Source organism: Vidua macroura, chromosome Z (genome assembly GCF_024509145.1).
Source record: "Vidua macroura isolate BioBank_ID:100142 chromosome Z, ASM2450914v1, whole genome shotgun sequence".
Lineage (NCBI taxonomy): Eukaryota > Metazoa > Chordata > Aves > Passeriformes > Viduidae > Vidua > Vidua macroura.
The window spans coordinates 19,150,066-19,222,154 of NC_071611.1; the positions used below are offsets into that span (position 1 = coordinate 19,150,066).

At 37.5% G+C, this 72,089-nt stretch overlaps 1 long non-coding RNA gene across 1 annotated transcript; it reads right to left on the minus strand.

Moving 5' to 3' along the window:
* Positions 1-4,842: 4,842 nt before the first annotated feature.
* LOC128822481 (uncharacterized) lies at positions 4,843-16,667 on the minus strand. The gene is made up of 5 exons (XR_008441446.1): positions 16,540-16,667; positions 11,379-11,439; positions 6,314-6,397; positions 5,160-5,241; positions 4,843-5,078 (listed from the first exon to the last, which is right to left on the minus strand). It is a non-coding gene; the product is annotated as an uncharacterized LOC128822481 (long non-coding RNA).
* Between the last annotated feature and the right edge of the window lie 55,422 nt (positions 16,668-72,089).

A 72,089-nucleotide genomic window follows, 5' to 3' on the forward strand; every position in this document is an offset into this window, starting at 1 on the left:
TCAATTCACCTTTTATTTGAGTGATAATACTTTCTACTATTTTCTAGCACAGAAGCTGGAAACAGCAGACACACTTTCCACACTATCTTAACTTCATTTGTACAATGACTTTTTCTTTCAGAAGTAATCAAGCAGGCTTTTCAAATCCCAGTCCAGCTTTAGGAGATAAACTAGTTCCCTACAGTCATCACTAAAATGTAATCACCATCAGGGTGGAATTTCATTGTGAGAAGGGTATTACAGTGACCATTGAGGAAAAGATGATTTTGAATTCATAGTTGAGCCATTATGCTTTCATACAGTGATGCAAGATTTTAAATTTATTTAGAAGAAAGCATGTCCCTTAATTTTTATAGTTGCCCATGGAAGAATAGTTAGAAGCTTTCAGGAATTCATGTTATTTACCAAGAATTGCAGAAGTAACAAGACACCAATTGAAGAAGTAACAAGTAAGAATAAATGTTGAAGAAATAAGGATTGATTGAAAGAATTGAAGATGAAGGAACTTCATGAAGTTCAACAACGAGAAGTGCAGGATCCTGCATTTGAGGAAGAATGATCCCATGCACCCCTATATGCTGAGGAACACTCAGCTGAAGAGCTGCTTTGCAGAAAAGAACACGGGGGTCCTGGTGGAGCTAGAAATCTGTACTTGCAGCAAAGGCAGCAAATGGGATCTCATGCTGTAGTAATATGCTTCCAGCAAGTTGAAGGAGGTGATTCTCCTCTCCTCAGCACTCGTGAGGAAACAGTGTTGGGTTCAGTTTGGGGCTCCTCAAAGCAAGAGAGACATGGACATAATGAAGACTGTCCAGCAAAAGGACACAAAGATGATGAAAAAAATTCATATTTTCTCCTATAAGAAAAGGCCAATATTAGATGCTAATGTTTAGGAAAGTTTTTGTGTTTAATTCTGATCAGGGTTGAAGGGCAGAATGTCCTCGGTATTGCAGTTTGGCTGAAGACAAACACTTACATTTCTTCTTTCAACAGTTGCGCTCTCAGTTTCCATATTCTTTTTCTGTTTTGATGCCTATTATACAAGCAACAATTTTCTAATTCATACAAAACCAAAGTTCCTTTGAGTAAAGGAGCATCTTTGGTCAAGTTTTCTTTACTAGATTTTAAGGTATGTTGGTACTGGGTGATATTTTGCCACCACAAAAATGAAGGCAGTTTTAACTCTCAATTTTTCCTTGCTGACCACTGTACAACTCTTGTCTCTACCTCTCAATCATGTCCTGTGATGATGACACACAATTAGATGATCTGCCCTTTCTACAGTTTAGGAAATTTGACATGATCACAATTTGAAATGAGTTAATTTGTAAACCAGTCTGGGTGAAATCTCAGCAAGACATTCTTTTTTAGGAGCCACCTTGGACCCCTTGAATAAGATGTACAAATATATTTCAATGATTTGCACTTATCACTTATTTAGCAAAGAAGACATAACCTATGTGTGTTTGAGTTTGGTTTTTTTGTTGCTTCATGAGTGGTTAAATTACAACCACTAATACTCAACTATATTACCTCATCTATCGGAAATCCTCATTATTTGTGTGAATGTGATTAAAGAAATCCCTTACCCCTGAGGCTTTTGAGTGAGTTTGTTTCATTTTTCTGACTGATAAGGGTTGTCATATTTAATCTAACATCAAAAGTGAGGAGAGGAAAAGCGGAAGAAAAACAAGCTATATTTTTTTGAGATTGAGTAGAAAATTTGTAAGTTACATGAGTACAAATAATTATGCCTATTCACACTTGTTGAGTTAGAGAGGTGTGTATTTCTGGGGGGATTTTAAACAAACAGATGCCACACGGGTGGATTGCTTCAATGGGTGGCCTGGTTTCATGGGAGGTACATAGCCTATAGGTAAAACTGAAGGGAACAAAAACATTAATTGATTTATTTTAATTGCAGGGTACATCTGTTTTACCATCTTAGCTGTGTTTAACAGTTATTTCTAAGCACTTAAAATCATGTAGCTAGACATATCTTTAGAAGGCTGCAAACAGAAATTAGGAATTTTCCCCTTTATAGTCACAAAACTTTCTTCACTTCATTTCTTGAAGTCATTGTTTTTAATTGTGGTTAGTGATGGATGATAGGAAGATAATAACAACTATTTAAAGTATATGATTTAGATTCTCACATGATGTCACTTTGCATTATTTTGTCATGACAGAGGATTTGAATTTCATGCTATTCAACCTACTGAAGGTAGTGGAATTATCTAACTTCATCAGCTATGCCAGGTCAGAGTATGTACAGTAACGTTTCTGAAAACAAAGCAAAATGCATAATCAAAGGCAGCCAAGAGGTTTTTAGTCCAGATGAACTGAGGTAGGTGATTCAGCTATCTGTTTATACTGCAGCAGTATAAACAGACAGCATAATTTCAACAGAAGACTGGGAGTAGAGATTTCTTCTCTTGACTGCTGGCTCCTTGCTTCAATGTAATTTGTTATTATTATAATACTAGGACCTAGAGGCTTTAAAAAAGGTATCTCAGAATGGCTCTGAATTACTTGTTGAATGGAATAGAGAAAAACAAGACAGAGAATAGGCTCAGCTGCAATAGGCAACATGAATAGTGCAACAGCAGCAGATGCCAGTGGTGTGTTGATTGGGGGGAACATGTGGTGAGGTGATGAAGACTAATTAAAAGATTTGGATGAAAGGAAGGGAAAAAAGTGAGAGAAAAATAAAGAGAGGAAAGAGCAGTAGGTGTAACTAAGGAGAAGAGTAAAGGAGAGCTGTGCCAAACTCATCATTTTCTTATTACATCTGAGAGGTCTTATTTGCACTTTTGCAGCCATTCCCCATAGATCTTTCCCCAGGATGAGTTCCTCAAATGCAATGGTATGTCCCCAGAATGTGGGGGATTCTGGGGAAGGAAGCTGAACTTTGTCTTGACTGCTTCTCATTCATTCTTTTTTTCACCTTAATTTTGCTGCTGCTTCTTTTAACTTGTCAACTTATCTAATCATGAGTCTCAGTTTCTCCAGGTGTTAAAATAGCATTAACATCTAAAGATGAAAAGGCTATAAAAATGCTCAATCATTCTTGTTCATGTCAGGCTTTGCAATGAAACTGTTTTCTCACTTGTCACCTGTCTGTGCTTGTTCTTCATAATCTTTTTAATGGATCTGTTACTATCAAACAGAGCTCTGAGATGAGCTCTGGATCATATATTATTGGTTTTAAAGAACTGAAGGTGAGGATGACTGTATCAATAGAATTTTTTTAACATTTATTTTTTGGAGGGGCTTTCTGTGGCTACCAGTGATGTAACCTTTAGGCTATAGTAATCTGGAGCTTCTGGAGCTCCAGATTCTGGAGCTGCTTTTTTTCCCGTCTAAGCTTATCTGAAACTGCAACACTATTCAGACCAAAAAAGAGACCTGGTAATTTTGTGATGGATGAACAATATCTTAAGTTCTTTAAATTTTTCTACCCAATACTCATAGTTAAAATCTTCTTTAGTCTTCTGGCACAAAAGTAAAGTGGTAAAAGTTTTTGAGGTAAAAATTTGTGGCAAAACCTTTCTAGCTACAGGAAGTAAACATGCAACCTTCATACTGAGTATGCCTATAATAAATTTCTTAATTGCTCCTTGAAAATTAATGAAATATATAATTAATTACATATGTTTAAAGAAAGGCTTACTTTTAAAGTAAGTTAAACATTACATTTAAAGTCTTTTACCTGGAAATACTTCAAAAAGTCCCCTTTCCCACTGTAGATGGGTTCACAGTTTTTTTGAGCATGATTTTTGGGTAAGACAAGTTTCTCAATACTAACCTTAAATTATAAAATATAAAGGAAAAAGACAGGGATAGTGACAGAGGAGGTTTTTTAATTGCTATGAATGTGGGATTTTTCAGATGAATACTCCTTGAGTTTGATATTTTTTCCTTTGCTGGCCTCTGAATAATTTCTGACTACGTCTAAATGTGTCTTTTTTTACTTTTCAACCCAAATCATAGGAGTTACGAGAGTAAAATTTTATATGTGATAAACTGAGACTCCTATTAAGTTTTATAAAGTATGTCCTTTTACTCATCATAAACCACACCCTTAGGCAACCAATTTTTATATTCTGCATGTTTTATTATATAGGTTCTGAATTTAAAACTTATGATGCTTTAATTAAAAAAAAAAGCTTAGTAACTTAAAAAAAGAGGTAGATTTAATATTTGAAATAGTGCCAATAATCTTTAATATTCTGGGATCATTTATGGTTCAAGTCACCTGATCTGGATGAGCAGCAATAGTTTTCTGACACTGTAGCTAGTAAAACAAATATTAACTGCATTTTTTTCAAGGCTGAAGAACTCTTTGAAAAAGAAGAGCTGCTAAACAATAACAATTCCCTCCTTCCATTTTCTGTGCCACCCATCTTACTTGGATGGATAATTTATGCTTTTCAGCAAGACATTTTTTCTTTCATAGCACACCAATTATTGCTAGACTCAGATGATCAGTGCATTGTTTCACTCATATTTTGTTATTATTTGCATGTATTTTTTTGCAATGTATTGGAGATCATTCTCTGCACACACACACACACAAAAAAAAAAAAGGAAAATAAGAATGAATTTAATTCTCTGCTAAAAGATGTCTTTTATGCTCTTTGCTTTCATTGAACACAGAAACATGATGGAGCATGAGCCATTGCCAGTTCTGTGAAACACTGGAAGTGGAGGCAAGACCAGCCTAAGTTCTGAGCACTGTCCCAGCAACAAGACATGACTTACAGTGATTAAAATCCTTCTGTGATTTATTTATTATAAATGAGGAGCGCTATATTTAATTCACTCTCTATAAACAGTTCTTCCATCTTGAGAAATGTTTGGGACCTGAATCAATTTTTTTTCATGTTCCTTATGCTGCATTTTTTATTGTTGTCATTAACATAGTTTACATATGAAGAAACAGGTTCACTGGTTAGTGTACAAACATATATGAGGACATAGTTCTTGATGTAAGGTATTTCCATGCAGGAAACACATCTTCAGAAGAAACATTAATTCTTCTCATATTGTTAGTTTTCTGCAGAGTCCTGAAAGTGCTAGAAATTTAAAATGTGCAGATAGTGAAAGTTGCTGTTTGTGTGCTGCTTACACCTCTTCTAATACCCCAAAAGATTTACCTTGACTTTGACTCTGAATAGTCAGCTTCACTGCTCTTTTGTTGAAAGTCTTTCATGGTAGAAATAGAGAGCCAGTCTTGACCTGAAGACAGTTTTTCTTTGTGTATATGTTTTAAAATACCTGTTATGATCAGTACTTAATAGTCAGGTTTCATTTAAAGCAGATTTAACTTGTATTGTTTTTGAGTAATAGGCCACTGTGAAATGCTTCAAAACCAAACTAACCAGCAAAATTATTTTAGTCTAGAGAACCAGAAAGACACAGTATGGGGGTTTTGGGTTTTTATAATAGCATTGTGCCCCTTTCTGCTCATAAAACCAACAGTGCCTCCAAGAACTTATCTAAACTGCCCCCACACATCTAGAAACATAAAGGCATCAGGCAGGGATGTCAAAACACTGAACTAATAGACCGCCTTTTCTGGGACCCTTTGAGGATCTGTGCATATGTAGATTGTGTGGAAGAGGCTGTGAAACTGGGGCTTTGCTTATTGTATCTTCCTGGGCACATTACTCCAGGATACCCATACAGTAACGTAGTTTTAAAAACATTATCCTACTTGTACTCAAGATTCTCACCTATCAAAGAAAAAGGTATAGAACTGAACTGTAGTAAATGTGATATCCTGCATTTTCCTGACTATGATACTCAGAATAACCTTAATGAAAGCTTGAACAAATAAATTGGACCTATAATGCCAGTTTAGCATCAGAGTTGAAACAAACAAACAGAAAAATTAAAAGAATGCTTTGTCCATTCAAAGTATCTTCCGAGAAGAGGATTAATGCATATCCTCATCTCTGAAGTGTTCTCTCCTATTCCCTATCTTCCCTTTTTAACAGCACTTGATGATTAGACTAAATTTTTACTGAACTGAGAGTCTTTTGCAATTTATAGACCAAAGATGCTGACTCTATGCAGAAACCTGGAATAAATGTGCATTATTGATACAGCTGAGTTTCTCATCAATATGTAATGTGCTGTATTGTTCAATCAGTAGTTTTGAGATGTCATGTTTCAAAATACCTTTAATTTAAACACAGATGTAATACCTCCCTAAAACAGAACTTGAGCACGGCTTTTGGAAGCTGAGTGTTTCCACATATGTAAAAACTAAATGACTATGATTCAATTCACTGAAGGTTATTTATACCTCAGAACTTACTGTCCTAAAAGTGCCTGTCCCATTGGAAATATGATTCAGATGCCCTGAACTGAAGAAATATTTTCCTTTTTCCTGTGTAAAATACAAAACAAAAGACAACTGAAAACAACCTCGTTAAAACAACTCCTTTGTCCTTCTTTGACAAATTTTAAAGGCACATGGCCATTTCCCTACATAGGTGGTCTATTTTATGTGTTAACCTCTCAACAACCTCTGAGATACACTGTGAGTTATTGATGAGTTCTGAGGATTTCTAATCTGTTGAAAATCAGCACATTGTGCAATGAGAGATATCAGGTTTTCAGTCTGTTAGAGACTAAATTTTCAACTGCAATAGATTTCTTTCAAAAGCATTTCTTGTCCTTGGTCACTTCCACCTATGCTCAGGCTAGGTAAAAGTGTTAACCAGGATGACTTTTCTCTGCTGGGCTGTGTTCCCTTAACTGTTTGGGAAGACATAAATTAGTTTTCATGAACAGTTGCAGGAAGTTGATGTCATCATTGTGCCCATGTGTGATGTTTAGGTATGCTCCAGGGTTGACTACTGGAAGTGTTTCTTTTCATATTTGGTAGTCCTAGTGCTACCATCCTTTGATTATAGGCTATCTTTGCATATATGAAGGCAGGCAAAAGAAGCTTCTTTTAGTGAGAAAAAATGGATACTGTGGGCCAGACCTTCAGCTGGCATAAATCATGCCTGCTCTGTTGAAGCCACAGGAGACACACAAGCTACTTCACAGAGGAAGCAGCCATGTTCTCTATGTGACTTTCTTTTTTGGAAGCATCTTTATAGAATTACAAATGTGTTTCATATCCTTGGTCCTGGGAGGAGAACAAGCCAACACTTGACCATATTCCAGCTTTCTAAATACAGTAATTTAACGATGCCCATTAATCAGCCAGCTAACTTGCATGGAAAGTCTTTAAAAATGAGAAAATAGAACTTTTTGTTGTTACTGTTAGACAAAATTCTTTTTTTTTAATATAATTGGTGTCATTTTTTCCAGTGCCAAGTAAAAGCAGAGGCATTTTTCACCCTCTAAATCTTCCAAACTGTCACTACCCATAGTCTAAGACAGTTGTGAGAGAGGAGTTGAACTGCTTCAGGGTTTAATGTGGTCTCTCTGAGGGCTGGGTCTGTCATTGCCCGGTGTTGTAATTTCATTAGTTTGTACAAAATGGTTGGGCTGGTACAAGTTGCTTGCAGACACTTACATTCCTACTACCTACACGGGAAAACAGTTTTTAAAAGCAGATAGTAGAAACAGGATGGAAATGTTCTTGCTTGAATTGGTGCCACATGGCTGCATCAGCCCATTTAGGGGTGAGCCAGGGGCAGTCTTTCATCAGTCTGACATACCTACAGTTGACTTGAACACAGAAGTACTGCCAAATTAGCAATGAAAGAGAGGAAAAAATATCCCTGAAGGTGTATTTCTGAAATTTATTTTCCTGAGACTTATTAAATAGGCCAGGGAGGACCATTATATCACCCCATCTCACCTTTTGTACATCATAGGCCATTAAAACTTCATTTAGCTATCCCTACGCATAGCCCCAAACCTGTCAGAGGGTTTAAACATTTCAGCAGTCTGAAAGCAGCAAGGGCAGAAAAGGAACTGGAAGGACCATGGTACTGCTGACACCTGAAGCTCTAGACTTTGCAGTATACTGCATATATGGAAGATTAGTCCAGACATGGGATGAACCACATTCCACATGGCAAAGTAAGGTTTAAAAAGCCCTGAAAAAATGGACCTGGTAATCGTTGTTAATCTAATATCACAAGAAATTCTCTTATTCTCTATGGACATGAAGATGTTATAGGTGAGTGCCTGGGGAAAGTGCTGTACTAGGAGATATAGGGTATATACCTATAGGGTATCTACAAGGAACAATTGGACTTCTACCATATGGGGGAAACATGCTTGGACCATCAAGCTGTCTTTGCCAAGGAATAATAACATCTCTATAGTATAAGAGCAACAGGTCTGGAACAGCCCTTTTGCACTCAAGTGATGCTCCGGCTCTTCCCCAGGACAACTGTTAGTGTGGTTGTACTGTGAAGAGCTACTGTTTCATAGATGAATGCTTGTATATTGGAAGGACAGAAACACTATTAGGATCTAAAACCCATGAGAGAAGTTTCCTATGCTCTGATTTAAACTCAGGGAGAGTGACTCTATGAACCTCTGTGCTGTCTGGGACAGTGATGTGTTATTTATGCTCTTGCCTGCTTTCTTTCCTTCCTTTGAACCTTGATGGTTTTGCAGCCAGATCTCAATATTCCCATCAAGCTGTCAGCCAAGCTGAAAATACTGATTTTGTATGGTACAGCATATTACATAGATGCAGATGTAAAAACCAGAAAGGAAAGAAAGAAAAGAAAAAGGAACTTCAAACAACATGATCTTTAATCAGATATCTTGATCACAGAAATTTAAAATGCTCATGACTAACACAAATCTAGACAAATCCTCTATGGGAGCGATAGTGTAGTGAAACAATGACCACTACATATTGAGAAATTACTGCCAAGCCTTAGGCTGCTAAAAGAAAATACAGAAAAATGGATATGGCACAGCTATGTAGCAAGCTGATCTGGGTGAGGTGGAGCTCATGGGAGATGATCAGCTTGTGAAGTAAATTTAGTGACCCTTATTTAAGCTCTACTTCATTTTTCAGACAGCAGCTCTCAGTGACTACATCACAGTCTCAAGAATATGGGATCAGATTGTCTTGTTTCCTGCTCTACTCATCACATTTTATACTGCACTTTCACTAATACTTATAGTACCCTACACATGTGCTCTTCAGAATCAAGTACACAACACTAAATATTGAAACACCAGTTTCAAAAACACTAATTTTGTGTTCAATATTGCCTGCTTCAGTATTTATCACTTCTAAATGTGAGCTTCTGCTTGTAAAACATTTTTGCACATGTGGAAAAAAATACAGGCCCATGCCTGTATTGTATGCCTCTTGTTGTTTGACTTCACACTGTAATATGCTCATTAGGTGGAACTTTGAATTTCAGCTCTCAAAAATACGTAAAATGGTAATTAATTAAGGTGGCTATTTCTCCTAATATAGATAACTAAAGGCTATTAAAGTATCTGTAATAGGATAAAACAGTGGTGGCATAATATTCAAAGCTATGACAGCTCTCTATAACACTAATAATTAAATGCCAACCGATTACAAAAGACACAATTATAGAGGGTTAACCACTATGAAATTAATAATGCTTGTTAATCTCTAAGTAAGGTTTAATAATCACTTGATAGTTATTTCATTCACAATAACTCTCCTTATTAAATCTAAATGAAGGGTTATGTTCCCAATTTGACATTTGTATCTTTAACCGTGCCACTGGGAGGTGGGTAGCTAAAGCCTTGTTCTTAGCATTGTGACCATATAATCTGAATAGAAACCTTAATTAAATATTACCAAATGTATTTTAGTTGGCAGTAGAAGGGAAAAGACAAAGTCTTGGATCTGAACAGAAGCCTCAGATCTACTGGCAATGCTCAGGGGAAGGAAGGGCTGTGATTCATGCTTGATTTGTTTTGTTGGAATGAGGTACAGCAGCTAAGTTTAGATACCTGCAGCTTGGGCCAAACTTTAACAAAAGTTGGGGACTGGAGTAGAGCAAGACAGAGGGAGAGAGAAATCAGTCAGCAGCTTACTTCAGTGTCCTTCTGTTGTATGAGTTCTACTACTTAACCATTCATTGTGGCTGTGAGTAGTTTCTTGTTGCAGATTGGGTTTCCTTTTCCTATCTATTGCCATGCTAAATGGTCAGCAGTAATAGTAACTGGGTGAGCATTATTTCTTTTTAATTAAAGAGTGGATGGAGTTTAAAAATGGAATAAAAAGCCTAGCATCTTAATCTAAACATATTTGTGTTTGGAAATCTCTTTCCCCTTCTTTCATTATGAATTCAAGCTTCAATTTTGGTAGGAACAGTAAAACAATGGGATCATGATTGAACACAATATTTGTGCCAATACTGCTATACCTCTTGGCTATGCCAAAATATTTAAGTACTGCTGTTTTTGGTCCAGAACTTCAAGTCCTACTGCAATCAAGAAACAGAATGCAGAAATGGGAAATGGATTCTGCACTGCTTCTTGCATTCTGAACTGGTTTACCAGTTCACCTTGATCTAATTGTACTAATTAAGGGTAGAAGAGTTATTGCAAAGTGCAGAATGTAAAGTCTGACTTTTAGACCAAAGTCTGCAGTGGTGGAAATTAAATTTGTCATATCCTTGAGTTGCCTAATAACACAACTGAAAAGAAGGAATCCTAAAAACCCTAACACTCCTCAATATTTTTAAGGCTTCTCTCATTTTATATGTGTTGGAAAAATATAGCATGGATTCCTTTCAATTATTGTATAACTCCATTATTGTTGTTTTGGGTACTACATAACTGTTATGTAGTACACAAAAAATGTATGAATCAAAAGTAAACAAGTATGTCACTGAATGTGAGTACTACTAGAAAATTACAAATAAAATAGAATTATGGTTCTTTATCTGGTAAGGGATATATTTATATGTTTTCTTTTCTTATGTCTTATCGATCTTTTTTCATGAACAACAACAAAAAGCTGAATCATTTAAATGGCACAGTGATTAATTTCTGAAGCATGCTGTGGTTTAAGCCCCGCTGGAAATTAAGTTTCTTGGTCAACTCCTTCTCTCCCTATTTCAAGCGGGTGGAATGGGAAGAAAAATAAAAGTCAAACCTGTAGATTGCAATAAGAACCACTCTATAATAGACAATAAAGTAAAAGTACAGTAATAATGGTAAACTATAATAACAGTGATGATAATAATAAGGGAAAAATCAAGTGATGCACAATGCAATTGCTCACCACCCGCTGACTGATGCCAGACTCCCCTTCCCAAACCCAGATTGACCCCTTCTGGATACCCCTCCCAGTTATATACTAGGTATGACATTTTATGGTGTAGCATATCCTTCTGGACTGTTCTGATAACCTGTCCTGGCTGTGCTCCATCCCAGTTACTTTCACTCACCTTCTCACTGGCAGAGCATGAAACAAGGAAAAGTTCTTTTTTTAGGATAAACACAACTTAGCTAAAAAAGAAAACATCAGTGCATTACCAATACCATTCTCATTCTGAATGCAAAACACATCACTGTACCAGCTACTGAGAAGAAATTAACTGTCTCCTAGCTGAAACCAGAATATTTTGTCACAATGAATTTTGTAAGAACACATGAAAATACAACAAAGAATTGTTATGTAAGGTAAACCAGTCATCATGCTGAGAAATTATAGAACAGAATAAAGAATTAGTGTGTTGGGACTTTTTTTGCCAACATGGGAAAAAACCTTTTGGTAGAGTAAGAAAAACTGTATTATCCAGGTACACACTATATCTACCCATTTCTCTTTTCCACTGCCAAAATTCCACTCAAAACAATTTCCAACTACTTTGTTTTGGCTTTCTGCTAAATGATAAAAACCAAAACCCAATAAAACCATTCTTTTATATAATAAAAGGTCTGCCAGAAGCAAAAATGTGAAAAGTAGATGAAATTAGCAAGTAGTCTTAGTAATTAAGAAAGAGGAATAAAAATACCCTAGAGAAAATTGTTAAATTATTCCAGGTTAATAAGAAAGGCACACCCTTTTAATTTTGTTTCTTAAACTTTGGAATGAATGCTGCTAGAGATCTTTCCGAAATAAATATGAAACTTCAGTAAATTAATGGCAGTGTATTTCACAAATGCAGGTGAAAATTTCTTCTAAATAGCTTTCAAAAATAATACCAGATCTTTTTTATGTAAACAGCTAAGTGTAAAAGTATATTGTGATATTATGATTTTTTTCATTGGCCTTTGCAGTAAGTAGTTTTTTGTAATGTTCCTTCAGAAATTTTTGTCTCAAAATTGTGAAACATTTTGCCCACTAAATCAAACTAATCTTGATACTACTGTAACGGATGACATTAATTTATTTTATAGCTGAAGAAAGTAATTTTTGGAGAAAGTAATTGCTGGGATGGTCATCCAGCAATCCTGTGTTCAAACTAGGTCTATTTCTTTTTTGATAATATCATTAATTCTAGACTCTGATGACTTGACCAGTTCATTAACATTCCATTCCTATATTGTTATTGATTGATTATGAAGTAAGAAAATATAAGTAGTGCTTGTCAATTTTCCATGTGAACTTTGTGGTAAGAAATATGCTAGAAGGAAAAGAAAAGGTTTATTGAGAAACATTATTTAATAACATGGAGAGCAACAGAAAAAAAAAAAAGAACATGAAAAATTATTTTAAATAATGTTATTTCACAGCAGATATTCTAGTGTTTCCTGTGCCAGTTATCATCCTCTGTAACTGAGTTTGACAGTATCCCAGGAACTATATTTTTCAAAGAGGAAAACTTCTTAAAAATTTCAGCAATAAAGCAGATTCAAGAGACTTTTCTGCCATAATTTTACCTTCTTGGAGTTTTGGTTTGGTTTGATTTTTTTTAACCTACAGTCATATTGATTAAGGAAACTACAGAAGAAAAATCTGGCCTTTAGTTGTATTTGACTTATTCTGACCTTTTGATAATATTCCAGAACATTAAGCAGGATATGGAAAAATCTGAAGAAAAAACCAAACCATTTAGAAATACTTTAGCACTACCTTCCTTTCATTTGCTTATTGAAAGAGAATTTAAGTGCAGATTATCTATTTTAAAAAATCAACTCTATCTAAAGGCAAATTTAGTAAGTGTAGCTCAGAAACACACAAATACAGATTTGAGGATATATTTTTGAATACTAGAATTTTGATAAGATATCATTTGGCTCTTTTTATCACCAATGTGTACCATGCAAAACATTTATTTACTGAGGCATCAGACACAATAGACATATAAGAGGCATAAATTGTGCCCTGGTTGGTTAGGATTGTGCTTTTTCACTCCTTCAGCTTTTTGGTGATTTCTGGCATTTATTTAGTGTAATATTTCTTATTTGGAAATTATTATGAGTTTTTTGGTATCTGCCTAAATTATTTTTTATTTTAAGTGTATATTCCTGGACCTCATGGACTATGTGCTTGCATAGGTAAATGGTAAATAATGCAAGATGCTGGCTTTGAAATCAGAACTTCCTAAGCTTGGGATGCTTAGATTTTACTTACTATGAGGAATAGGTGAGGCTGGGTTTAGTAGAGGGTTTGAAATTTCTCAGTGTTTGGGATGTTTCTGATAGGTAGCTTAATACTCCTGCCTACCTAGTTCTAAAAATAGATACATTTAAATCATTTATTCATGTTTGTGCCATGGTCTCTTAGTCAAAAGACAAGCTGAACTGCCTTTCATGTCTTTAAAGAGCATTTGCTGTTCCAGTGGGGCACCTTATTCTGAAGCTTAAAATGTACATTTTAAGATACTGACAGAATACTTTCAGTCTCCTGTTATAAAGGATCATGCAATCATATAATGATTTGGGTTGTAAGGGAACTTCAAAGGTCTTCAAACCCCACTGCCCTGGGGAGGAACACCTTCTACTAGACCAGGTTTCTCCAAGCCCCATCCAGCCTGACCTTGAGCATTTCCAGAAATGGGCATCCTAAATTCTCTGGGCAACCTGTGCCAGTGCCTCACTGCGGCTTTTGTTCTTTGCTCCGGTCTTGGGCAGCTGGGAAGCCTGGCTAGGCGCTGCCCTTTGTGACACTGCAGCTGCCGCGTGCCTGGCGCTCTAGGGCTGAGCACTCTGGTGTGGGTACACAGCTTTCATAGCCTTACGCTGAGAGGAAGCAAAGGGACAAGAGAGGCACACCTTGACTGCGAGCCTGAGAGCTTCTATTTCCTGCGTGGCCGCTGCAGTGGTTGGAGCAGCTGCTCTCAGGCGGCATGAGGGCAAAATGGCGATTGAGCAAAGAAAGCATTGGGTTAAATGTGTGGTAAGTAACTTGGAGTGAACCGTTTGTGGGGGAAATAGGGGTACAGGGGACCGACCTAACTAACATTTATTAAAATCTCTAACTGAACCAACCCGGCAAACAACATCTCCCTGTTTTTTATTAAATAAAAAAGACAGCTGTTTAAACTTCTTCACTGCTTGTGCAGTTGCTTCCCCACTCAGTCCCTTCTTCTGCTGCGACTGTGATGACTGCCCTCATAGATGGAGAGGGCTTGGAGATGGTAGCAGAGCTGATTTGTCCCTGAGTGTTTGGGGATAGGGAAACTGAGAAAACAACTTTATTGCAAACAAATGAATTGGGCTTGTAACTGAAAGGATCTTTTTCTTTGGCTCTAAGGAAAATTTTTTAAAGAGATGTAGAATCCCCGTTCTCTTTGCGGCGTCTGCGACTGGATGCAACCCCCTGGTTAGTGGGATCATTTGTTGCATCTGCAGGCACCTCATCTTCCTGACTCACTGCTTGCACTATATGATGAATCGCAGCTCCCCTTGAGGTGCCGCAATCTGCCTCATTTTTGTCTGCACGCAAGGCAAATTCGCTCTCCCCCTGTAGTTTTTTGAAGGGTGGGGTCCCTAAAAATGGTGGTGCAATCCCTAAAAATAGATATTGAATTAGAAAATGTCCCTCCTGATCTCAGTGGAAGCACCGGCTCTTAGATGGAGACTGCCTCAGAACCGAGTTCTTTGAAGGTGCAGCAGCCGAGGCAACCACTTTCTCTTGAGGCTTTTTCGGGACCTCCTCTATCTCGACCTGCATTTTAGCGTTCATGGATGCTAATTCTGGGACAAACTTGTCCTGGAGTACTGATCCCTCTACATGCTTCTTAACTGCCACCCTGACCCAGTCCACAGAAACCTGTTCCCGCTCCCCCCTCCCCCCTTGGATCCCCAGTGATTGTGGGAACGCGGAGGTGGGGTGCAGGGGACAGGACAGCGGTTGTCCCATTCCTGAGACAGAGGGGCGGAGACGACAGAGCTCTCCCTGGTGGGAGAGGGTGGGGCCAATGACACAGACGAGAGAACATGCAAAGGACTGGAGGGAACACCCACACGAGGAGGAACAGGGGGAGGGGGAGCAACTCGATCTCTTGAAGCGGTGGCACCCATGCCCACAGGGAAGCAGGAGGGGTTTATATCAACGGCGGGAAAGGGAACAATGGGAACAAAGGGATTGTGGGAAGAAGAAGCGCCTGCGGGTGCCTGCCCTCCATTTTGTGAAGACAAAGGTGCTGCAGTTTCCCGCCACGCGGTCGGCGGAGCTTCTTCAGGGGAACAAGGAAAAGGGTTTAGGGAGACAGAACTGTGCTGAGTTGCGCCAAAACTGGGATTTTCAGCTGGGAAAAAGGAATTGGAATGAGGGCTTGGGGTCATGTCCCAGACCATGTGGCCAGTGTGGTCAGGGCAGGAGTGCTGGGGGACTCAGGGAAGCCAGGAACAAGGTCCATGTTTTGGGAGCTGTCCTTCACCTTTGAATGGTGGAGCACTCCCCCCTGCCCACCCAGTTTAGGGGAAGAAGCGGAAGGAAAGGAGGGTAGGGACACAGGTTCAGGATGAACTGGGGTTTCGCTTGGTGGCCACTTCTCCCCCCACCCAGTTCACGTCCCACGCGCTTTCCGTTCTAACAACTTCCCGGATTAGCAGATACTGCCTAATAAAGCTATCTTTGACAGAGGAATCCCTGCGTTCAATTCCCTCCATTAATTTTGCGCCCATACGCTTCCAAAATTCCTTTTTTCTAACATCCTCCGCTGAGACACCAGGGAAAGTAAAGAACAACCACCGAACGAAATTCTTAACTGAACTTTTGGGGACCCACCACCCTTCACCTTTAGGATTTCCTTGACTTGGATATAAAATTCTCTCTGGTGGGAGGTTATCAAGGCCCCCCATGCTACCCACACACATGATCCCACCCTCAGCTGCAGGAAAAGTGGAAAAAAAAGAAAACAAGGCAAAGCCTGCCAGCGGCTGCCACTCACGCTGTGCACTGCAAGCCCCCTACCCTCAGGATCGTGGCCAGCCCACCCCAGTGAAGGTGGTTTTCAGCCAGGTCTGTCCCAGCCCCTGAATACTCATCAAACTGACGTCTTTGTAAACAAAAACTGCAGCCAAGGTCTTCGCTCTCGGAAGCGTCTCCCTTTAGTCGTTCTCGACCATGGGAAGTTACGCTTCCCTCCCTCACGGTGCCAACAGGACAAAAGTCTGTGTGCTCCTTCGAGGGTGATGGAGTTTTCACTGACTTACTTCGTGGAGCTCATGTTCCAGTTTTCACTCTCCCATGTGGAGATGGTGGTTCGGCTCTCGGCTCAGCGGCGCGGCTCCCCACGCAGCTCCGGAGCGCCTCACAGTGAGTTCCACCTGCGCTGGCTATATGACTGGTTGCCCCGTGGCTTGGCCGTTGGTTGCCACTCGCAGCCTAGGCCCCACCGTTGGATGCCACTTGCGGCTTTTATTCTTCACTTCGATCTCAGGCAGCTGGGAAGCCCGTCTAGGCGCTGCCTTTGTGACACCGCAGCTGCCGCATGCCCGGGAGATCTAGGGCTGAGCACTCCGGCGTGGGTACACAGCTTTCATAGCCTTATGCTGAGAGGAAGCAAAGGGATGAGAGAGGCACACCTTTTCTGCATGGCTGAGAGCTTCTATTTCCCACGTGGTAGCTGTGGTGGTTGGAGCAGTTGCTCCCAGGTAGTGCGAGGGCAAAATGGCGAATGGACAATGAAAGCATCGGGTTAAATAGGGGGCAGGCAGACAGGGGTGGAAATCCCCCTCGTGCAATAGGGACAGACAACAGGGGAGTGACGTGGACCACAGTAACCTATGGGAACATTACAGAGCCATGCAGAGGTGGGTACAGTGTTCTGGGACAAATAGGATTGCAAAGATGGAGTGATTGATACAGAACTTTCAAGAAGAACCCAGGAGTGGCTACAAGATTGACACATAAAAGCTCCTGTGGTAAGTAACTTGGAGCGAACCATTTGTGGGGGAAATAGGGGTACAGAGGACCAACCTAACTAACATTTATTAAAATCTCTAACTGAACCAACCCGGCATACAACACCTCACCACCCTCACAGTAAAGAATTCCTTCCTAATATCTTCTAGTTTAAAATGTTTCCTCTTTTACCTATCACTACCTATATATACAAAAAGTAGCCTTCCCTCTTTTTTATAGGCCCATTTAAAATTACCAGGTGACCTAAGTGACACCTCTTCTCCATGCTGAACAGCCCAAGCTTTCTCAGCCATTCATGACAGAAATGCTTCTGCCCTCTGGTAATTTTTTGGATCTCCTCTGGACAGATCCATGTGTCGGGACCCCAGAGCTGAATGCAGTTGACCAGGTGTGGTCTTACAAGAGCAGACTGAAGGGGCAGAATCACTTCCCTTGACCTGCCAGATTCTTTTGATGAAGCACAGGGTAAGGTTGGTTTTCTGGGAAGCAAGTGTATACTGCCAGGTGATGTCTAAATTTTCACCTGCCAGTATTGCCAAGTCCCTCCCCATAGGGCTTTTCCCAGTCCATTCACCGCCTAGTATCTGGTGATACTGGTGTATGCCCTGACCCAGGTGCAGGACCTTACACTGGTCCTTCTTGAATTTTATGATTTTCACATATTATGTGGTTTCACAGTGATAGTTCCAGATGATAATCAGGGTCAGGGCAGGGAGTGCACTGGAAAATGTAGTGGCAATGCTATTCAGGTCTAGTCTATTGGAATTGATGTGCATAAGAAAATATGATTTTCAGACAATTTTTGTTTGACCAAACCAGAAAACTGAAACACAAACCATGAGAAAAAAAACCCTCCCATTTCTATTCCCAGGTCCGGTTCCTCCATACCTAAACAGTGATCTAATTGTCACAAAACTTGATAGGACCTAGTTACTCCTAACAATATAAATTTATGAGCCAATACTTCTGGTCACTCTGCAGGGCACACAATTTACCACAATTTTCAGCAATATACCTTCTCTCATTGGTCTTATACTTGTTGGGTGTAAGATTCTGTCAGGTACCTTCTGTTAGTTTGAAACAAACCGCAGTGTAAGACTAGCCAGTGAATGAAACTCAACCAGGGATTCTTCTGGATGTTTTTTCTTCTCTTTTGTTTGTGTGTTTCTTTTTTTTTTTTTTTTTTTTTTTTTTTTTTTTTTCCTATCTTTGTGCTGGTTTTTCTCTATTACTTGGTATTAAAGGATGTCCATTTTCATTTGGGGGCTTTTTGGGGGTTATTTTTTTAGAAAAGACTCCCTAATCCTCCCTTCCAGCCCTAGTTTCTTTTTGCTTTCTTAAAGGTAGCTTGCCTGTAGTTTGTAGATGCACTCTGAATAAGAGCCTAAAGCAGCCACGGAAGAAGATCTGAAGATGTTACATCAGACACATCCCACCTGGGACAGAGGAAAGGCTGGGAAGCAATCCTTCCTCTAGAGTTAGGGTGTGGTTCATGGAGAAACACTGCTTGCCTTCAGGGTCCTGGCTTGTCCCACAAGAGCAAGAGCAGAGAACACCTATGTCAGACCAGGGCCACACCCTTACACCAGGGCTCTTGTTCTGTGCAACAACATAAGCTCAATAACACTGATTTCTGAAATATAACTTGAAAATAAGGTGCTCATCCTGATAAACCACTTTAGCCTTGCATTTCCCCTTTAGCCTTGCATTGTCTTCCTTCAGCAAGCAAGCCTCAGAATAAGTTCTTGTTCTCTTGGTCTTGTGATAACTCTCTGAGCTTGGGTGTTAGAGCTGGCTTTCCTGTCCTGGCATGCTACTGGTGCGGTATTAATTATAATAATACAAGAAATGTAAGGGTGATTTTATTATGATGGTTAAATTAATCTAGTTTGAAAAGGAAAGTTTGTCAGCTTTCACATGACAAAGAATACAGGAAGTAAAACTACACAGAACAATTTGAGGGCATGTCAGAACCTTCCCAGGCGGCACTGTCATCCCACTCATTGAGTGGGAAGCAAAAGAAATTAAAGTATGTTCTTTGTTTCCAAATTCCAGATTGGCAACTTTGCTTTTAGACAAGTTTCAGTCTCTTCAGTTGTGTCTGGAAGGTGTTTGTTTTCCATTTTAATGTATAATTTTCTATAATCATGTAAGTAAAACTTTTCTACATTCAGGGTATACTTCAAATTTTTACTCCAATAAGGTATTAAAAAAATCAGACATTCCTGGCTGTAGGAATAGAAAAGATTCAAAGTTCATTTCATAATCATAAGCAGACATCTCCCTCCCTCTCCTTCCTCCTTCATTCTCTCCCCCTCCTTCTCTCCATTTTTGTTTCTTTTTGTCTTTTTCCCCCTAAAGCAGTCAAAATTAAATATTCACTTTTTTCCTCATCCTCTGGATGAGCTGTAATTTCATAATATGATAGTTTTATCAAGAGCTAACAACTTTGGTTTGGCATAGAACTATATAATTTTCTTAAACACAAAGCAATAATTTCAAAGTTTGGGCTAAGGAAGGAAGGAATACTGCAGCTTAGTGAAAGCATATGTTGCTTATGGGGACCTCACAACCACATTCAAGTTCAGCTCTTGCCAAATCACGTTACATTGCTAGAACTCCTACTTTAAATTTCCCCGGTGAGTCTTATATGGCAGGGTCTGTGCTCCTGCTACATGGTACTAAGGAGGATTTCTTTTTACCTTTTTTATCCCTTTTATAAAATGCTTCTGCAGTTTAGGCATTCACAAATCAAGAACTCATTTTACCTTTTGTGTTTTTTTACAGCATGATTCCCAAAACCAGAGTAACACAGAAAAAACTTAATCACACATACAATTTTCTGCTGGGCTCTCTGCTGGAAGCTGATTGCTTTGTTTTATAGTGAAGCACATGCTATGTGTATAAAATATCTCTGACCGTACCAGAGCTCAAAGTCTGAGTACTGAGCAGTGATGAAAGATCTAGAGCTGTGCAAAACTAACTAGGTTTAGCTCAAAAAGCTTCTACTTCTACTTAGAAATTTTTACAGGGAGATTTTTTTCACCCTTTTTGTATGTACAGGCTATTTTAAAAACTTATTATAAAAACTTATTAAAGAGTAAAAACATGTATGAATACTATCATTACTGTTATCTTAGACAAACCTGTAAAATATTAGAAATTCTTTTTTTACAAAATTATCTGAAGAATTTTGTTTTCTGGGATGAATTTTTACACATTCTTTTCCCCTGCCTTAATAGTAGGGGGCATTTAAGACTCAAATCTAACTAAAAGCTCAAAGTTCACATTCTTAATAGTGTAATGTCAAAGTGGGGACACATTTGACTCCATGTATGTCATGTGTATGTATATACTGGTATTACGGAAGTAAAATGAACAGTGCACTAAGCATGTTACTCTGCTGAAATGGATGCAATTTTTGATGGAAAGTCTTTAAAGCTTTAAATGTACCATGGACCCTTCAAAGCCAAACTTTTGTTCAAGGACTCAGAACAAAAAAAGTCGCATGCACCAAAACTTTATTCCAGATTGAAAACTCCTACAAGACTTCTCTTCTAGTCTTTTATACAGTTTGGAAAGATATTGATAAAATATCTACCTTAATTCATAATTTTTGCATTCTCATTTCATCAAATGTTATTGAATGTGCTATTGTGTTGTGGATCTGTGTTGAAATTTTCAACCTATCACTGGTGGAGAGAACAGAAATATTAAATATGACAGCACTAAATGTTTTCAGAAAACGTATAGTGAAAATTCTTCTGATTCTTTAATGAAAAAGACAGAGGAAAGAAAGGAGTAAAAGGAAAAAAAACTGCATACTTTCTGGACTCATTCTGTCCTTAAGAAAGTGGTTGTGTTGTTCAAGGTATCAAGAGACGGAAGTGTTCCAGTTGCATATAGGTGACAATTTACAAGTCTCATGGCTTTGCTGACACAGAAGCTATTTTGCCATGAAAACTTTCAATTAGTCCTACCTTTGGCTCGCTTTAATTTGAAAGGGCAGATGAGGATGGCGTCCCACTCCATGAAAGGAGGGTTGGATCTGTATGACCTTTATGACCAATCCTTCCAGACCCAGCTAATTTATAGTTACATGATTGTATGAGTATGCAATTTTGTGGTTATTTATGCGTCAAATTAAAACCTTTTCTGTGGTGAGGTGTACCCATAATTGTGAAATTTTGTGTCCCATTACCTTGGTAAAACCCAGCCTTTCTGAGTTTCTTGAGAAACAATGAAAAATAGGCCATGTTCCAAACAGAAGCTATTTCTCTAGGTCAAGTGGACCAATGCTGATTTAGAAAATTCTTCAAAATGCACTTGGCTCTAGTTGATACTAAATGTAAATATTACTGTGGGACTTTGATGTCAGGTGAGCAGTAGGGAAAGCTCTCACTTATTATAATAAAGTCAATGTCACTACACACCAAATGTTTGCATCTTTTTTCTATATGGCAGTTGTGTATTTTTGGTATATCTAACAGTGAATTTGTCCTGTTAAGGTGAAACACAGCTTGCAAATATAATTAAAATCACAACCTATGTAAGTACAGGTTAGTAAGAGTGTACATTTTTATATTTTAAAGTGGTATTTTATGGATGTTATATAAAAATCCATCCAATTCCATTCAGAAAATCAGTACATAAAGTTGTTGCACGCAAAGCTGGTTATTCTTATGGAGTTTTCCCTCCTTCTTGCAGTGTTTGCCATTTTACATTAAGTTTTAAAGTCCCTGACATGGATTTTTTAAGTACTTTTAATTTTAAAGTATTCTGATATGGAATACTTATATGCAGCTTTCTTATTCATAAGCAAAATTTCACGGTGTCTTTTATACACTGGGAAGCAGATATATGTATAGGGTCAAGTATTTTAAGGATGGCTAATTATTTTAGTAATTTACAGCATATCTGAAGGCTTCATTCAAAACATCTCAGGTTTTCATCAAAGGTGATTCAGTAGAGGAGCAGGTATCTATCATATATCAGTTCTGACTCGCTGAAACTTGTGTGCAGTGTTCTGTATCTTCACCTGGAGGGCAAGATAGCAGGAATGCTGAAAAAAAGATATATACTACATGTAAATATGCTCTATATACTGTACAGTAGTTAATTTGTGCATTTCTATTGAAAAAAAATTTCTAGTAAGTCTCAGATCAAATACAAAATCAAAAAAATAGTATGAAATTACAGAAATACTAAATCCTGAATGCCCAGTATTCATGCTCTGCAAAATCAGCCAGTTCCCTAAGAGCCAGCTTCCATCTTTTCTCATGTCATTCTATAGCCCAGATTCTAAGCAGTCTTCAGCTAGAGCTAAAGTGTGAACATTTTATCAGTTATGTCTTAGTTAGAATATATTTTACTCTCTCATAGTAGGATTAGTGTCGTAGAGCTAACAGAATCACAATAAAGAAAAGGCAGCGCCAGTTCATAGCAGTAAGAAAATAATCAGTTTTAGGTCAGAATGCTTTCTATGCATAGACATGTTAAGTTTTAAGATGCCATTTTGTATAGCTATTATTCTGACCGTAGCTATGTTTTCAACACATGATATATGTGGCTTAAAGAAAAGACATGTGTCCCTTTTGAGGATGTAAGTAACATTAAAGGAGGGTGCAATATGGGAGTTGAATCCTGCATTGCTGCTCATTCAGTGTTGGTGATGTGGGTTACTGAGTCCAGAAAATTTTACTTCTGCATTGACAGAAAATATGCAGACTCTATGCTAGTGCTCATTACTTTACACTAACAAAACCTAAACCGTTAGGAAAAACTCCAGATCACTTTGGATTAATATGATGACCATGAAAGCACAGTAGTAACCATTAAAAACTCTGCTAATAGTGTCTTTAGCTGGAGCTTTTTAATAAAGGATGAAATATAGTGTAGACAGATTTCTGCTTTAGAAGTTTTCAATTGACATCCAAGTGATAGCAGTAATATTTCAAGGAAAAATTGATATAAGATGAGGTGCATTCTTGAGATGTTCACATCTACAGGGGTAGCTTTTTCTGCTTATGAATACATACACCTCTCACAAACATTAAGATAGACAGACTGTTTAAAACTGTGACAGCCTTATCATTTGCTAACAGAATTTCTTGTAATGTGTATGTTTTACTAAAATTATAAAAGATAAAATCTGACAAAGAAGAAAGGATTTCAAAGCTGATTGAAACTCCACTCCCAATGCCAAGTTAAGTTACCACAGATAAGCTTCCATCAAACTGGCAATCTATTTTAGTGCAGACCAGCTACTCTACCACTAGTAACAGTCAGTTGCTGCTTGTTGAACTCTGCCCTTTGATATAGAAAAACAAAAATTATTCTGTGGACACTTTAGCACATGAATACGGTAGCAAATTGCAAAAGCATGTGGATTGTAAGTTCTAAAGTGATAGAAAAGCTTGCTGTGCCTTCTTGTATTTTAGCCAGACAAAAACTGAAGTACATGGTGACCTTTTTCTTTCTGATGTGGTGTCTGGCTATTCCTCCCTGGGATGTGTTAGACATATTGCCACAGATTTCTACATAAAAGTAGTACAGGATTAGCAGAACTTGTGCACAGACATGCAAACAGGCTATGTGTTTGGTTTTTTCCTAGCCATTTCTACCATAAGTGATTAATTTGTTACTTTGTCTATAATCATCAGAATAAGATTTTTATTCTTTAATCCTATGAATGTTGACGTAAGTGTGAAAATATCATAAAACTGCCCTTAGTGATACTATGAAGTACCACTAAGGGCAGTTTTACTTGACTTTAAGGAGTTCAATGTATTCCAGTGATTCAAATTATTAATATTTCAATTTATAAACAATTTCATTATCTTTCCTCTAATTGATACTATTTTGTAGACAGCACAACAGCTGTTAACACCCTGATAAATATGGCTTCATCACCTGTACAATGTTTTTTTGTGTTGTCTTTCTAGGAAGAGAAAAAAAAGGCTTTAGTCTTCAATATTGTTAAAATATGTTGTAGCCAATATTATTAATATGCTCTACATTAGCATTTTACGGTTAGTAGAATTTTTTAAAAGCTAGACATTCACTACATTTGGTTTAATAAAAAACACAGTCCTTATTTTTCAGGAATTGTCAGATAGTTCTAGCTCAGCTAGAAGTGGGAATATGTTTATAAACAAAGCTAATGAAGGCATCTCAGAGAAAAAGTTGATACTTTGGAAACTGGGCAATAATGGAAGACAAAGACTTTGACTATATGTAGCAACAGCTGTGCATTTAGTGGCAACAATTTAGCACTGAAGAGCACAAAATTTTTAATGGGATTTATCCATGAAGGTCAATTGAATGCTTTTGGAAGGATCCAGTTAATATTCATGCCCACAACCAGGAATGAATTGAAATATCTTCATAGGCAAGGGTGGTTGTAGCTCTTCTAGAACAACTCTCAGTGAAATTAACTGTGTTAAGGTGAGGATATCAGAACATGCCCACTTGTAGTCTGTAGGATATTTAAGTGAATTGGAACTTAATTTGCTCTTATGTACATATAAAAATATTTCTGAGTGTAGAAGCAAGAGTTGGTTCTTCTGCTATGATGTTGCATAACTTTTAGACAAGACAATACTGAGTCTATGCTTTTTTTTTTTTATTATTGTCTATGGTAACATTAAGTATTGAAATTCTTTTGGTTAAATATCAAAGAGAACATTTCATCGTAGAGAGTGCATTGAACAGAAAATGAAGACCATACAGTAGATTGCATTTAAGTCTTCATAGGGGAACTCTGTGTGCAGCTAGCCTGTGTTCACTATGTTTGCTGTAGATTGCAGAAGGTAAGAATGTGCAGCTGGAAAAATTTACTGGTCTCTGAGCTGCATATTCTTTGTTTGTGAAGGTTTACATAGAGGTGCAATGGTTGTTGCTTGCCAGCAGCTGATATAATCTGCCAGCTCTTCATAGATTTCCCCTCTGTTTTGTGCTATGAGTCACAGATGTCTATGCTCTGTGAGTCACACCTGTAGTACTGGAAACAGATCTTTGAAGAGAAGTAGAAGATGTGTTCAAACTTGAGCAGGTAAAAGAGAAGGAATAATGGTTATCTTTTATTTTCTTTTAGATTTTAGAAAGTTTTTTCTTTGACTTCTTACAAGACAAAAATATATCCAGTAGTCTTTTGCATTATTTTATTTTCTTAAGGAATTTCAGTTCTGTTCCTACATGTCTCTGTATAACACCCTTGCATGACTCTACACTATGTATATTACACTTGTATTTTTGTCTGAATACTCTGAATTTATCTTGACTGTGATTTCAGTAGTGCCTTCCAAAAGGGGGACATTATTAAGAGTGAAATGGAAAAACTATATCCTTTCTTTATACAACACTTTGTATTAAATGTAATGCTGCCAAACAGCATCACTTACCCTCTTTTGTCTTCAAGGCCATATAATGCATCTGATGTATTTTTCTACTCTCATCTGACTTAAATGGGCCTTCTAAGTAAATATTACTAAACATAATGTCATTATTTCATTTAAAAATCTTTTGCTAAACTGTAGTCATGGCTACAATAAGGTAGCCAGGATTTTGAGGACCAGATGTATTCGCTATCAATACGGTGTGTCTGACAGCAGGAAGCGGTTTAAGGATGTCACAAGTTGAGTATTTCACAGAGTTGTTCAGGCAACGCACAAAGGAATGTTTGTTAATGTCTCCCATACTGTACATTGCACAGTGGGATGGTACCCTCCACTTGCATTGGGCATTTGCCCGTTATATACTTTCTGCACATCCTTGGATATAAGAAGCTGTCAATAATATAGGAACCTAAAAAAGGTAAATATTTTACTGAAAAGTTCTCCTATACTTTGCCATCTTCATCATGAAGGTATCATAAAATGGTATCTGTGGATCAGGGCTTTAAGCCCAAGAGAGGGGAAATAATTTTGAAATTTAGTCATGTCAGAATTTATTTGACTAGAGACTCTCTTCATGCAAATTAGGAAAAACAAATACAAAAAGTATTGTGCTTTGCTAATAAAGAAAACACAATTTGCTCTCACTTTGACTTTACTTAAGCCAAACATCAAAGGATTTTTTTTTTGTATGTAATAGAAAGAAAAGTAAATTTTTCATGTAAAGAAAAGCAGCTTAGCCACAAAAAACAAATTGAAGAAATAAATCTGAAGTGAATGTGAAGCTATGAATGCCTCTGTGAACTGAAAAATTAATATTTCTGGATTTATAGTCTGTCTTGGAAAAAAACCTCAGTCTAAGAGAGTTGAGTTAAGCTGAGCAGGTACCAGTAGAGAGTGGGAAGCACTCATTACAGCAATGATAAAATTCTGAGCTTTACTTAAGTGCTTGAAAATTAAATTCTGAAAATTTGAGTTGCTGTACCACTAGTACAGCCAAGTTAAATATATCTGTTTTTATTTTCTTCCCCTATGAAACTGTGATAATAAGTGACATTATTTTACCACTTTACTCCTGTAATAGGAATGACTGTGATGCATTTTATGCTATGGAGGTAATATTTGCTGATAAAAGAAAGTAATACCACAATCTGCAAATTAATTCAGCAACAGAACACAAATTATGAAGCAATAATTCCTGGGGTTTTGCTCAACATCAAACTCAAAACAAAATATGATCTTAGTATCTGTTCAAAAACTTACTGCACAATAATTCTAGCCTCTCACCATTTTGATACTGGAGTACACATGGAACATTTAAAATATAATGTTCATCATTTTGTTATGAACAACATCTCATAATAAAATTGGATCATCAGCAACAAATAGTGCATTTTTAAAAAATTTATTCATATCATTCACCTTTATTCAGATTACTGAAAGCTGAGAGTCAAGACCAGAAGCCCACTTCGCCGAAAACCATTTTGGGTGCTTGCTACAATGTAACAAGAGGCTGAAAATATGCAGAATATTTATTTGTTCAAATAACTGATTTTATTTTAATCTTGGATTTCTAGGGTTCCCAGGAAGAAAATTAAACCAGTCATATGAAAGGAAATCAACTCATACCTTTCCATAAGCAACAGAAAGGCTTATAGGATTTCTGAGCTAACTGCTGACTTTGATTTCAACAATTCAGTAACTTGCTAACTGCACCTTCTTTTTGAAATTGGATTTACTAATGTATTTAAAAGGCATTTTAAAGATAAATAACATCTGGATGAATAGTTTCATAGTAATATATTATTAAGGATGTAAAAAGAAGTAAGAGACTAGTTAAAAGTGGACAGAGTAATAGCTTGCACATGAAAAAGTTTGGCCAGAATTTTTTAAACTTTGCAGAAAAATGATGCTTGTCTTTCAGATCACACCTAGTAACTTCTCTATCAAGCCAACCTTTTTAGGCCCTGTAATAAACCAGTTAACAACAGGATTTATAATGGAATCTGATACTGAGCCTGTGGGGGAGAACTTTTCCTTCTACTATTGATTTTTTTGCTCCTTTTTTTAAACTGCATTCCATCTAAAAGCACATAAGTAATTCAGCAAATCTGAGAGACATCAGACCTCAAAAATAAAGTTTAACCATACCTTCTTCTACATGGCTAACATATGTTTTTAACAAACTTCAGCAATCCTGTATAAAGAGATGAGCTCAAGAAAATGTTTCTGATACCCTTTCAGTAACTCCTTTGCTCAAAGTGTGACAGTGACTGTTTCTAGCATTTGGTTCTTCCTGAATATCTAGTTAATGCAAGCAATTATTATTTCTACAAAAGCAGATACTTTTACGTGCACACTTTACTGGTAGATTTGCAGTTCTATCTTCCCTAAACACCTTTTTAGTGATTATAAATAAAATTTTCTTTATGTGACAGAGAGGTACAATGTATTATTGGCTTTATATGCCTTTAAAAATATTTTCCAGTAATAAAATTCCATATCAACCTCCCCTGAAGCACATTACAACTCTGTTTAATACTGAACTCTGTACAATACCAAAAAGCTTTAATATACTGTGGCTAATCCTCTTCTGTTTAGAGTTACAGTGCTCATGGAAAATGAGTCACAAATGTTATTATACAATTGGTAGATTAAGTTGTTAAATACAGTGGGATCTATTCTTTTGCACTGACTTGAATAAACAGAATTACATCTGACTATACATACCAGTAGTTCATAGAAGAACTTTTGTTCATTAAATTCTAGCAGACAGACTTTGGTTTAAAAAAACAGTCTGATAAGACTTGTGGCTGATAAGAAATGTAAAATCTAATCTCCTTTCCTAAGGCTAGTGGATCACAGCCAAATGGAGGTTGAAAGCTCAAAAAATGCCACCATCTCAGCTGGAACATTTTCTTCCAGGGAGTCACTGAATCTGAGATTAACAAGGCACTGACATTTGTGGGTGAGGTGGGGTGTATGGGGATAGACAGGGGGGAGATGACAAATCATGTTCTCCATGCAACATTTATCCTCTGTTTCTGTTCAGGGGGACATAATTTAAAGACAATTGAAAAGATTGCTGCTTACTATACTACTGGATAAAGACAAATTATACCCTCAGATGGAGTGCAAAGTTTGAAAGCAGCACTTGGGAATTAAGCTATCATGTTGCCACAGGTATATTTTAGTTAAAAATGAATACAGTTACACATTCTTCAGCAAAACACTATTATGATATGTGTTTTGATATGAAAATCAATTTATATTCTAATTATTCTCATAGAATCATAGACTTTTTTATGTTGGAAGGGTCTTTTAAATATGACCTTGTTCCAACCCTCCTACAGTCAGCGGAGATAACATCCACTACTGAGATTGCTTGAAGGCCCATCCAGCCTCATCTTTAATATATTGAGTGAGGGGGCATCGATCAGCTTGCCTGAGCAACCTGCCAGTGTTTCACTCACCTCATCATAAAAATTTTTTTCCTTCTATCTAGTCTGAATTTACCCTCTTATGATTTAAAAGGATTACTGCTTTTCCTGTCTAACAAGTCCTGTTAAAAAAGCTGTCCTTGTTTCTTGTTACACTTGGTGATTGAGAGCTCTTCTGCTCTTTGGAAAATATTGTAAGCAAAGTACCAGATCTGTTCTGCTGCCCTATTCCTGAGTGCAGTTCCCAGAGGGTCCTGCAAATTAACTCCTTGAAGAGCTGCAAGTTGTTTTTCCTAAAGTTCAGGGTCCTGATTTTACTCTTTGCCTGACCCATATTTCTTAAGACTATGAACTCCACCAGAGTGTAATCACTGCAGCACAAGCTGCTCCAATCTTGATGTATCTGATTTCTCTGATGACCATCAATTCCAGTGTGGCATTCCTTCTGGTAGGGCTGTCTGTTGCCTGGCTTAAGAAGTTATCCTTCATGTAGTCCAGCCGTCTCCTGGTTTGCCTGCAGTTGGCTGCACTACTTTCCAGCAGATGTTGGGTGGTTGAAGCCCCCCAGCAGGACAAAAGCCTGCAAGCATGATCTTTCTTGCAGCTAGAGTGAGAAGGCTTCACAAATAGGTTCCCCTTGATGAGGGACCTGTAGTAGATACCACCCACCATGATCCCTTTGTTGTGTTGGTCTTGAGTTCTTCCCCATGAACTTCTTGACCTGCTCATGGCTGCTCTTCAGAGACAACTCTTCATACTCAATCCACTTCTTGACATAGAGGGCAGCCCCACCATCTCTCCTTCCTTTCTTGTAACTTCTGAATGGCCTGTAGCCATTGATCACTACACTCCAGCCATGGGATTCACCCCACCAAGTTGCAGTAATGGCAACTATTTAGTAGCTTTCCAGCAGCACAGTGGCTTCCAGCTCCTCCTAGCAGCTGCCTATGCTGCATGCATTGGCAGAGAAGCACGTTTTCTGGGCTGCTGGTTGTATTGACTTCTTCGTGGAGCATCCCTTAATTTCTTTGAGATATTTCCCAGGAGTTTCCTTGTTGAATCCTCTTCTGGAGCCCCTCTAAGACTTCAAGTGTGCTCCAGTGTACTCAGCACATCTCAGAGCAACAGGCTGAGGGGCCTTACTAGTATCCTTCCCTCTGACCTTAGTGTATACCAAGGGTAAGCATGGTTTGTCATGGCCAAGCCTAATACCTTTCCCCCCTCAAATCTTGTTGAAAGCTCTGTCAATAAGGTTGTGAGCAAAGTCCTCTTACCCCTTTGAGAAGGATAAGTCCTGTCTGATGATGGCAGACCTGGTGCCATTTAGGCCAATCCATTATTAAAAAACCACAAAATTGTGACAGTTACACAAGCCACAGAGCCATAACCACTGGGTATATTGCCACATGATGGTAGTTGGTATGTCAGAAGTGAGGGACTTGTGAAGCATTTCATTCACCTGTCCAAGAAAGCCACAGGACTAGGGAATACATCAGCAGTTACTAAAATATAACTCTGGAACAAATCTGAACAACAACAACAAAAAAATGCTTTTTGGGAGTGTTGGTCAAACTGCTTGCTGAGTAAGTCTGATGACTAACTGTAACAAAATAACAACATTTTAAAAAATGAAAGTATCAACAAAAAATGAAATCAGCTGTTAAAGCAGCCGTTAATTACAAGATTTCCAAAAAACCACCTTCCTGTATCATTTGAGCTCCAAAACCCACTAGATGCATAAGTATTATTTTTCTGAATTCTACATGTGCATCCCAGATGTTAACACAATTTTTTGGAAACCTATGATTCAATATCAGAGGAAAATGCCTGTGTGAAACAAATTGACATACTAATTTGTTATCCTGTTTTCACGCTGGCATTGAGTAAGTGGTATTTCTTCAGACTTTCAGTTCATAGAAATCTCAGTCAAGCCATAAGTTTTCTCTTTTTTTTTCTAGTTTTGCTTAGTCAGTCTTTAAGGTGATAACCTTGTCCCAGAATCACAAGAAGGAGGTAGGAGATGTCTTGCTAACATCCTGCTCACTGTGGGCATGGTCCTTGGATCAGATCCTCTGCTGTATTTCTGTTTACATTGACCACATCTGTCACAGCTCCAAAGTCTCCTCTTACTGTATTTCCCTAACTTCTACCTTCTCCTGTAATTTTTAATTAAGTATCAAAAATCTGGGGAGCTTTGTGCTGCGACGTTTTTTAACTCTGTGCTCTGTTACATCCAATCCCATTTCTAATCACATAGCCAAGGTAGTACATCAATAGTGCAGACATACAGGCTCTAGCCTTTGTTTCTTACAGGAGACTGTGCTAACCAGATGCAACATTTAAATTTTACATGCAGTAGCCATTCCTCCTCCAAACAGGTCCAGTCAGACACACTGTAGATGCAAGAGTGCTGTTCACATCAATTTCTTTGATCTCTTGAGCAATCAGTTACTACTTCCAAGAAAATTCAATTTCAAGGAAAACAAAAATGACTGGGGACTAAGAGCAGAAATGAGTTCTTTTCCAGGACTTCAGACATCACCACATTCAATACAACTTTTTCTGTATTTATGTTTTAGAGTCTTGAAACCTGTATCTCTGGGTTCAGTGGAATCCAAATTTTAACGATTAGAGGAATACTAGAACTAAATCCCTTGCTTAGCACTTGGCTTTCTGTGTAAACTTGGATCATAGGATTAATCACACTTTATTCATGTGCTTCCATTCCTTGAAATATGATGAGGATAACTGTACACAGAAATCAGAGGACAATATATTCTGGAAGAAGGGGAGGTCTCCAGACCCAGGCCCTACCCGAAGCAGGCTCAGCTGTGGGCTCAGACTGACCTGCTCAGGTGTTCTTCCAGTCAAGGTGTGAAATGTTCCCAATGATGGAGACAGTTCAACTATCCTGGGCAGCTGTCCCACCTCTGGGCTGTACTCAGGGGGAAACGGTCTTTTATTGCCTCTCACCTTCCCTCAAACAACCCTGGAGCCTGGTTGCATCTTCTCCATCTCCTCCTGCCAATGTCAGGAATGCTGCTGGGTGTCCCTGAAGCTGTGCCTTCTACCAGCTGAACCAGCCCTGGTTCTACAGATTCTCCTGGCAGAACAAGGTCTTTAGTTGTACCACCTTGGTGGCATCCCTTCTCCTCCCACCAGTTCGGTCTACATTGGGAAAGCAGCATAGCAGTTGTAATGAAAGCAGTGGGTGGTTAGATATTATGGTGATAGGAGATATGATGGCTAAGGTGGGGGTATTTGCCATTGCATTAAAGCAGCAATAATGACACACTTATCAGAGCCATTACAGTTTTACACTCCACAAAAGTGACCTGAATACCACCAACTTGTTTAATTATACTATCTAGTAAAAGAAAAAAGAGAATAGGTTTCTCCTAAAACCTATTCAAACAGATTTAAATGTGGTTTTAAGTAGGGATTTCTTCCTCACTATATCAAAGTTTCTCTTCAAGGTGACACAAAAATAGATGAAACATTTATTAAAAAAAGAGATAGGAATTGCAAAGCAGGAGATGAGATTTTTCTCTCCCATTAACCCATACTGTTCTTAGCAAGTGCCTTGCTCAACAGCTAATTTCTTATGGTTAAACATGTTGTATTTCTTACTGATGCATCACCATTCAAAAACAGGATGAAGGCCAGAGTATTTGTGCAGCACTCAAGCGCAATACAAACATTATTTTAAGATCTTAACTTGAACTAAATGAGCTTGCACTCATGGTGATTGTTCTCTGCATTTCAGTTATTCTAGAACCCAGGAAAAAAGCCCTAGAGCGGTGCGCATTATTTTTCCCACCCCGGTCAGCTCCTGAGAGCGCGGCTTGGTGCCTCGGCTTCTTGTCAGGGTCAGTGCTGCCGCTACTTCCGGGCGCTTCTGCGGCTGTGCCCCGGGGTCGGCTGGCTGCGCGTTGGCGTTGGCGCAAAGGAAGGAAACGAAGAGGCAGGGAATTGTCCAAATCCGTCCACATGGCAGCTGGATGCTTTATTGCTTGTGGAAGCTGCGATGGAGAAGTCACGGCTGCTCCCAACCTCGCGTGGACGAATCTGGCCCCGAGGCTGGAGTGCCACGGAAGGATATAGGGGTGGGACAGGGAAGGACAGGAACCCTCCGCCCAATGAGCACAGACGCCGTGGTGGTGACGTGTGCCACAGCGACCAATGGGGACACGACGGGGGTGGACATGGGGGTTTGGTGCCAGTGGGATTGCAGGAATGAGGTGACAAACACGGAATTCCTGGGACTGGACGGGGGAGTGGTCACAGGAGTGGCGGGGGAGAAACCAATGGCCAGCAGCCTGGGGCTAGCTTCCGTGGGGGGCGGGGGGGGGGGGTTAACATGGGGGATACACGAGGATACATGGAACCGGTAAGCTAACAAAGACCAGAACCAAAATCTGAACCTAAAACCCAGGATGCAACACCCTCGTGTGTAGACAGTTTCAGAGACCTTTTTGAGGGACTTTCTCAGTTTCCTCTTTCAAACTGAATCCTCAAGCACCCTTTGAAGGATGAGAACCCTTCCCTTCCTCCCTTGTTTCAAGAAATTTCCCCAAGAAGACAGAATCCTCAGACCTTTCCTCATCTCTTACCCTCAGATATCAAAAATGTTATATGACAGGTTTGAGGACACATTTGTTTCCAGTGAAAGAATGCTTCTTGTTAGGAAAGAACCCTGTGTTCACCTGAGTTTGGTCTCTCCAGCTGGGGTCTGGAGCTTTTCAGTATTGGAGGTGAAAAATAAAGTATAGTATGTGTTGGATATTGTGGCTATATTTTAAATGTTTTTCAGTCACATTTTGAGGAATTTGAGTCCAACCACAGTCCCAGGACACAACTGTGGGTAAAATGTTTCCAGTTTCACTGTATGCAGTAACCCAACCAAACAGTTCTATGAAAGTCCTGGAAACTACATTCTCAATCTCATGTTGGTGCTGGACACTTGCCACTGGAATTAAAATTGCAACTTTATCCCTTGACTCCTAGAAAATTCTCCCCTGAGCAATATGGGGAAAACATTCAGAACCAATTGGAGAAGCCCATATTCTGAAGGAAAAGAATACCTTGATATTGCATGAGATAGTAGGGGAACAGAAGCTGTGAGAAAAGGAGCATGACAGGAAAAGGTAGAAGATTTATTTCTGAACGCAATGAAGGGACTAGCATGTAAAAGAAAACAAATCAATGGTCTTTCTGAAATGGCCAGGTATAAAACATTAGACACCATTTTTACAAAGATTCCAGATATAGAAAAGAATTTTACCTGAAATGGCAAATGCTCTGGAGCTCACCTAGACTATATTCCTGGACAGAAGGGGCTGTTTTTCCTCAAAGATTCTTATATTTCAAACAGAAATTAAGGTGAATGTTGAACTTGATTCACTAAACCCATTTTTCTTGTCCTTTTTGAAAGCAGAAAAAAAGTGGTGGGAGAAGACTTTGATAACTCTGAGGAAATTTAGAGAGTCTGCAGATGTAAGTGCATGATTCCAGCTCATGTGGCTACTTGTCAGATTCTTTGGTGAGTCCTGGCAGATATTCACAGATAACTTTGTTTTGGACCTCCTTTCCTGGGAATAACAGAGGAGTAGCACTATCAAGCTTTGACAATTTTTTACAAAAATCAAGGCAGGAAAATATAGGAGCTCTAGAATACAATGGAATTTAAGCTTTTTATTAGTACCTGATTTCTGTAAAGTGAACGTATTATGGACTGTTCTTGTGCTGCTCTCTTTGATGTCTTTCTCTCCACCCCCTATTTTAAACCATTTGCAGAGACATTGTCCTGTGCTTCAAGACCCTTGTCAGCTGTTTGCATCATCTGCCTCTTATCAGGCTTTATGATTGCTTTTCTGTGGGTATCCTCAGTTAATCCTGGTCAAGCTGAATCTGAAAATAGAGGGAGCTGGTCACCATCTCAGTGAAGTGTAGCCCTCTTGTCATGTTTGAAGATGCAATGAAAGAAAACACCTTAAATTTGGCTTCATTAACAGAGATAAACAGTGACTGATATTTCAAATAAAGGAAAATCAGGACATTGAAAGTTAGGAATTATAGTATTGTATGAAACTTTAATTAAAAACACATATTGCAACATTCATAATAAAACCATGGGAGTTTGCAACTGGTGGTGTTTATGGTTATAGCATCTTATATCCCTCATGGTGAAATAGTTGGCATCAAGCAGAGAGGAATCACACAGTAGGGCACGTAGGTTCCCGAAATGCAAAACTCAGGGGCTTCAGCCTGTGGCTCTGGATACCGAGTTGCAGGGAAAGGGTCAGGACTGAAAAATGTATGTAGGCAGGACGAAGAAGGGAAAAAATTTTCTGAGATGGAGAGTTTAGCTGCTCATAGGTATTACATGGAAATAATTCTATTTAGGTTAAAAAACAATCTCAGTCTTCAGTCTTGAAGTCTGTTTTCCCAGCATATAATTGTTAGGTTGTAAACACAGGACACAATGAGGTTATTTTACAAATATAACTTATCAAGTAGTGCACTTGGTGTAATTCAACTTGGTGTAATTCAAGCTTACTTCTACTTCTGCTTTTATATATACCATCAAATACTGTACTGTGGAACAGTTTCTAAGCTGTCCAAGAACGAAAAGTAAGCTTTCCATTGTAAAGTCAACAAAATATCTGTGTTCACTTTTATACAACTGTGTTTCAGGTTATAGGTAAGATATATAACAGAGATACTTACAAGTATCAGATTCTGTATTCGCATAAGAGATAACTGATGAGTGGTGTCTTGAGTGTGTTAATTCAGTCAAAGGGCAGGATCAGCACTTCCTAGTGCATCCTAAGAAATACAGCTGATGAGCTTGAGTTGAAGTGCATAGATAAAATCCTTTGCTGTCTCTTCACCCATCTTAAAGAAGTTTAAGTATCTATATTATACTGTTCAAGTTAAGATTTTTGAAAACTACTTATTCAGACTATAGAGATGATTTGTCTAATTCAGCATTTATTTTGATGCTATCCATTACACTTTTAAGAAATACCTCTGTTTTAGACTGGCCTCAAGTAACCGCATGAAAGTGAAAAAATTAGATTACCTACATTGTGGGAAGCAATTCTGACATCTGAATACACCAATTTCTATAACATTCATGTTTTTTACTTTCTTTGGACCAAATGCAGAAGATTATTTTCAGCACGTCTGAACTGTTACTCACATAAAATTACAGAAAATAATTTTGTGCATTTGTCCTGGTTTCTGCTGGGATAGAGTTCATCTTCTTAACAGCTGGCCCATTGCTTTGGATTTGGATGAGAATAATTTTGATAACATACTGATGTTTTGACTGTTGATAAGTAGTGTTTACCTGAAGTCAGTGACTTTTCAGTGTCTCATGAGCTGCTGGTGAGGAGCTACATAAAGAGCTGTAAAGGAGAAAGGTCAGATGAGTTGGAATCTTCCATCCAAGTAGAACATCATGCTCAGTTTATAAACTAGGGCAGTTATGTGGAAGGGGAGTGACTGCTGTGAACTGTGAGGAGTTACACGGAAAGGCCCTGACTACTTTTGGGGGATAAGCTGGGCAGCAACCAGCGGGTGGTAAGTAATTTTATTGCGCATCACTTGTTACTCTTGGGTTGCATTACTCTGTCTCTCTCTCCATGTAATTACAACTATTATTATTACTGTTGTATTTTTTCCAGCTCTTAAATTGTTCTTAACCCACAGTTTACTTTTACTTTGCAATTCTCTTCCCCACCAGACAGGGGCAGGGGAAGAGTGAGAAAGGACCTGCATTACCATGCAGGCATTTTTTGGCATCTGGAATTAAACAATTTTAATTAAGTTAAAGCATTGCTGGCCATATCTATATATTTTCAGCTTTCAGAAAGAATATTCTTTCATATAAATGGGAGGTTTTTTCTAACACAACAGTTTTGGAATTCACATTAAACATTAAAAAATCAGCCTGCCTAAAAGAAGTTCGAGAGGAGAATTGAATATGAAAGAAAATTAAAAGACTTTATTGAGCAACAGTGAATTATAGGCCTACTTAGGCATACACACACGGGCTAGAGGATGAAACTTTTGTAATTTTTCAGTTCATTTAATCTGAAAGGCCTGCATGCTGAGTTACATAGCCAGAGTTCACATCTGCAGTTTGGTTGGTACATTCCTCTGGTGCTGGCATTAGCCCTGTGACCACAGTGGCTTCTAATGCTTAGCTCTTTTAGTGGTTTGGCATCTTTCATATTCCCTCAAGCTCTACAGTAGAGCAAGCGGACACCCACACTGGACGCCAAGAGAGTCATCTTAATGAATGACATATTACAAGCTTTGTGAAAGTAATTTGCTTTTCTCCATGGTGTAGTTGGCTAACTTCCTATTACTGAAGGTTGAGGGCTGAATCCAGTGCTAAAGCTATGCAAATTCTTGCCATTTGGGCAACATAATACAGAAGCAAGTCTCATTAAAAGTAATTTTTGCCTTTATTTTCTAGAATGCATGGAAGTTTTCTACTATCTCATGTAAGGGGTAATGAATTCAGATTGGAAGACTTGTCATTTTTATAGCAAGGTATGTCTGCTGTGAAATGTAGAACAAAGGTCCTGCTAAATCTAATTTTCTGACCTGTGATTTGATGACAACGGCTACTGGCTGTTGGATACTGACCATTAAAGAGCTGAGCACTCATGGCAGGCAGCTCATACTTCCCTCAGTCTGTGCTTTACTTTCTTTCCTATACTCTTTCTACACAGCATCGTCTGAATACAGCGATTTTGTGACGTGTGCAAATATGTAGGCACTCATTACTTCCACAGCTAAGTATTTTCTACTTCTTGCTCCTGTTTCATTCACTGCTTTGATGAAACATTCTTCTTTGCCTGAAAAGTGTGTCTGATGCCTTTGCCACCTGCCTGTTTCTTCCAAAAAGTACATGCATCAGAGGGGAAAGATTTATGTATACAGAAGAAACTACTCTTTTTTATCATGAATATTAGGCCTGGAAACAGTCTCTGTGGAAGGGCCAATGGGGGCACTTGAAGAAAAAATTGGCTTTGATTTTACTGAACTCTGAAGCTCTGAAAAGAGCTGCTTGTTGTGTGTATGGTTCCCAGTCAGCTCACACTGTGTGAATCTGAGGAATGGTGCGCTGTGCCAACATGTGAAGCCAATTTAGTTGGGTAGTGAAAGTGTGAAGGAGTTCTGTCAGGCAAAGCAAGGACCATCATCATCTTCTTTCCTGAGGGCATGGTAGGAAAGATAGCAGCACCCTTCCAGCCGTTATACCCAGACAATGACTGGAAAATACCATAAGGCAGAAAATAGTTATTTTTTTACTTTATTTTGGAGTAAAAGTTTGTCCTTCTTTTAACTCCATAATTAAACTGACCTTAAAACTGAAGTTCAAACATCACTGAATTGCTGTCCTCTTGTTACTTGTCATAGTGATTGTTGTAAGATTTCTTGAAGTTCATGCATGGTTAGAATGGCATTATTCTCTTATTTGTGGAGTTTTTCCTAATTCCATCCTTGCCTCTCACTCTACCCCTGTAAGTAGTACTGAGACCATTTTGTGCTAGGAACTGCCTGTAGTTTAGCTGTATCACTAATATACAAGGATTTGAGTGGAGACATATGGTCACCATCAGCTTAGATATTTAATTTTGAGATGACATTCCATTAATCCATCTGAAAAGGGAGAAGCCACCATATAATTGGTTGCAATTAGCCAAACCACAATTTTCTCTAACCAATTCAGTCTAAACCAAAAGCCAAAATAGTATTTTAGAATTACATCACTCCCAGATTTGCATCTCATGAAGAATTCCCAGGGTTAAGATTCAAGCCATACTATAAAACCAATCCTCTAATTGCAACTTTTTAGAAAGGAAGATCAGTGGCAGGTGGTGCCTGCTATAAAAGCCTCATTAAAACACCTTCTGTTTGAATATCACAAAAGGGAGTCACCAGATGGAGGCACAGCTCCACATGGTAGCCTTACCTCAAATGAGAGTTTTACCTGACACTTTAGGGACAGAAGATTTTTTTTCTCCATCTAACAAGCTACTGAGGTTCAAGAGAGGATATATTAGGATTAATTGCACTTGATCACTAATCCATTGTGATGCCATATGCTGAAGGCATTGTTCATTGTCAAGCCAAGAGACAGGTAGGGCCCCTCTGGTAATGTAAACTGTCCCTATTTCCACAGATCTAATCTAATTTTACCTCCTTACAGACCTCAGGTTCCAGTAAAGATATTTAACTCTTCCTTCTTTGTCTTCTGATGTATTTTTGAATGGTAGCAAATCCGATACAGAAAGTAATGACGCTGAAATGTGCTGACAGATTGGAAAATTACTTTTCCTGTTGCTGCTTGCTGAAATGAACAAAATATTAAAAAGATATTTACTCAATTGTGTGCTCAGCCTCTTGGTCTACAGGATCTCTTCCCCCATCAGCCACACAGTTTAACTTCTCACACCTCCTCCCTCTCCTAGTCCCAAAACAGATCTGAACAATATGTGATTTACCACATTAGAACAACTGGCAAGCTAAATAATATGAGTAAAGTTTATATTTCTTAAAGGAGGTATTGTCACCTTGCACAGGCCTTGGAGTGGAGGATTTTTTCAGTGGCTTGGCTTTGACACTGATCCAAATCATTAAGTGCCAAACAGAGTAACCAGAGAATTTTTCATAGTTCTGTTGTATGTTTTGTGTTAAGCTACTTTAAAAACTGCCACCCACCAAGGCTGTTTCTTAAATTAAGAAAGTTATCTGGATTAAACATGTAGTGTGTGTATTTGTGAGAAGCAGAAGGAAGGCAGATAGGTGTATTGAATTAATATATTTTTTACCAAGTCATACATAGCATCCTATGTCACAGGAGGAAAAGGTAAACAAGCCCAAATCTGTAATTTTTTTGTAGACATTGTTCTAACTGTTCAAGGCCAAAATATGTTGCCATACTAATCTGATTTGAGGGCTGATCTATTTAAACTGAGGGAGCAACAATGAGTCAGATATTTGGTATATAACATCTCATCTTGTGCTACTTTCTTAAGACTACTCTATCCTTACAAAATGTCTTCTGTTCCAGAAAGGAATCCAAGTGTGTTGCCAGCTGTACACACTTAAAGATCAATTGAACCACCAGTGAAATGTAAACATCTCTGGGGTGGAGCACAGCAGCTCCTCCATTCCACAAAACGCAAAACACTCTTTTTAGGAGAAGGAAATAAAAAATATCTGCTTCAACTGCAGTTCCAAGGGAAATTGTGCTGGCAGAGTATAATTACTGTTGTTGAAAATTGCCCAAGACACTGGAGGTAACTTTCTCCACTACCAGAAAAGGTGCAGCGGATCTTCAGCAATAGCAGGTGCTCAAGGCCCCACATTTGCTTTGAGTTCAAAAGGCATTGGCTGAAATACATGACAAAATTTTTCCTCTCCATTAAGTAGAATGTTAGGTATCTCTATAGTTTCTAGCCCTACCTGTTCCTCTCTCTTCCCAATATCTGTGTAATGTATAGTACAAGGCCAGCTGACTTAGTCCACCTAGTCTACTCTAAACATCTTCATCCTTAATGTAAATTTGGCTTCCTTTTAAAACAGAATTCTATTGGTATTTCCAAACCAATACAAGCTTGTCAATGCATTTTCTCACTGTCTTTTCTAAATAAATCCCTTTCTGTTATTTTGGAGTGGTAATTCCCATTTAATTGGGTAAATTAAATGTGCTGGCTGAAGGAGTTACCTGAGGTATAGGAGTTCCACATTCTTGTTTGGTTTCTGACCTGCCTGGGCTTGGATTCAGTAGTTGTATGTTGTGAATTAAGGGTAAAGTAGTCCACAACCTCCACTGTGTATACTTCATGCATATGGGTCTTCATGTATACCATTATCTTCTTCCATCCAGACAGGTAGCTTCTCTTGATCACAGATGAATGGATCTGACAGACTTGTAATAAACAAATGATCTCCAAAACTAAAACCAGGTCGAAGACTGTGTCCATGAGACAGTGCTGAGTTCAGTGTAAATCTAATTTAACTAACACATAATGTTCAAGGAAGTATAGGCTGTCCTTGGGTACTCAGGAATAGATTTGACATTCATAAATCTTGAAAATATTTAAAAAATAATGTGTGTAAAAATTTTAAGTGAACATTAATTTTCATTAGTATTCATTTGATTGTCCTAGGGTGACGTTATGATGCTTGTATCCCCAGTCATATGTTCTGTTTATGCTGGATATTATGTTCTGTGCTTTCAAGACTGGCTCTGAAAAGCGAAGTTTTGTTTTGTCATCAGCCTGCTCACTCCCCCACAGTCTACTGGACACAGACAGTGGTACATAGTGCTGCTTTTGTTTTTTGCTTTTGCTTTTGCCTTTGCTCTTGCTCCTGCTTCTGCTTGCTTTTGCTTTGTGCTTGTTAGTTAGTTTAGCTGGGCAGTCCGAATTTTTCTCTGGACTGTCTTTCTTTCCCTTTTTTTGGAACCATTGGAACCTGCTCCAGACTGGGACCTGGGAAACACCGAGAGTCTGCACTTTGTGGCCTGCAGCAGCCATTCCCAGTGCTGGAGGGACTGATAACAGAGCAACCACTCCCAGGACAGACTTTCTGAATTTGTCATCTCTTCAGAGTGGTGAAAGAGTTTTGTCATCTGGTGTTGTTTTTCTGTGCTGGGGAGTGCTTTGCCTGTTAAATAAACAGGGTTTTTTTTCCACTTCTCTCCAAGGAAATTCTTCCTGAACCAGGTCAGGGGGAGAGGCTGTGGGGGTTTGCTTTGTGGAGGCTCCTTCCAAAGGTTTTCTCCCAAATTTCCCCTAAACCAGGACACTGATATTCGGAATCAGTTGCACTATGAGAAAAAAACATCCATAGCCATGTATTGTTTTGCCTTCTGAAGACTAGATGGGACATAACCTACCTCAGGTATTTTAGGAACTATCTTGTAAACTCAGTGCTTTGAAAAACTGTTACATAATCCTTGTTGTAAGCTGATTAGCAGTGCCCTTTCTGGCTGTATGTTATATTCCTAGAAAGTGAAGAGAGTTTCAGAGAAGTCACAGGTGGCCATTTTTTCACTTCTTGAAGAAATGTGAGTTGCAAGAAAATTCTGCCTTTATGATAGATCGGAAATGACCCTTAGGGTATATGGGTGTATTTGATTGTCCTTTCCCCAGTGTAGTAATTTGGTCTTCTTGTTGAATTTCATGAAATATCTGTTGGCTCATTTCTCCACCCTGTCAAGATCCCTCTGGTGATGAATATGGAGGCAAGGTGAGCTTCTGGTGTATCAACTACTGCTTCTGGGTTTGCGTAACCAGCAAACTTGCTGAGGGTATGCTTTCTCCCATCATCCAAAACATTAATGAGGATGTTAAACAGGATCAGACTCAGCACTGACTCCTGGGGTTCACTTCTAATTATTGACTGCCAGCTATGCCCCCACTGATCACCACTCTCAGAGCCTGGCCATTCAGAGTTTTCAATCCACATCACTGCTTGCTCATCCACCCTACACATCCAGAGTTTACCTACAAGGATCTCATGAGAAACAATATCAAAACATAACTGAAGTCCATGTAGATAATATCCACTGCTCTCTCCTCATCCATCAAATGGTTATTTCATCATAGAAGGTTATCAAGTTGGCCAAGTGTCCTGGTTTAATCTGGGATAGAGTTAATTCCTTCTCCGTAGCTGGAGCAGTCCTGTGTTTTGGATTCAGTGTAAGAATAATGTTGATAACACTCCGATGTTTTGGTTGTATTTATCCTAACCCAAGAGCTATTTTGTGTCTTATGTTCTGCCAGTGAGGAGGTAGAAAAAAGAAAGCTGTGAGGAAGCATAGACAGGACAGGTGATTCAAACTGATAAAAAGAATATTCCACACTCTAGAACATCATGTCCAGTCTATAAATTCTGTGAGTTACCCAGGCTGATTAGGGTTTAGAGATGGGGCCTGGCATTGACAATGGATTGAGAACAATTGTTTTGTGAATAACTTGTTTTTCCTTTATTACTATTATTATTATTATAATTATTATTATTAACTGTTGTTACTATATGTAATTCTGTTTTAATTATTAAGCTGTCTTGATCTCAAACTACAGGTTTTACTTTTGATTTTCCTCCCTTTTCCAGGGAAGTTGTGAGTGAGCAGCTTTGTGGTGAGTAGTTGTCAACTGAGCTTAAATTGTGACACCAAGCATCATCAGAGATATTTCACACTGGTGTGATGGAGAGGTGAAAAAAAACCATATGGACTTGGTTGGTGTATGTAAAACATACTGGTATGAAGCAATCCTAAAAAAACCTGATAAGGGTGAAATGAATGATACTTAAAAGGTAGACTGCTTTGAAAGGTCTTACACTTCAAAAGACAGATGAGACCTATGTAAATATTTTAATTTATAGTTAGGGTTTGGCCTATAGACCTATTAAATTCTTTCAAATTTTTTTCCTTCAACAGAGTGAGCTGAGGGTCTTTAGGGACCAGGAGACCCTCACTGATTTACTCATTGAGTAAATAAATTACAAGGTTAATATCCTTTTAAATGGTTATTAACACTACTACTACTGATACTACTACCAACAGCAATAATACTAATAACAACTTTCTAGTAATATCTTTTGAATAATTAACCTTTTAATAATAACAGTAACAATAATAACAATAACATCCTTTTAAAGGCTTAATCCTTTTAAGGCTTTAACCCTTTAACGGCTTAATTTAAAGGAAGAGTAAGAGGGATGTCTAATAGTTTGCTATTTCAATTTAATAGCAAAAAAATGGTATCACACATGTCAAAAGTAATGTGCATTTAGATAGAACATTTAATCTGTGTTTCAAACTGGAGTCTACAACTGGTCCTTAACTCAAAATGGGGGAATCCAATAGCCCACCTGTGTAAAGCAAATTTTGTATGACATAGCATGTTTATTTCTCTCAGTGTTACTAGTAATTTCTTTTTCCTCCATTAGAAAGAATTTCTAGAATTCCTGTCTTTGAAACTTCATTTGTCTGCTGTATGGTTCTCCACATTCAGCCACTTCCACAGTTTTTATATGCCTGTTTTGAGTCTGACCGAAAGACTGGACTCTGACCAAAAGACCTGTTGCATTTGGGTTTGGGAGAATGGAGATATACAGGTTTTTGCAGATCCTACCTGATAGTATTTTCATGTTAGTAGGCATATATCTTTAGGGTTATTACATGTAATTAAAATAAAAACAGTGGCCTTTGTAATTACTATTTAATCAATGGTATTTATATTCACTGCAGCAGATTTCACTGCTGTCATTTTTATATTCCTCTTTCTGGCATTGTTTGTTCTTCAGTTCATCCTTTGGTCTAATATTTCACCTTATCCACTCGAGAGTCCCAAACAGTATTTTAATCCAATTACAAATAACATAATATTACTGAAAAGGACAGAATTTCAAAGAAAGTGTTGCCTTCAGATGCTACTTTTTATGACACCTGAGAGTAACATGAATAATCTCGATTTTTGTAAATGGAAAGAACCTAGAGTCCCCCCTTTATGTTTTTTTTTTGACATTTCAAATCCTCAAAGATTTTTATTGATCAAACATTGGTGAATACTCAAGCAGGTAGGCTACTTTCCTTATTTAACAAAAAAATAATCTTGTGATCTTACGCAAAACTGTCCTTCTGCCAATACAAATAAACAGTGTTTAAACTGTGTTATTATTACTTATGATTTGCCAGGAGGGTGAAATAAATAAATACCCATAAATTACATGTTGCTAGCCACTTATTTTGGATAATGCTTTTGTACTGTGTATAAGAAACAAGGCTGATAAACTAAAGCCATTGTATGAAAGGTTTAGAGCCAGCAAGGGGAAGGTACCTTCTTTTGGTCTCCTGATGCATGTATCCAATGAAGACACAGCAAACAAAATCACTGGAAAGAATGGATATGCAGCTGATTAATGCATCACTACCTTACCTGTATTACTCTTCATCTCCCAAAGTGGAACACATGGCTTTGAAGAGCTTTGCGTGCTCCATGATTTTTCACTATGGTCTGGTGAAAGCAAAGGATTCCATTCTTGCTACAAAAATTTTTGCTCCTGACGTTATTAGTTATACTCATATTATTATAAATAGTAATAATCAGATTTGTTATTTTTTTCTAATACTGAGGTGGAATACTTCTTTATGTGTGTCTGGCAGAAATATTCACATACTTGTACCATTATGCAAATAATAAGTAAAATAAGTTATTGAGTTTTCTCATGCATCTTCCTTTTTTTTTTTTTCCCTTCCTTTTCTTCCTCTCCCCTCTTCCCCGCACCTCTTTCCCATGCTCTTTTCATGTTTCTTTTAAACCTCAGATGAAACTTATATTACAGTGGTCATTTTTTTTCCCAGTAGTCTTATGGCCCATCATGGCTTCCTGAATTATCTGTCTTTCTGTTTATTTTCTGTCTTATTAGAGTTGTTGTTAGCTCCATTCTGATGTTTGTAGTTTTTTGGGAATCTGAATCTTTGTTATTTATGTTATCAGTGATCTGACCTGGCTTGCCCACAGCAATGTTCCAACTGTTCTCAGGTCCTCAGTTACTAATTATGCAGATGAACAGATTGTGCAAACTCTTCCCTTATGGCCACATTCTGGACGAGTTGTTTTTAATAAATTGGTGCTGGTTTTGAATTTTAAGGAAGTGCTGACCATTAGTTAGTTGTTTTTTTCATATGTCCTGTACGTGTTTGTTGCAGTAATTTATTAACAAGTAATATTTATATACACATATCAAAAAATTCAAACAGATAACATTCAAAAGTGATGAGGTTGTAAATGGAAGTACAGGTCGCAGATTAAAGGCAGATATCCAGAGGAACAGCTTCCTGAACATCACCAGGACCGTGGACAGCCTACCAGTAGAGTACTTGGAACTGTTAACATTAAGGAAACAAATTAATCTCTAGTGACCACTGATTGTCATTACACTAGGGATGTCCAGAAAGACTTCACTTTTGAAGGGAAAGAATTCTGTTATGTTAATAATGCTTTACCAGTTCCTGTCCTAGTTTTTGAGAAGTAAGTAACAGTGTGACATTCTATTCAAGGAAATTATATCTTCATGGAAATCTTCATCAATGCCTAGTATCACTGGAAGAAAACAGAACAGATCCTAGTTTGCGTGACAACACTGGGCATAGGATTATGGTTGTAAATCATCTTTCTGTTTCAGTGTGCTACAGTGGTGCCCAGAAGACATACTCTTTCTGTTTGAACAAAACACATGTTCATGATAATATTGTGCACCCTACTTCATCATTTGAAGTAATCTAGGGACTTCGGTGAGTGGAGAAAAATTTATTATCTCTTGCCATTGTGAGTATGGATTTGTGAATCCCCCAGGGATTCATCCTTATCTCAAAAGACAAACAAGACTGTTCAGTTACCATACCAGAATATTGGTCCTTTTTATCACAGAAAAACCTTATGGAAATTAGAAAGCAAAGGGTTTGTTCTTTTTCTTGCTTCCCTCCTCAGACTAGTGCAGAGTAGAAAAAAGGTAGGATGCAGCAGATACAAAAATGGAAACAGTAAAACCCACAAATCAGAAGGAAATACTATGTCTGTGAAATCTGAATTCCCAAGATTTTTAGACAAAATATCACTCTGAGATTTATACTGCCAATAGAATCATCATAAATTTCCTAGTGACTTCCATAGGGACAGATTCCAATGTTAAATGTTGTTGCCTACCTAAATGTCCTCTTAAGTTTTACATATAATTAGACAGATTAACTGGGAAAAAAAAAAAAGGAAAAAAGTTTCAGTTTAAAACAAACTTGCTTCCAAGTCTTATGTCAGTAAATGCAGTATTTCATTTAATTAAAAAAAAAAAAAAAAAAAAGGAAATCACTGATTTTTCTTTCCCATGTGAAAATACAAAGCATGGGTGAAGTTGACTAAAAGTAGTAATATCTGATACTTACATGCAGCTCCAAAAGTATAAAGATGCTGTCTGTAGCAACAGGAGGAAAACAGGGTTCAGGAAAAGGGGTCTCTGTAAAAATAAGATGCTTTCAAGCAGCAAATGTTAGGTCATATTACTGATAATAACTTCTACCATAAGCAAAGCACTTACTGCTTTTTTGTAAGTAATTTTTATCACTAGCTCTCACAGTATTTAACAAAGTGTCATCAGCCTCAGATTGCAGAGAAACAGGCATTGCTAGGCAAACTGATTAAAGTTAACCCATCAGACCACTGATAAAGGTGGGAAGAGACTCCTGAATTCCAGTATTTCCTAGAGTATAGAGACATGATGGATGAGTACTCCTGAGTCTAAAATGTAAAGTATATGTGCAGCAAGTCTCTGACATAACCACCGGCAAACTCAAATCAGAAGGCAATGGGACAATGAGTCAGGAGAAACACACAAATTAACTTTGAACCTGATTATTAATACAAATGTCTTTCAAACAGCCTTATCAGTAGAATCCTATCTGAATTCTTTTTCCGTTGAAAATGTATATATTCTCATTTTTACTCAAGGACCCTAAAATTTTATATTTCAGGATTCCATTAACAAAATATATTAAAAAGCAGGCTTGTAGGCTTCACAGCTGAACAGGGAAAAAAAGGCAGAAATTAAATGTATTTTGCATTTTATCTTTGTAAGGCCATATTTGACTAATAAGGATCTGCTTTGCTTTGGATCTGTCTGCATAGATTATTTTGGCCAAACTGAAGGATAGAGGCTACAAAAGATATTTGCAGACTGGGAAAAATGTAGGAAATAATGACTTATTGGAGAGAAGCAGCAGCAACTGCCCTTTCCCTCTGAAAGCAAGAGTTTTCTGAATTGTTACATCATGTTATGTAATTATGAACTGGAGTTACTTGTTGTATTCATGCAAGGAAGATAGAATTACCTTTTATTCTGCACTATATTCTTTGTGTTCCAATGAAACAACTCCAGAGCCATATCATGCTTTTATGTAGCATAGAACATATATGTCACAGCCTGCAGAACAGTTGCATATCAGCAAAAAAAAAAAAAAAATTCTAAAAAAAACCCAGAAATTTTTAAATCCCAGTTTTCACAGGTGGTAATCTTAAGTGGTAGAATAATGAATGAATTAATTTTTAGAGAACAGAGCGAGAGCCACAGATAAGTTACTCATGCTGTTAGAGAAGATGATGTGATGTCCCAGTGCCACCAAGTTCTGGGTTCTAGGAACAGTCAGAGAGGGAAAGCAGCTTTGGTTTATTCACTCTTCTTTCAACACTCTTCTTCCAGTTAGCAGGCACCCATAAAGTCTTCTGGTGTGGTGTCATGATTGAGTACCATAACACAGACATCAGATTGATAGGACAGGATAATATGCTTTCAGTTTTAGTTGGCATAAAATCAAACCCTTCTTACTTCCTTCTCTTGTTTTTCTTCCAAAATATTCAACACTCCTACTCTCTAACAGGAAAACAATGAAAAAGATAAGATGCATCCTGCTGGTGACTGGGGAGGAAGAAGGGTGGGGAAGTATATCTGTCAAGGCATAAGTTTGATATGCATAAAAAAATTATCTTGATGAAAGGTAAGTTCAAAACTCTTTCAAACATTGCCCAGGTCATACAGATTATCATAGTTAATTTATTATTAACTGCATTCTCACAAAATGTTGGGATTGTATGGCATCAAGCTGAATGGGTAGTTGTACTTTTCTCCACTTTTTCTTTCCTTCTGTAGGTATCCAGACCTTTTAAAAACTATTAGAGTTTATGTTGTAAAAAAAAAAAGGCAAAATAGTAACTCTTTTATTATCACCTTCACATATCTTTTATTATCAGAAGGAGAGAAGAACAAACCTCATGGCTAAATATAGGAAGATTTAAATTAGACTTTTTAAAAACCACATTGTGATGATTAGAGGAGTGAAGCAGTGGCAATGTTCTGTGCTTTACTACCTGGAGTCTGTAAGAGCTGATATCCCTTTCTTTAGAAGTGACACACTGACAATGTTATTTATTTGCATGTTAGTTAGTTAGTTTGTTTGTTTTGCTTGGAAATAGAGTTAAGAGAATGAATTATGATGATACAGTGGTATTTGTTTGAGGAATGTAAGTTCTGAGTTCTCCCTACAGAATCAAAAATGAAGATATACTGTTTAAATTTTCATATTTAGAGAATTATGTTCTAGGAAGTTCACTGATGCTGAAATTCTGATATTTTATTGTGTGGAGACAGATATAATAAGAAGCCCTAGTCATAAAATAAATTTATTACATTCTTACTAACAATTTTGAACTGGTAAATGGAGGTTCTTCCTTTTAGCATCTGAGCCCAAAGGTGGTATTTTCTGTGTTTGCTATGCAGATAATTTTAACTTCCAGTTTTTCCATTTCTCATACATTGAGAGACAGTATCACACATACCTCTCTAAGTACAGATCTTCTTTCTCTATTTCTAACATGTTGTTGACTATTATTAAGAAAATTATTGGGAAGAGGCCATGAGATTACCCTCTTCATAATTCAGAACAAATCCTCTATGTACTAACTCTGCGTTTTACACCACTGCTTCCCAAAGAAGTAGGCCACGAGACTGAGTTAAAGTCAGAGACAAAATTGCAATTAGTGGTAAATTTTCCATAACTATACCAGGTTTCCCTGGATGCGACGCTATTGGATTTGAAGATGAAGCATCAGGTTCTGCTTTTGCAAAGACTGCTTGCCTCACAGGGCAACCAGACTTCTTGTGCACCTGCTCTCTTGCTGAGTATACAAAGCCAAAATGTCCTTGGTATAGATTAAGAGATGCTTTGCAACAACTTAAACATCAGTGTGTTATCACCATTAATCTCATACTAAAAAAAAAACACAGCACTTCACTTACTAAGAGAAACAAAATTTAACTCTATCCCAGCTGAAGCCAGGATACAGAATGATTTGGTTGTAGCTTCAATCTATATCAAGAAGACTCCGTAAGAAAAATTTCTCAAGTTTTCCTGTCTGTATATAATAATAGTTGATAGTCTTCCTCTTGCTAGACTATGGTTCCCAGGTGCCTTCTAGTTATTATTTGTCCCTGGATATGGACAGTGTTCCAATAAACCCAAGGGGAGCTTAACTGCCCAGGAGCCATTAACCAAGTGAGGCCTAACAAGAATTTCTGAGATAGTAATGCTGTGCAAGGAGGAGAGGGATAGGTGGATGCACCACAACAGGTCTCTATTAAAACCTCTAACTTCATTGCAGGCCTGCAGGTTTGTTTTTTTTTTCCCTCCTGTTACAGAATCACAAAATCATCTAGTTGAAAAGACCTGTGAGATCATGGAGTCCAACCTATGACCAGACACCGCCGTGTCCGTTAGACCATGGCACTGAGTGACACATTCAGTCTTTAATACCTCCAGAGATGGTGACTCCACCACCTCCCTAAGCAGCCCATTCCAATGTCCAGTCACTCTTGAGAAGAATTTTTTCCCAATCTCCAGCCTAAACCTCCCTTGCTGCAGCTTAAGCCTCTGTCCTCTTGTCCTATTGCTGGTTGCCTATGAGAAGAGAGCAACCCCCACCTGGCTACAGCCTCTTTTCAGGCAGTCATAGGGAGTGATAAGGTCACCCCTGAGCCTCCTCCTCTCCAGGCTAAACAAACAGCTCCCTCAGCTGCTCCTCAGAGGACTTGTGGTCCACAGACCCTTCTCCACCATTGTTGCCCTTCTCTTTACACACCAGAATCTCAGCATCCTTCCTCAACTTGGGGGCCCAGCACTGGACACAGCAGTCAAAGTGTGGCCTCACCAGTGCCAAATACAAGGGGACAATCCCTGCCCTGCTCCTGCTGGCCGCACTATTGCTGGTACAGGCCAGGATGCCATTGGCCTTCTTGGCCACCTGGACACAGCTGGCTCCTGTTCAGCTGCTGTCAGTCACTTCTGCCTGGCCATTGTCCAGACACTCTGCCCCAGCCCGCAGCACTGCATGGGGTTGCTGTGGCCAAAGTGCAGGACCCAGCACTTGGCCTTGTTAGACCTCACTTTGTTGGATTCAACCCATCTATTCAGCCTTTCCCTCTGCAGAACTCTCCTACCCTCCAGCAGATTGACACTTTCCCGCCAGTTTGGTGTCATCTGCAAATTTTCTAATGGTAAACTCAATCCCCTTACCCATCAATAAAGATATTTGTTGAAAGATCCTTGGTTGTGAATTAGAATTTTGGGGAAACTTGAAAATGGAATGCTAGATGTACTCATCTCAGTTATCCTTGTCTTGAAGTAGTACCAAGAAAATTACTTTACCAATTCCTTCAGGTACAAAGGATAATATTATTACTACTGAAGTGAAAGTTGTACCATCATTTTATGATAAAGCAGAAGGTTCTATAAGATAAAGAGCAAGGGGCAAAAATCTGTCTTGATGGTAAAGTTTCACAGAAAGCTGTTGCGTACCACTTACATATACTTTGCAGAACTGGAAAAGTACAAAGTTTATTTAAACAGAGACCAAAGCCATGAAGCATTAGACAGAATTATCTTTAATATTCTGTGCTTTTTATTCTGTCATTTGCTTTGAATATTAACTAAAAGTGCCAAAATACTGGGAGGAAAGCTTGGTTCTCTTAATATTGTGAGACTGTTCAGATGTAGAAAGTAGCAAAAATCTCAAATTACTTTCTGTTTTCCAAAATTTTCAGCTCTTTTTTTTTTTTGACCTAGAAGCATAACTTGTACAGATGCATTGAGATTAACATCAAAACTATATAATTTGTCTTTAAAAGAGATTACCTTTATTCTATATTTAGATGAAGAAAAATGAAATCACAGTGCTCCCAACTATAATTTAATAAAGAAAAAATGCAGTCATGTTTCTTATTCACTGTTTTCTAGTACTTTGGACTTTGACATGATATTTCATAATTTCAGATACACTCCCTTAAATTACCAAATAGCATTATGACTGCCAGCAAGGATGCATGTTAAATATAACTCCAAATTTTGTGTCAAAACCAAGACAGAAATGTTTTCAATCTAGAAATCTTACATAGTAACTTTTAGCTAAAACTGCCACTGAAAGCCCTCAATGAAAATTTAGATTTCACAGTACTTGTGGCATTCCTTTTATAGTACACCATATTCTTGAACAGCTTCTTTAGGGAGAAAGTCTTGTGGTACATGCAGATATGTCAGAAGTTTCCTCTCTCATCACAGTTTTGCAGCTGATCAGCATTCCTGAAGCATCCTGGAATACAATACTTCAAGCAAGTCTAGGGACCACAGCAAGTTTCCAAAATGTTTTTATTAGAACTTGATAAACAACTTGATAGTAATATATTAATCTTGATGAGAAAATATGTTTTTCATTTAAAACAGCAGTTTGGTTTGGAACTAAATTTTGTCTGAGAGTGGTGACATGGAGAAAGATTCCCAGTTCTTATTTGTGTGAATTCTGCTGTCTGACCAATTGAAGAAATACTGACATCTGCATTGGTTGCTATTTTCTCTCATGGCATTTTTCCCTCTATCTATCTAATACTATTCTTTGACTCCAATTGTCCTTATATGACCTTAAAACCCTCTAGAAAATGTCAAATTCTGTATCCCAGTTTTATCCTGACTTGATAGAATTTACTTCAAAAGGAGCACACGGTGTTGTCATTTTAAGCCCAGCTGGAGACAAAATACTATGCAGCCTCTTGCTCAACTTCTCTTCCCTTACTCCAACCTGAATGGGGAGAATAATCAAAGTAAAACTTGTAGGTTGGGATAAGAACAGTTTAATAATTGAAAATAAAGTAAAATATATTAATAATATATAATAATGGTAAAAAGTAGTAATAATGATAATAACAAGGGAAAAAAACAAGTGATGCACAACCCAATTGCTCAGCACACAATGACTGATGCCAGACCCCCCTTCCTGAACCCAGATCTGCCCCTTCTGAGTAACCTCCCCCAGTTTATAAACTGGTCATGATGTTTTATGATGTGGAATATCCTTTTGAACAGTTTAGGTGACCTGTCCCAGCTGTGTTCCTTTGCAGTTTCTCTTGCTTACCTCCTCACTGACAGAGCATGAGACAAGGAAAAGTCCTTGACTTAAGATAAACATGACTTAGCAAAAAACCCAAAACATCGGTGTGTTATCCATTCTCATTCCAGATCCAAAACACTAACTGTACTGTAACACTGAGAAGAAATTAACTCTGTCCTAGCCAAAAGCAGGAAAATAAGTTAATGTAGATGAGATTATATGTGAAAAAGAAAACAGGGGGGGGATGTTTTGAGTAAAACATATTGTACCATATATATACATACATATATATAAATACTACACATTTCTGACACTTTCCTGTATCACTCCTCGAAGGACATGACTTGAGGCCTTATTCCTTGAAGGCCAGCAAAACAACCAAACTAAATCAGAATTTACTTGTAGGTAACTTTCTCGGACCTTTCAAATCCAAATCAAAATGCAGACAATAGCTGTTCTGGTTTGAAAGCAAAACTAATCAGAGACTCTAAGTCAGAAATAGAACTTATTAGGAAAAGGGAAAAAAAAACCAAACCAAAACACAAAATACTTGCAATAATACAAAAGAAAAACTACTGATAGAGTCAGAATACAACCTGATACCCTGTAGGGTATTGGTAGCAGTCTAAATTGGAATGGCTGCAGTCTTCCTGGAGTGGTAGATGTGGTTTTGTTGGAGCAGTGATTTTGTAGAAGGGTGTAGTCTTCTTCTGGAGATGTAGTGGAAAAGTTAGCTGTTCTTCTTGGAATTTAGTGGCAAGGCTGAATATGGTGTCTCAAAAACTCAGATTATATCCAGTTAGGAATGCTTGGCTCCTCCCTCTGGGTGGAGCATGTCACAATGGGATGCTGTAACTTTTATCAGTCATGCCATCATTCAATAGGCCATTAACAGCAGATGTCTCCCTGGAGGGAGGATTGGTTTTTGGAAGAGATAAAGAAAACTGCCTAATTAACAGAAGATAACTGCCTCACCTCTAACAGGTGGCAAATAGAATACATACTGCCTTGCAATCTAGGACAATAGCTAACACTTTAATAAGAAAACTTCAATTTTACAACATGCTGTCTCCCACTGAAAGAGAACACTTTAACAGAAACCAGAATTCTATAAGTATGTATATAGAAAACAAATGTTCTCTTATTTTAATTTATGAGAAGACTTTCTGTGGCCTGCATGGCCCCCAGTGTCTAGCAGAAGAAAAGAGTAATACACTCAGATGTGTTATTTCTAACCCACTTACAATTAAAAATTCTCCCAGCTGTAGTCCGTACATGCATTTTTCTCAATTCCCTTTTGCCTTTCAATGTGATTCAGTGGATCTTTCTAGAGAGAAAACATCAAAGAGCCTGAAATGTGGAAATTGGCATTCCATTCAGAGGTTTCTTGAGTAATGTTACTTTAGCCCTTGTGGAGAGGAGTTTTAAGTTATTGTTAATAGTAGTAATAGTGGTATTTAATTGTTTATTTCTATTTTAGTCTTTTTTCTCTGCTAGAGCAATGACCTTCTGTAGTTAACAATTGTTAAAGAAAAGCAAGGCCTTTTGGAGGGTAAGTTGGAAAGAACAGAGGACACTGCTAATTTGAAGGATATAATGTCATGCACCTTGCAGGCTCTACTTTGGTAAGATATAGAGGGTACACTTTCTTCCCAGAAATAACAGGGAAATTTGCTTTATTCCTCCTTCTCTTCAGTTGCTTCCCCTGTAGCTTTTTTCTAATGTGTCAGTTGGAGTAACTGGCAGTAACTTTAGCATGTTTTTTTTGCCTATTGTCATATATCTTTGAGTGGTGTGACAATCCAATTTTCACAAGAGAATCAATCAGTAGTACTTGTAATAAGAAAAATTCAGATGCCACTATCATGAATAATACAAGTTCAAAATCCAGGAAAGAGATACAATTGTAAAAGTATTGTGCCTAAAATTCTCATGACTTCTCTGCAACAGGTCTATAAATTTTAAAAGTTTGCAAGTATCAGCCCTACAAAGTATTAAGAAAAGTTCTTTTTAATCTTGTGGAAACAATGCAAGAGGTTATTTTCACAGACATTCAGGCACTCTGACCACCATCCATATCCATTTATAAATATTTTAGAGCAATGGTACTGTTTTATAAGTAATTCAGATATAAATATGTTTCAGGCATTAGTAATTTATTTTTATTTTTACTAATAGCCCAAAATTTAGGTGTTTTAATGAGCAAGAGAGATATTACTGTCTAAAGAACTTCCTGTAATTTAAAAATATCTTTTAGTAACTTTTCTTTCCGAAGTTATTTTTCCAACATCATGATAGCTCCTAGCCCTTCAGATACTTTTCTTGAGGATGAATAAAAAATGAATTTTCAATAAATAAAAATTAATAAAACATTTAACATTTAATAAAACTATTTAATTGTATCAGGTTCCCTGTTTGTCCATTTTCAATTGACTCAAGCAGTGAAAACACTTTAAACTGATTCTGGCACTATCACTGCTACTAGTGCTACTGATTCAGTAAAAAGTTTTATCATTAGTATTCCCATCCCAACAATGTCTTGTCATAACATTGACATCCTCATATGGTGCCACTCAAATTGCAGTTCTCAAGTTATCAATGACATGGGTATTTCACAAAGTATTTGCTTCTTTTATCACATACTCTCCCAATGACACAGATTTCACAGTGATCAGTGTAAGGCAAATGTGGAAAGGGTTGGGAACTGTAGATCTTACACAGCATTCACCTATTCAACTGTTCTTCCTGCTTCCTCCTCCAAAAGCTGTATTAGAGATGTTTTATTATTTGCTAAATGATACCCTAGAGCAGGACTTAGAAAACATGATGAAGATAGATTCCTTGCAGCTACGACTGTTAGTTCATCCGTTAACAGCCCTAGCAAAACTCTGTTGGAGTTGACATGCATGACTGATGGGCTCCCTCAACTAGTAGCTCATCTTTCAAAAAGTAGCTGTGCATCTCTAGCTCTGTTTTCAGTGCTGTCTGCATCCCTGCAGATGGTACTATAAGTGGTTTTGCACCAATTTAATTCTGGATATTGTATTGTGTCTAACTTGTAACCCACATGAGCCTTAGGGCTAGCCAAGATACAGGTGATCACTGCCTGACTATTCCTCTTTCTGCTTTTGTTATGGGATTAGAAAAGCCAGACTGATTCCTACCTGTGTTGCAATTGTGCTACATTCCTGTCCTCTTTGCACCCCTAGAACAATATCAAGGACTCAACTGCAAGGGTTTGGAATGTGTGAGTGTTGGAAGGATCCAGCAAAAATATTCTTGTCTCTAAGGCCTCTTACAGCTGAGCAAAGTCCTGTGACAAGATTGCCTTTAGACATTTTAAACTTTCAGCATAGGGTATTATCTTCTATTTATCAATATAGTCCCATAAATTATATTGCATAAATAAATAAGAATTGCAACCACAGGTGTCTAAAATGGTAATTTGACCTCAAACATGTTTCATGTATAGAATTTTATCTGGGTTTTTAAACTATGATTCCTATTGCTTTTGACATTTTTACTGTGACTAATCAACGATTTTCCCCATAATTTACCATACCAGAGTCCAACCGTAATAACATTATATGTTGCAAAACCACTATGCCTGCAACCATGTAGGGTGAGACACAATCATTGTATGGTAGCCTTTTCCATCAACCCTTAGACAAGAGGAGTCTGCCCAGGAACTAGTCTTTTTCAAAGTTTCCTGGTATATAATTTCTGTTATTTCTGTTAATTTCTGTCTTGGTATATAATATCTGTTTCTACTCCATTTCTTAGTGGACTGAGACCTGCTTTATAAAACTGCCCTAACATTCCACAACAATGCTGACTCAATTAGTGTCTCCTAGTCCCCTGGAGAGCAGTGTGGCCATGTGGCAATGATCTACTGTCAACTCAGAATCACTGACAAGGCCAAGTGACAAATAGTACATTATGGCTTTGGCACCATACCTGAAGCTGTGGACACAAAGCAGGAGATGTAATTTTCTGAAGCTGCAAAAAAAATTTTTACATACTTGGAAACCCACACCCAAGCAATTTGTCCTGTGTGTTTTATGTTTAAAAATGAGGAGAAATGAAAAAAAAAAAGTTCAGATATAAACACATACATATGTTGTGTGTATCCTATCTAAAACTAAATTAAAACTTGGTTTCATAATACTTCTACAGTGAAAGCAAAAAATACCTACTTTCACTATATTTTAGATAAAGATAAGCACTAATGTTTTAAAAGTATTATATTACTTGGATTACATCACTGAAAACTTTTAGATATTTTTAATTTATAAATCATGGTCTATGAAGTCATTTTCATTTTCAGTATCTTGTCCTCCATTTCTTGTAGAAAGCTGCTTAGATAATAAAGCCGTGTGAAATAGAACACAGAACCTCATTTTTGAGGATAGGTTAATTGAACATATCTGACTTTTTCTAGCCTAGAAAGAGAATGTCAAAGAGGGTTTGGATTCTCCTCTGAGTGTTTCAGAACTTCCTTGTCTGATCAAGTCACTGAAGAATGAATGTTCTTGCAGAGTTCTGCCCCCAGCTCAGAAGAGCAGGGACACCTAAACCCTAAAAACACATGAAAGTCTCTGGATGGCATGGAAGAGACAGCCAATGTATATGATTCTGTGCATGGGTAAAGGGATTAAAAGGGAAAAAACACTATCACAGCCTGCTCTTTGTACCAAGTGCTTCTTACCACATCGACTGTATACAATACCAAGCATACTGATTGCACTTGCGCTTACCTTGGCTCTAAGGCAAAAATTTCTGGTTACGTTTCTACAAAATACAAGTCCTAAAATGCTTTCAGATTAGATTTCCATTCCTTTTTTTTAAACCCTGACTAAACTCTTGAACCATCAAGAGATATGTATGCTTGAGATGTTTTCAATTTGATTTTGTATTTAACCAGTTTCATCTTTTCAAGTTTAGAGCTCACACTCCTGAATTCAAATGGGTCAGAAATATGTGGATTTACCCCTCTGTTTTTAGCAGTGGGCTATATGCAGGTCTCTAAGGAGGGACAGACTTTAAATAAAATCACACAAAAAGCTTATGAAAAAAGGCCGTAGGAACCTACAGGAAACCAAGGGCAATGTAGTAAATTATCAAGCCCCTCCTCATATGACAGATGCTCCACTTCATTGATCATCTTTCTGGCCCCTGTGCTAGACTTTCTCCATAGTATTCATGTCTCTTGTACTGGGAAGCCCATTACTGAAAAGAACACTCTAAGTACAGCCTCACTAGTTCTAAGTAGAAGGTAAGGATTAGGATAGAAAGGATATTAGAAGAACTGGGGAGAAATTTACAGACAGGTTAAGCTGAGAGCAAAAATATGCCAGATAAAAAGAAGAGGGTGAAATAGAGCAGCTCTAAGACAAGAAGTAGAAAACCTGACAAAGTAAAGGTATGACATGGCAAGGGAAAAGAAAGAAAAAATGTAGCAGAGAAATTTCAGATGGAAATATTTTGTGGTTTCTCCTGTAAAAATTGATTGAAAACATTACAATGGAAGCATGCCTTCTGATATGTACAAGAATGTACATAGGTTACAAAAACTTCCATAACCCCAGTTAATGAGTTGAGTCACATGGCCAAAAAAATGCTGAAGTTATGCTTCCCAGACTAACATTAATTACATTTTCTCACTTTTATTTATGACAGAGTCCAGAGTTCACAGCATATTAACCATACTAAGTAAAATCATGCATGCATGTGAATGTCTTTGGGGAAGATGTGCAGTTTAGGAAGTCTTAGATCTTAGTTTTAAACTCCACCTGGCTTTTGAAGACAGATCTAAGGCAGTTGTTGTGTATCACATATAATTAATTACAGCATTGGCTTATCTCCGAAATGAAAAAAATAGTATTCTAAGCAAATATGGGACTAGGATAAGTTTAAGAAACCATACTGCTTTCGAGTAAAGCTTCAGAAACTAGGAGGTAAAAAGGGAGGATTTATGTGGGAAGGAAGGTTCCCATTACTTTGCAGAAACAGGTACAATAATGGATTTAATAAGTATTTTAGACAATCAGATCTTCATAATGTGTTAGCTTTACTGACACATTTCTGATGTAAAGTCTGCTCCAAGAAGAGACTGACAAACTGGATGTTTATATCATACCAGTTTTGGCTCTGTAATACTGATTTATAATTCCTGTGCCCTAATGAACTGAGTACCCTCTATATACTTGCGCTGTATATTTAAACACACATACACACACCCTGTATATTTAAACAAAAGGATAAGTGATTCTAATCTCTAAACATCTCCTCCCTCCCCACTTCCTGTTTTCTCTCTCCTCCCTCTTCTTCCCCTCTATCACCCACTCTAAAAAAAAATAAAGTTTAGGAAGGAGGCAAATGTTCAGCCCCTTTTGAAAATCATGAGAGATCTCTATTCCCCAACAAAATTCTATTCTCCAGATTAGGATAGCTGACAGGAAAACCACAGCCCAATTCTTTTTAGTTCATATCTCCTTTTTGTAAATAGATTGAAATTATGGTGCTGAGAGAGGTTGGAATAACAATATTTTCTAGCTTAATAGTCTCCCTTTTTCTTTTCAGTTGGCTGAAATTCACATTGCTGTTAACCACTTTTTAATAAATTCCAAGTTTTGAAAACTGTGCATTTCTATACAGTTTGCAGCTGGAAATAAACAGATTTACAATGGCTGAAGATTATTCTACAATTTTTAGTGTTTTTATGAGGATAATGAAGTGAGAGTTTCTGGAAAAAAATATCTCTATGCACTATTTTTTTTTTCAGAATCTTTTTCTTGTTTGGAAAATAATGTTCTCTCCTTACAAGCTACAATTCTCAGTAGACTGCTTGATTATTTTTTCTGTTAAAAACGCCCACCATATTAAAAACCTTTCATTTTTTCCCTACTCCCATTTCTTTACTCTTGATTATAAGGATGGATCACGTGGCAGCATAAATTATATTGGAACCTATTCAGAGAGTGCAGACCCTGTGTACAACAGCTTTTTTTCTGCACTGACTCATTTTCAAAAGACAGCCACTGCTGTACCCTATTATTCTTTTTATTCTTATGTTTTGTCAAGCTCTCCTTTTTTGATCAGGTAAAGGATCTTCTAGCCTACAAATTTCCCTTTAACTATCCTGAGGAAAAAAGAGTCCAGAGTTCTTTCTCTACTGCTGAAAAAATGAATTAATTGCTCTACATTTGGCTATTTGGGATACTGGAGGTATAGCTGAGAACCATAAAAAATAACCCTTGTGTGACAATGTCTAACAAAGGAAAACAAGAAATTTAATTAGATTTGTTTGCATATTTCTCTTTTCTCTGTGCTTGTCCTTTTTTGTCTCATTAACTTTGTATGTGTAGAAGAGACACATCTTTTATTTAATAGCATTGTACAGTAGCATGGAGGCATTTAAGATATTTAAGATGTTGTTTTCATGGACATCAAACTAGGATAGAAAGTACTCCCAGACTTTAGGTTTTACAAATTGGGAAGCACCTGAAGGAATAACCAAGGGAATTTCCAAAACAAATGCTGATTTTCACTCTACTTTATAAATTTTGTGTTGATTTTTTATTCTTAGTGATTACGAGCTATCTCAGGAACCTTGCTGAATTATTTGTAATTTTCTTCTCTGCAAGGAAGACCTCTAGAAGTTTTTTTTTCTCACTCTCCCTGTATCATTTAACAGAAAGGTTACAGTATATTGTAGAATTACACTTTTTATACCATCTGGTTTATTCTATATTCTCAAATTTTTTATTAACACTAGCAAAATTACTCCTTACTTTTATGTAAATTATTTCTATTTTACTGATTAAAATCTTTGGTAAAAACACTCCTTGTTGAAGGTCAGTAAGTGACTTTGGACTGGGACTAAAACCTAAATACCCAAATATATTAATCTCAGGGTTTGTGAACCCTTGCTTGTGATGAGAAATATTGCATTCAGAAGAACCAAAAACAATATCTGTAAAAGAAAATATATTTTTCTGATTACTTTTGTAGTTCCTCCTGAAAATCTTCCTTCTTCTTCAGACTTTTTATCAGAAAAGGAGGTTTACAAAAGTGTTTAGATTTGGGAAATGTTCTGGTGGTGAAGCTTCTTGAACTATCCTTCAGAGGTTATTTTAACTGCATTCTGTCAGTAAATCCTTCATTGCATTGTTAGGCCCATCCCTGGGAATTTTATGGTGGCATTTGTGAACATGGTTGTTGAAGCACCACAGCCAAACCAGCCTCACTTTCACAGCAGCTGCTGTGACTGCCTCTGTCCTGGTAAAGAGAGCAGGGCTCAAGAGCCACTTGTGTCAGTGCTGCCTGCCTCCAGCCGAAGTCCTGCTTGTTGGGCAGCCTGCACCATGCTGCAGGTAATTAGCATCCCTAACAATTGTGAGAGCATGCTCAGAGCAGACTTGACATCTCTGACATGTTGCCAATTTGTGTTGTAAAGATGTATTTCTAACACTTCCCCTTAGCCGTGAGACAAGACTGATTGAGAAGATATGTGCAGGTGTGTTTGACTTGATATGAGCTTAGCAGCTTAGAAGTCATTGCTTCTTTTACTGAGCTTTCTCCTTACTGCAATTGCAGGAGATGATGAGAAACTTGTAGTACTGCCGACATAAAACTAAGAAAACCCAGACGCTAGACCCACCTGAATTCACCAAAAAACATATGATAAGCCTATCTTGGAGGCTTTAAAATTTGTTTTGGTGTCTTTGAGGAGTTGAAGTATACTTGTCATATTTTCAGCTTCTTTCTTCAATTATAAAGGTTAGAGACTCCCTTTTGTATATGCTTGATTCTGGTAGCTGCAGACTTTGAAAAAATGAAAGGTTTGCTATTACAAATTATAGGAATTGGTGATCTGCACTTAGGTTTGTTCTCAGTTCAGTATTTTTTCATGAAACGTTGCTGCTGCATGACTGGAACATGAAAAGTTGCAAACAAAATTTCTTGAGCAGCTGAGAATCAAAAATAAACTAGCAGTCAGTGCAAAATTAAAAAATTTTGCAACACTTCTGTAGATATACGTATCACGCTTTCCCCAGATATCCTGGTTCTTTAGGCTTCATTTAGACAGGCAACCATGTTTATATTCTATTCTGTCCTGAAAACTTCAAGTTATGTTAGGTTTAAATAGCTCTGGAGAAATTAAAGGAATACCATAAAAAAAGTGCCAGATTGAGAAAATCCAGTACTGAGCAGGAAAACTAATTTAGTATGTCAGCAGAAGTGCATTTTGAAACTCAGAGCTTATTACTAAATGTAGCAGTTAAATTAAGTTCTCTTGATCTTATTTTAAACTATTGGCCTTTCTATAGGGGACCAAGAATTGGGCCTTCCTGTTTGAATTGCTGCGAATATATCTGTTTTCCTCCCGTTTTACCACTCTCTGAACTATTGATACAGCTTAAATGTGATTTCCTTGAAAAAATCTCACTATTATGGACCCTTTTCCTTGTGCAGATTCACTTATTCTACAAGATGAGCAATGGTACAAAATTTATTCTGGATTCATCTATAAACTTTCTTTGGACAGAGGATGGATACCAACAGGGAGTCAGTTATTTTGAGAATAACTGCAGAGTGCTAACTTTGCAAGTTTTCCTCTCTTATTAATTGTATTGTTATTAAATGCTTTTCAGCACAGAAAAGGACATTTTGAGGTGGGTAGCTTAAGTTCTGTAGACCACATTTTGTTCAAAGAAGCACTTGCAATTTAAGAAGTTCTCCTGAAATTTATCCAAACCTTTCAATTCCTCAAAACTGTTCTCACAGTACTGGTATTGCAAGTGCTGCTTGCTAGGTTGTTTTTGCATTTTTTCTTCCATTTAAGGTGGCAGCTCAATCTTTTACACAGCATTTGCTCACATCTGCTCATGATTCTAGAGTAGAAAAAAAAAAGTAAGATGTGGAAGCTTGCCAGAATTGTAAGATGTTTTGTTCTCCATAGTTTTGCCTAAATATTTTTTTCTAAACCTTTCTCTCTTTCCTCCATAATATTCTGGATATGCCTTTATGCTCTTGTGTTTTGCAGCTAGAGGTACTACAGTACAGTAAGGTAAAAAACTAGGTGATTTGAGCTATTTTGGTCATTGTGGGAGTTGTTGGCTTGTTTCTTCTCTTGTATACCACATTCCTCTAAGGAAAACACTGCTCTGAGATGTTATTAAACAGAATGAGATGTCAAAAACCCAAGTTGCTGGTCCTACATAGCCATGACAAATATTTTCTGTATATTGAATTATGCCTCCTCATACCTTGATTAATAAAATTTATATAATAAATATTTGGAATAAGATAGCAAAATGATGCACAACAACTTTCTTTTTATATCTTCTTTTCCTGGTTTCTACTCTATTGTAGAACAGTAGATGTTACACTCATATCAGCATCTATCAAATTCTTTGTCAGCAGAATGCAATGGAAGACACTCACATGTGCAGGCTGTATCTGGTCTCAGATGGAGATGACACATTTTTCTTTAAACTAGAAGTCACTTACTTCTCAGGTGCAAAAGCTTTTTCTGCATTTCTGCAAAACAAAAAAAAAAAAAAAAAATGAAGTATCCTCTTTTTTAACCCTTCTCTTTCTCCTACCATTCTTTGCTTCTCAGTTTACAAAATGTGAGGCAATAAGTCTGTTGGAGTCAGTCTTCATTGACTATGAAGGGATGAGAAAAAGGGAACTTTTTTCAAGATTTTGCAAAATCTCAGCTGATGGTATTTTGGCTGGGACTTGCCTGTTTTGAATTCTTTTTTTTTTTTTTTTTTAAGTGTTGCATAGATGGACCAGTGATTCTCCACAGGTATGACAGCGCTAATGTGCTAGAGGAAGGACATCCTGAATACTGTTAGTATAGAACTTGGACAAAGTTCTGATTTCAGCTTATTTTGGTAATAGTTGAAGATCCTAGATATGACTTTGATGAGAAATTGTCCCAGTTTCAGCCAGAACAGAGTTAATTTTTGGCAGTAGCCATGAGGGGTGGAGCCTTGAGACATGTAGGCCTGTTTCGGTCCTTATTCCATGCCATCCAGCTTGCCTCCCAGGGCAGGAGTGAGTGACTCTTGCTGCTGGAAATAGGGCTGTGGTGAGCCCATCCACTGCTATTTGTTGCTGAGCAGCTGTCAGGTCAGGTGTGGTGGGTATTTTTGCATGTGAATCGCCATCTTGTGTACACTGTTATTAATATTGTTGTTGCTACTGTTTGTTTTCTTGTATCATTGCTGTTTCCAGTAAGTTGTTCCTTGTCTCAACTCTTGATCTTTTGCTTTTGTCTCTTTCACAGGAATGGAGGTTGGGAGGTAGGGGAGCAGGGAGAAGTTTGTGGCTTTCTTTCCAGTGGGAATACTTAAGTTGGGAATACCATTCTTAAACCATGACAAAAATATAGTTCAGTACCATTTCAGAACTGTCATCAGAAGATTATTTTTTTATTAGCTAACTGCACAAATTTCTTGTACATAACACAGGAGTGATAGAGAGTGGGAAGCATTTATGTAGGCAGGAGTAGAAGGGAAAAACAGTTGTAAAAATTCACCTCTGAAACCGAAATTTTCACAACTGCAGAGTATAAGCCACATCTTTGCTCTACATTAAATATATAAAACATACATAAAACTTGTTTGTTATTGTTTATAGACCTCTGAATCCATAATATCTGATCTTTAGAATAGGAATTGCGGTATTTGCTGTTTTCTTCAAGCTTTGCCTATACTGACATAAAAGTTTTAGAATTCAGTCTTTTGTGTTAGAAGACTACTTTGTTCTCAGAGTCACTACAAAAAGCTTAAAATGGAAATTTTTTAAAAATGTAAATATACCTCCTACCCTGTCTAATGTTCAATCTGGTTTGTTTTTTTTTTCTGAGAAATCATACCATTGAAAATTTGCAAAGACCACAGAACAAAGCAAGACAATGAAAACCAAGAAAAGGATGAGTAGCTAGGGTGCTGCTGCTGTTCTGCAGATTTACATAATCTTGTGTTCAATCCTGATTGCATCAACATCTAGGAATGATCCCATCCAGATAGCGCTCTGAATAAGATGGGTGTATTTATGCATATCTTGTGCCTGACAGTGGAACTCACGCCTATGATCTTATTTATGATTTTTTGTGATAAGTGAGGTTGTTATGGAGCTATGGAGCTATCTGACTTTCTAACAGTCTCTTGATTTAACCCTAAAACAGAAAAAAAACTTCATTTAAAGCCACAGCTTGTTTGAAATTAGCTAAAATGTACATGCTCATACCAGTGTTGCATTTTCGGTCAGATGAGGAAGACCTGCAGCAATTGAGCACCTTGCCTCTAGTTCTAATTATTGTTTCAGCAATTAGCAAGGAAATAGGCTACTGCATGGATTTGATTTTACATTCCTTAAGGTTAACCATAGACACCATGTTTACCTAACTGCATAATATACAAGGTCTGTAATCAAGGAAACAGAGTATTTACAATACTCCAAGTAGATGACATGGAGGCCAGAGAAACCCTCTGTGACATTCCAGGGAGAATGTCAGTTCCTATTTCTTTGTTGATTTCAATGATACTTCTGTGCATACAGGAACAATTGTACTTGCTCTTTAGCTGATGCTTTCCTGCAATGACTGTGGATATAAACAAGTAAATGAAGTCTTTGAATGGTTCTTGACATCATTACATTGAAAAAAGGATGCCAGTTAAAAATTGTGCCAATGTTAGAGATGCTCCATCAATACACTTTACCAATATGAGTGGATAATTACTTGAAACCATTGAAGGACACGTGCAAATCCACTTGGATTTGGCTACTGCCTTGTGCTTATATACTTGTACTCCCAGAATGAACTCTGGGTTTTTGGTTTCGGCATTGATTCTCTTCAGGACAGAGTCCAGATGTAGTGCTTGCTAAAACAGATGTACAAATTTGGAGACAAAAATAGCTATTTGTCTATCAGTTCTTGCATATCACTGAATGTCAAAACTATTCTTAAAATTCTCTGCTAGCCATATTAAGCAAATGCCATCTCCTGAACCCCAGTGTAGTACTGATTCTACCTATCAGTAAGCTTTAACTAAATTACAGCTTAAGGGAATACTGCTTGTAATTCAAGGAAGATTCCTATTTTATTGTTGCAGTCTAGATTCTGTCTTTCACCTGTCCCATATGTTTGCCATTCTTCTTTCTATTATGTTGGGTTCCAACTTTGTCTTCACTGTATTAGTTCTAGGCAGATTTTAATGTTATTAGTTCTAGGCAGATTTTAATGTTAGGGGAGGGATTTTAATGTTGTGAAGAAAAGCATAATCCTCCAAGTCAAACAGAAGCAGAATCTGAGTTTTTGACTGAAAATTCATCTGTGCATTTATTTCTCTACAGCAAACCTCATAAAACCTAGGCAGCTGAAAAAATTCACCTGTCCAGAATTAATGATACCAAGGTCAGTTTTCAGTAAGATAGTTTTCAGAAGCACTGTATTTAGAAATGCTAATTCTTTTTCTATATATAATTCACAAAATATTTCAGAAGTGAGATGTTTAAAAAAATGGATGCAGCCTTGGAAATGTATGTCAGCGTCTGAGACAGTTACCCAAAACAGAAGAAATATGTTCTTTGGCATGCTGGAAAACAAACTTATTCCTTCTGAGCAATACAAATGGTGTATGTGTTCTGAGAGACAGCATGTCTCCCTCTCCTGTAAATTTGTTCTCGTGGTTTAGTCATAGGAAGTGAACTGCTCTATAATTCCTACATTGTTCTTCACTTCTTGTACTGTGAAAAACTTGCACGTGTAAGTAATCTGCTTCTAAAAGACATTGTGTTTTAGATACTGAAGTGTACGTGGCAGGCTTGAATTTTGTCTTCCAGACTTGAGAATGAAGGCCTGGGACTTCAGCCCCTTATAAATAACCATGAATTAATTTTATGTGCCTAGTTTAGAAGCTTGTTGAAATCTACTGCTTACACTGATGATGGGGCAGGAGGGGCAGCTAGGAGTCTCATATGCATATACTTGAATTTGCTGCTTGTGTAAGTTGACTTCTTGACTGACATCCAAATGGACAAAGCAGTACTGAAAGGTGCTCTTGCTCTGGTCTTGTATCCTTGCTAGTTCTAGTTACATGTAGAATATCATGCCTTGAGAGTTAATCAAAACTTAAAATATGTATAGGTATTTTTATGTGAAGGAAAGGCTACGGAAGACATTCTGTGCCTAAGAGCAGAACAAACTTGTTTGTATATAGATACTTCTGCTTTAATCAGAGCATAGATAATGATGATCCTGTCAGATAAGATATTTTTCTGCAGTTTGCAGGAGCTGGGTTCCATTCCTAATGCAAGCATCCTTTTTGAGCTGGGACATGTAGCTTAGGCTGTACAGGTCTAATGTCCTCACTTTTAAATTAACAAGAGTGCACTTAGGCAAGTCTTTAACCTTTACTAGATCATGAGGAATTTGAGACAGAAAACTTCAGATCTGTGGTACTGGGCACCATATTGATTTCTAATCTATTTAGAATCCACTCAGGTATCTTAGATAGCTCAAATTTTTTACCTTTATGTAATGGACAATTTTGGGATTGGGGAGTGTAAAAAAAGCTTATGAATGGGTACTATAGCTATAGATGGTAGCTGTAACCATCTTGTGGAAAATGAATTATCTGGATGATGGTGAGAAAACTGTGTATGAAAGTGTCACAGAAAAATTGACCTTAATGTATTCTTAAATGTACATAGAGGCAGAGGCTAAGTTTTCCTCACCTTTTCTCTGTTTGAAAGAGTTTGTTAATGAATGCTTGAGTTCAATGAAATCACTCTTACCCAAACACAACAGAGTAGAAAAATACAGTGCCCATTTAGTTTGTTTATACACCAAGATTTTCAGTGTTCTCTTTCAACAACTCTGGTGCCTCTAGTATGTAATTTAAAAAAAAAAAAAAAGAGAAGATAAAAAAAAGAAAATTCATAAGGGGAATTGCTCTAATAAATTATTTTTATTAAGTTATCTTCTGAGTTCTGCTGAAAATAATATTTTATTTGGATGAATTCTGATCTAGGAAAAAAATATGTTTTTTGCATATGCAATGAATTCATAACAAAAGCACTACACACTTGATAATAAAGGCCATTCAGTGCATATAGCCAACTTAGTATCACATTCTAGCAAAACCAAATCATGCATTTTTTTAATGCTCTATAATCAATGTAGTGTTTATTCTATAAATAAGGTTTATTATATCCTCATATTCATTCTTGAAACATTAATGTCCTTATAACATGCATCTATTTGAAGAAATCCTATAAAGTTTCTCAAACAGCTGTGGTGTTAAGCTTTGCATTTTGACTGTAGTGAGGAATTTAGAGAAATATTGTTGGAATCAGAGGGATCACAAATTGTGGGGATGAGTAGATTCATAAGGTAGAAGAAACAGATTTTATCAATCACATTGTAGAGGATGAAGCGAACAGTTTGTTGGAAGAAATGAAATAATGTTTTTGTTGTTTTGCACTATTTTTCATGCTGTAAATTGTATGTACTGTACATACAATGCTCATGCATTACAGTTTTCATGCTGTAAACTGTATGTACTTCAGTCTGGAAGGAATTTTAGCTGAGTACTTGTATGATCAAATAACTTAGAAAAGGAAAGAATAAAAATAATAAGAGCTGTCTAAAAGATTAGTCAGTTGATACTTATGCCTTAGTCTACTGTGATAAATAATCCCTTAGCTGCCTTTTTCTTATCTTCCATAGGGAAATTAATATACATTTCATCCAGGAGAGAGCCATTTTTTTAATATGATCAAGAAAAGAAGAGTGTTAATAATAGTAACAACAGAAAGCTTTCAGGGAGAGAAAACTACTTTTTGAACAATGTCTGATGCAGCCTGCAAGAACATTCAGTTATACACATTATACAGGAGTGAAGAAGCAAGAGAATGACCGCTCCAAAAAATCAGTATGGTATGAGATAAGTATTGAGTGATTTTAGTGGAAATATTCTTAATTCATAGTTGAATAAAATGGAGTAAGAGCCAGTCCCATGGCTTATAACTTTTCTTGCTCTTGTTTCTTCCCATCTGTACACAGTTACAGGAGACTTCTGAGCTCCATCCTGAATTCTGTGATAACTCCTTGTACAAGTATTAGTGGTAGAGGGATCTGAAATCCCTCGAGGATAGGAAAAGGAGAGGTAACTGGTAGACAAGAGCAGGAGTTGTGTACTCTGGAAGGGAGCCCTCTACAAATATCCCAGGAGCTGGACTGAGGTAGGCTACTGGGAGCTGAGTGTGGAGTGGGCAAAGTAACACCTGTGTGGCTGAAAGAAAGGCTTTGATCCAAGCTGGGGAGCAGTGTGTGGGGGCTAACAATAGAATACAAGATTGGATGGCCCTTGAACAGGAAGCTTTGCGATGTGGTTAAATGAAGTGGAGGAAAAAGATTGGGGTAGAACAATCTTTAACATGGAAAGTAACTGCCACAGAAGAACTAATGTCAACTTTCATGTTTCTGCAGCTAAGATGCTTTGCAAACAGCTATGTCTTACATTTTTTTCTTTTCTTTGTCATGTCAGGGATATTTTCCCAAAACCTTAATGACAGCATATTTAACAAATAACAGAAACCATACCAAACATAAGTGTGGGAGAGAACTGTTTTTAGCTTTCTGTGAGGATAAGTTTTCTTCAGTTTTCTAGGTGAGCATAATACAGTATATATACTATATATAGATAGTGAGGATGTAAGCTTTTATGAAAGACCATATTCTAGTGGAAGTGAGTGAGTCTGAACTACTCCTGAGAACTTTGATCTAGTGTACATTTATTTTGAGACTATGCTTATTGTGTGTGCAATGAAGAGTTGGAACCCACTGAGATCTTCTGCTCTGAAAATATGTAGATGCACATGTAAGTCTCCCTTCCAATTGGAGCACAATGTAACATTGACTTAGCAGTTATGTGGACTTCAAAATGGTCATCTGTCCAGTTTATAACTCTGTATTTGGGCTTCACAGAATAAGGGACACTAATGGGACTAAGGGAGACTAAAGCAGTTTTTTTTCTTACACAGATTTTTTTTAGTTGTTTGCTACTATGTGAACTATATGTGAATATGAAGTATAAAGTGAGTACTAATATATACACATTCCTTTCTGTTCCACAACGTTAATAGTTATTCTATTTATGAGCCCTAGGCTAAAGCCAGAAAATCAAAGCTAACGTTGTTACTTTGTCCTATTGTGCTTTTATTTATCCTTCATGATAGTTTGAATTGACATAGCTCTAGCCTTAACTTTTGATGTCTTAGACTTTCACAGTGCAAGCCAGTTCTTGACACTTCATCTTTTTTTTAAAATACAGGATTCCACAGCTCCACTCTTTTTATTTAAGGCTATTTTTAGTTGAACTGTCTTGTTAACCTCGGTACATCAGTGGACCTGAAAGCTATTCAAATAATAATAGCTAAACATCTTACTCCCCTGTGGGATAACCCTTAAGAGCGTGTCTTGAAAAGATCATTTTCAGCTGGGATAGAGTTAATGTTCTTAGTAGTTGGTGCAATGTTTTGGATTTGGTATGGGAACATTGTTGATAATACACTGATTTTTTAGTTGTTGCTAAGTATAGCTTATTGTAAATGAAGGACTTTTTAAATTCCCATGCTCTGCAAGTGAATAGATGCATAAGAAGAAAGAAAAATTCCCATTTCCTTTTCTTTGAGTCCATTTGGATTTGGTTTTAGTTTGTTTGTTTGGTTTGGTTTGCATTTGTTTGTTTGTTTTGGTTTTGGTTTTTGTGGGTTTTTACCAGTCACAATTCTAGCACAGGAAGTTGCAAACAGCTGAAAAACCAGAATTAAAACAGGGGCTACTGCCACACTAATTAAACAGCACTCATTCTTAGAAACTGTGTATTCTGCAAAAAGGGAAGTTCTAATTCAGGGCCTCATTCCCCACATCACCCTTTAATCTTCAGGGAATTATATTTTTAAATATGATCAAAAATAATGCCACTTTTTTACTGTACTCTGCTTGCCAAACAGCAGTCCTGTAGAACCTTAGACAAATACTAACTTTAAGTTTAGCAAACTTAGCCTCCTTCCAAAGGTTGTCATACTCTCAGAAGGATGGGCTATGAATTGTTCAGCATGGGAAATGTTACTACTCCACTACTATAATTTTTAGAAGAACAATTCTCAGGAGCACATGATGAAGATGGACTACTGAGTTGCAGTAGAAACCTTTTGGGAATAAAACATGTTCCAATTACATGTTCCAATTTACATGTTTCACTTGTAAATTGTTTTAAAGGAATAGTAAGATCACAGCAATATTTTCTTTTTCCATTTCTTATGTTGTTACTTACATGAGAGCAAAAGATAATAGTACAGTAATAATTCAAGAAAGTCTATCAAACAAATCATAAGTGTATAAACTTGCCTATGGAACATCTCTTTCTGTTTGTATAGAATATTAAATTAAAAAGTGTAGATGAGATTATTTAATTTTTCTCTCCCTATCTTTTTCTGCTTTAATTTACTACTATGCACATTTGCATCTAATTAATGAACACTCCTGTTGGTGTTGGTTGAGTATATTTTATTCAGTAGAGAATGTTTTATTATTTTATCTGATTTCTTTTAGAAAATGTATTATTTTAGTGCTGCTTCTCTTGACGGATGAGAAGCATAACTCAGCACAAAGAAAATAAAGAGAGCTAGGAGCAAGAAAAGTAACAAAGAGAAAACTTACGACAAGTTTTTTTTTATGTTGGCTATGAGCACAAACTCCATTTGCATGATAGCAAAAAGACCACACTCATAACAAATTCAAGAAAAATATTTTCAAATTAAATGTTCCACACCAAGCCTGGACAAGAGAGAACATTGTTTTTGAGGTTTGCACTCAGAAATTGCATCAGTTTTTGGGTCTGGTCATCTCCAGATAATGTTTTGGATGTTCTGTTACAGATTGGGCTCATATATTTGA